The sequence below is a fragment of the Strongylocentrotus purpuratus genome, unplaced genomic scaffold (genome assembly GCF_000002235.5).
Source record: "Strongylocentrotus purpuratus isolate Spur 01 unplaced genomic scaffold, Spur_5.0 spur5_scaffold_1, whole genome shotgun sequence".
NCBI lineage: Eukaryota > Metazoa > Echinodermata > Echinoidea > Camarodonta > Strongylocentrotidae > Strongylocentrotus > Strongylocentrotus purpuratus.
The window spans coordinates 10,987,133-11,043,873 of record NW_022145594.1 but is presented as its reverse complement, the minus strand read 5'-3'; the positions used below and the strand labels follow the sequence as shown (position 1 = coordinate 11,043,873).

The 56,741-nt window shown below is 39.2% G+C and overlaps 4 protein-coding genes across 6 annotated transcripts in view; 2 read left to right on the top strand and 2 right to left on the bottom strand.

The window, feature by feature from the left end:
* Positions 1 to 7,971: 7,971 nt before the first annotated feature.
* Positions 7,972 to 13,037, bottom strand: LOC115918417 (prefoldin subunit 2-like). The gene is made up of 3 exons (XM_030977671.1): positions 12,861 to 13,037; positions 9,609 to 9,732; positions 7,972 to 8,590 (listed from the first exon to the last, which is right to left on the bottom strand). The coding sequence occupies exons 1-3, from the start codon at positions 13,004 to 13,006 to the stop codon at positions 8,414 to 8,416; spliced, it is 447 nt and encodes a 148-aa protein (XP_030833531.1). The 5' UTR covers positions 13,007 to 13,037; the 3' UTR covers positions 7,972 to 8,413.
* Positions 13,038 to 17,243: 4,206 nt separating this feature from the next.
* LOC115920910 lies at positions 17,244 to 21,705 on the top strand. Its single transcript, XM_030977670.1, has 2 exons — positions 17,244 to 18,617; positions 20,531 to 21,705. Exon 1 carries the CDS (start codon positions 17,275 to 17,277, stop codon positions 18,577 to 18,579), a length of 1,305 nt encoding a protein of 434 aa, XP_030833530.1. The 5' UTR covers positions 17,244 to 17,274; the 3' UTR covers positions 18,580 to 18,617; positions 20,531 to 21,705.
* A 315-nt stretch (positions 21,706 to 22,020) lies between these two features.
* LOC115918096 (signal recognition particle receptor subunit alpha-like) lies at positions 22,021 to 41,887 on the bottom strand. Its single transcript, XM_030977669.1, has 14 exons — positions 41,707 to 41,887; positions 37,500 to 37,583; positions 35,697 to 35,891; positions 34,915 to 35,023; positions 34,416 to 34,563; positions 33,712 to 33,877; positions 32,107 to 32,231; positions 30,938 to 31,062; positions 29,789 to 29,875; positions 28,809 to 28,981; positions 27,693 to 27,906; positions 26,324 to 26,409; positions 25,645 to 25,821; positions 22,021 to 22,237 (listed from the first exon to the last, which is right to left on the bottom strand). Exons 1-14 carry the CDS (start codon positions 41,821 to 41,823, stop codon positions 22,109 to 22,111), a joined length of 1,935 nt encoding a protein of 644 aa, XP_030833529.1. The 5' UTR covers positions 41,824 to 41,887; the 3' UTR covers positions 22,021 to 22,108.
* A 5,550-nt stretch (positions 41,888 to 47,437) lies between these two features.
* The window catches only part of LOC115920908 (ankyrin repeat and SAM domain-containing protein 3-like), a 16,235-nt gene continuing 6,931 nt past the window's right edge, over positions 47,438 to 56,741 (top strand). The window contains exons 1-8 of one of the 3 annotated variants that reach the window (XM_030977668.1): positions 47,438 to 47,511; positions 49,751 to 49,949; positions 50,508 to 50,703; positions 52,461 to 52,582; positions 53,931 to 54,012; positions 54,986 to 55,121; positions 56,109 to 56,327; positions 56,604 to 56,741. The exon at positions 56,604 to 56,741 is cut by the window's right edge and continues 526 nt beyond it. In XM_030977668.1, the coding sequence (XP_030833528.1) occupies positions 49,768 to 49,949; positions 50,508 to 50,703; positions 52,461 to 52,582; positions 53,931 to 54,012; positions 54,986 to 55,121; positions 56,109 to 56,327; positions 56,604 to 56,741 (1,075 nt within the window). In that variant the 5' untranslated portion in view covers positions 47,438 to 47,511; positions 49,751 to 49,767. Of the gene's footprint in view, positions 47,512 to 49,750; positions 49,950 to 50,504; positions 50,704 to 52,460; positions 52,583 to 53,930; positions 54,013 to 54,985; positions 55,122 to 56,108; positions 56,328 to 56,603 lie in introns of all 3 variants that reach the window. The other 2 variants (XM_030977667.1, XM_030977666.1) reach the window with 2 other exon arrangements.

The following is a 56,741-nucleotide window of genomic DNA, read 5'->3' as shown; positions in this document are numbered from 1 at the left end:
GGAAGAAATGCACACACAAAACGACAATACTATCTATGTCAACAATACGTTATTGTCTGCAGAATCGATTTTTAAAAACAGGCCAAGTTACAAACCAGTCCCACCAATTGTCAAGGCCCAGAAGACTTCAAAAGGAGTTAAGATGCACTGAAGAGTTGCCTTTGCGATATTTATCGACCGGTACCTCCTACGATTTGACTGACTGGTAAACCTGTTGTAAGCAGAATAAGATATTGGGAAAGATAGACCTTGGGTAGAATTCATTTTAAAAAAAAGGAATTTACTATAACTAAAGTAGCTACTGCTACGTGTAGGCCTACTACTATTACTACTACTACTACTACTACTACTACTACTACTACTACTACTACTACTTCCACTACCCAGGGGCAGCGATTACTTTTCATGACAGGGGGGCCGGGGGCGAAATGCGAGGGAAAATCGGTATTCCGTTGGTATCACGGTGATACCATCGGAATACAGATTTTCTACAATATTTACTCGAACATTTTGAAGGATATTTTGCGAGGTAGCGTAGCAACCGAGCAAGAAGTTTTTTTTTTTTTTTTTTTTGCATTTGTTTTAGTCTAAACGCTGCACTCTTGAGCGCTCCAGAGCCTAAAAGTGTGTTGCAGTATTAATTTTGCTATACATTTTTTTTGCACTTCTCAAATTTTCCGGGGGGGGATTCTGGGAGATCCCCTCTATACAAAATTGAGGGGGCGTGTCCCCCCGATCCTCAAGATCGCCGCCCCTGCCACTACCGATATACTACATGTACTACTATTTACAATAATAATAATAACGATAATAACACACATTGATAAATCTCCGAGTCGAAAATTAACAAATTCTTTCTCAGAAAAATTGATTAATAAGTAAAGGACTGACATAATTATACAGCATAATCATGACTAAATTAATGAAGGTTAGCGGATCCAGCCGGCGGCGAGGGCGGGCCGGGGCCCAATTCGTGGGGAAATATTTAGCGCTGAATCAGCCGGTGAATACGCGGGAAAGGGGGGGGGGGGGTAATAAGCACTTACCATCTCAATTAAAAACAACCTATTTGGGGGGGGGCAGGGGTGGGGGCCTGGGCCCCCGGATCCACCCCTGATCGTATAAAAACATACAACGCTCAGTTGTCAACAGGTGGTCAGTTGATGGGAAAGGACATATAAATGTCTTTCGTTCATCTAACTGACTGATGAATAACTGGCATGATATTGTCACAGAAGTCATTTGCTTTTGGATGTTTTTTGTAGGGGTATGGAGGCTTCAGCGGCACACCCCCGTCAAAACCAAATCTGAGTACCTTCCCAGTATAGCTTCCTGATCGAGTGAGCTACCACAGCCCAGGGATTACCCAACCAAGTACCAAGGTAGTACAAAAGTAATATAAAAAATAAAATAAAATATATGACATACATGTACATCAATAAGTCAAAAGATACGTGATGTATACATTATTACAAATCAACAAAAGTAATTTAGTTACCCTTTAAAGGATGATGAAGAGGATATGAAGAGGAGGATGAGGAAAAGGAGAAGCTCTGGATATGCTGAATATTTTCATAGAAGACCAGTTAGAGAGCTTCGATTGAACTGATAAGTTGTCTAGCTTTATTGAGGCACTGTCAGTCAGACATCTTTGTACTCATGTATGTATGTAATATACAAGTACTCATCGTTTCATATAACTGACCTGGCATATGTCATGGGTTGCAGGTCATTCTATATTTAGTTATAGTCTTTTAGCTAGTCTGTATTTGCAGACTCTTAAACAAGCTATCACTACACTGACAATGCGCCTGTCGGTTTAATGAAGTTTTTTTTTTTTTTTTTTAATCATTAACTGATCTAGATAGTCAAATCGAAGAGATGATTGAGAGAAACGAGGCATAGAAGTGAAAAACAACAACATGAAATGAGCGATAATATTGAAAGACAGATTGGGAAGAAAAAAAATCGAAGAGAGGATCGAGAGAAACGAGAGGCGGGGGCGATGTAATAGCATCAAGGGGGGGGCTAGAATATTCCAGATATACACTGTCGCTCATAAAGGTGGAATATTTTTGTTTTATCCCAATTTATGGAATTATTTTAAAAAATTGTTTAAAAATAATAGATCTAGATAATAGTATACATTCTCAGATTTTATTGAATAATAATTTGCCAATGTGTGTTTTGCGTGACTGCTAGAGCATGTGTATGCTATTATGCTTATCAACTAGGGGACCTATGCCCTTAAGTCATAAATGACAGTAATGAGGATTAATGCCCCACAAAAGGGCACTTTATAGCACATCGACACGGTTTTGATCCTGGGGCCTCACAGTTACGAGGCTATTGCTTTGTCACTAAACCATGACTGTGCGCAGCGGGGGCTAGGGTAGGGGGCAGTTTCCATAAATTAAAAAAAACACAGAAAATGCAATAAATTTTCAATAATTTATTGCATTTTACCCCGGTTCCCAACATAAACAAATCTTTTGTGTGCCCATGCCTTGAGCCATAATGCATGGCCGTCTAGAGGATTTCTTTATGTTTGGGACCAGGGTAAAATGCAATAAATTATTGAAGATTTATAACATTTTCTGTTTTTTATTTTATTTATGGAAACTGCCCCCTACCCTAGCCCCCGCTGCGTACAGTCATGGTTCAGTGACAAAACAATGGCCTCGTAACTGTGAGGCCCCAGGATTAAAACCGTGTCGATGTGATATATTAGTGCCCTTTTGTGGGGCATTAATCCTCATTGCTGTCATTTATGACTTGAGGGGGTAGGTCCCCTAGTTAATAAGCATAGTAGCATACACATGCCTTAGCAGTCCCGCAAAACAAACATTGACAAGTTATTATTCAATAACATCTGAGAATGTATACTATTATCTAGATCTATTATTTTTAAATAATTTTTAAAATAATTCCATGAATTGGGATAAAACTAAAATATTCCACCTTTATGAGCGACAGTGTAGTATAGAGGCATCAGCATCTATTTCTTTAAACTTGTTCCATTTTTGTTCTATTGTGTATTATTCTTTCCCTCCATTACCCTCTAGTGTGTTATACATAATTATTCATGCATTTTTATCACACGTCAAGTCCTCTGTATTTCCCACGTCTGTCTCTGTCTCTTTTCTCTCTCATTATTCCGTCGTCTCTCCGATCCCGCGATATCTCACTCACTCACACGCACACATTCTTCCCCCTCCTCTTTTATCTCTGCTCCTACCATTATATTCCCCGTTTCTCTCTATCCATTTGTTCCATTTGTTGTTCTCTCTCTCTCTCTCTCTCTCTCGCTATCCTTGTGTCACTCCCCTCCCTTGCTCATCTCTTTCTTTCCCTTGTTTTGTTCCCCCAGTCTGTTTGTCTGTCTGTGTCTCTGTTTGCCCCCCCCCCCCCCTCTGTCTGTCTCTCTCTCTCTCCCTCTCTCTCTCTCTCTCTCTCTCTCTCCCTCCCTCTCTCTCTCTCCCTCTCTCTCTCTCTCTCTCTCTCTCTCTCTGAGTCTCTGTTTTCTGCTCGCCATTAACTTAATAAGTAAACAATAATTGCACTGATTTTCTCCAACCATATGTTTTACACACATTTATTGAAAATCATATCAACAACAAAAACCGTGCTAGAAAAAAAGACAAGTAAATGGGCACAGTTCATAGAAATTGTTAATGAATGTATCCTGTGCAACATATAACACATATTTACATGAAAGTGCGTCAAACACTTTGAGCACATGCCAAAATCTCATACTCGGGCATAAAATAAAAAGTAAATCTTTTCAAATGAACAAATTCATTATTTGGTATGTGTCCTAGAGATTTTTTTAAATTTTAAAAACAATTATTTAGCAGAAATAATGTAAAGTGAGCTTTGGTAACGTGTAAAATAGGGCAGAGAATTTGATCATGACTGTTTTGCAAATGAAAATAATGACAAAAAGGCGTGTGTGAATTCGAGTTCCCACCTTTAAAAACTAAAATAATGAACAAAGATTTGTTCATTTTGAAAAGATATACTGTTACAAGTCGATAAGTTTTACATTTGGAGGCAATTGGAGAATGCTCTTAACAAGTTAACATAGCCATAGCGATGGAGCACATCCTAGTCTGGGTTATGTATATTTTTTTTTATCATTCTACATTTTGCTGTTTGGGTCTATAACTTTTTATTCAGAACCCTTCAAATATATATATCTGTTGATATTTAATTATATACCAGATGCATAAGTAGAAACTTAGAAAGGGAAAAAATATCTACACACATTGCATTCATTTTGCTTGCATGGTCATATCCCATTCGATGCGAGGAATTTTTTATAAGGTAAATAAGGTAAATAAGCTATAATAACCTTAAATTGGCAATATGTTGACAGGTTCAAAATCATTAAATTCTGTCAAAATTGGCAATTTTTATCAAATTGTTGACAAATCTCATACACATAGATGTTGTTTGTAGAGACATTGCATGTTACCAGAATAATGTAGCAATAAAAGATAAAATAGTATCGTTGCCAATTTGAAGATCAATGAGTAATGAATTTAACACTTAAAATAAATCCTATCCTGACAGAAAACAAGAGATGAAGTACAAACAAAAGTACTGCTCATAGTGGATATAAAAACCTTTATCCTTGTTAAACAAAACATTTCATACTACTTAGCAAGGGGAGGGGAGATGCTCAAAAATAATACACATGTTTAGTATGAATGTGTGAGAAGATAATTAGCCACAATTGGTGATTTTTTTTTCTCCATTGGATCACTGAAAAAAGGATTGTCTGATTGATGACGTAACTTGAACAATTTTGGTCTGAAGAAGCTAGCAGCTCGGCAAGCGATAGCTTACCTTAAAGAGAAGGTTGAGTTCTAGGAAGAGGTGAAAAATAATTTGCGGGCGTTATCATTCTTATTTGCAAGTGTGGAAGAACATCAGATAAGACATGTTCCCTGAAAAGCATGGCTCTTCAAATGCCTTCATATTCTAAATATGTTGTGTAACATCGTAAAAATCCGGGTTGGATTTTTACGCCACGTGTTTGTGTAGTCCCATATACATCTTTCTGTGTACAGTGTTTGTAACTTTACCAAGACTTGGCCAAATTATTTCTTATCATTTTGATGATTCCAGAACCTTGCAATACACACAAATTCTTATATGCTAGAACATCAACCTTTTCTGGTCGATTCCACAACGTTTCTTTCACAATGCAATCGCATGACCAGAACTCAACTTCATCTTTAACAGGTTAATTTTCTACTGATAGTGAAAAAATGACCGATATCCAAATCAAAATTTTCCTTGTCTCCAGCAAAGTGTTAGTTGAAACTAACTGTTGCTTGTACAGCATAACTTTAACCCATGCAAGTAAATTTGAACTAAGTAAATGGATAAGAAATCCCCAGTAACATTCAATGTTGACCAATCTCATTCTTACTGCTGTTGCATGTCTTCATGTTTGGTTATAAATATTCACAATCACTGCTGTCTCACATGGACTTTAGAAGCTATATTTTCATATAACCAATACCCTTATAATTAAGAAAATGTACAAAAGTGTTAAAGAAATATGTGATCCCAAATAATCTAACGTCCGAGAATATCTGCTTCAACATAACATTTAAAATCATCGCATGCACATACAGGGTTCCCACATCAATTAGAGAACGGCATTCCATGGCTTTCCATGACCAGATATGTACAATTTTGATATGGGTCGAAGTATCCAAACACCCATTGTTCACGCGGCCCACACTAACAATCAATTTCCATGAATTTCCATAACTTTGGGAGATTTTCCTTTTTCATTTTCTATGATTTTCAAGAAGAAGGCATTTTCCTTAGCTTTTCCAGGTTTTCCTTGACCATTGGAACCAAGTCACCTGCCGAGACCCAGAAGGGCCTACACTACTTGTAAATCAAATGGTTGAATACCCTTCTGGATTGTCAACAGACGGTATAAAAGTATAAAGTAAAATCCAGATATACAAGCAAATCCATTAAAGACATACATCACCAAGTTTCCATTGTGTATTTCCACACAGTTTGCTTCAAAACATTCCTTAGGAATCTTTGTTCGCACCTACCAGCCCAGGGCCAGCTGATCATACATGTATTTATTGTGCACAACACCTGGGGGGGGGGGGGGGGGGGGGGGTGTTTCACAAAGATCCCAAGTCAAACTTAACTCAAAGTTGGACTTAAAAATTATGGAGAGCCATTTGTAGCCTTAAAATAATTTATATTCAAAAGCAAAAATTCAAGTATTTTGGACTTTTCATAAATTCCACAGCACGAACATTAAATCTCCTTGATAATGGAAAATATGAATGATTTGAATCAGCATTTTATGCCTTTTAAAAGAACTTTTACAAATTGTTTTCAAAGATGCTAACGGCTTTCCATAAATGTTAAGTCCAACTTAGAGATAAGTTCAACTTAGGACCTTTGTGAAACACCCCCAGGAACTCCAGGCATCGTCCATGGTGAATACTTAACCAGCTTGCCCAGCGTAGCCGAAGTGAGCACAGACATTACCACGGAACGTCCTTAAACCAGACTTGGTGAAATCACCTATTTACGCTGCACGCAACGGAACCCACGGCTTACTTGGAAATGATTTAAAACTTGCTTGGAAAGCCTTCAATCATAAATCGGGAGGGAGGTTCACGATGATAAATTTCCCGGAAATTGGTTGGGGAGGGGTGCCCATTACGGTAAGATCTGTCTGTTGTAAAAGTGAAATCCACTCTCAATGCTTAGAGATCTATTATGTGGGTAAATGACCAAAAGGTATTCCTTTCCCAATGGAGCCACCCATTAAACTACCAGGGAAAAAAAATACTTCAAAAATTTTGGGGGCTACTTTTCAAGCTTGCTTGCATGAAAATAACACTCTTTAATTTGTTTTCGCATTGAACTCTACGCAAATTCTTTTTGGCTCTTTTATGACTCTTGTTAATTTGTTCTGCATTGAACTCTATGCAATTTTTTTTTGGCTCTTTTATGACTTTCGGGGGCTCTTTTGGGCATTTCGGGGGCTAATTTGCCAGAGCCCCCATGTATTTCACTGTATACTACATGTCATCTCTGTAATTGAATTATGTCCCTGTCAACTATCACCCGGGAAAAGCTTAAAATTAAAGCCAAGAGGCTTTCCATGGCATCTCTCACAGAGTCGAACCATTTAGAGTTAGGGGGAAGATGAATCTGAACAGTTCTGCACACAAATACAATCATATTCCCTACCCAGAATATATCACACAAGCATAAAACAACCAGAGTTGCCAGCCATCCACTTTCACTATAATAATAGTATAATAATAGTGATATCAATAAGGGAGTTTACAGATAGCACATGGTACAAATGACCCCAAATATCCACAGATCTTTTCCACATGGAGAAGTTCCACTTTGAGCATATCAGAATAATAACTGCCAAAGTCCTAGATGTGCTTCATGAATACTTTTTGTTTGCCCTCTTGAAAAGAATACTTCCACCTGCGTATCTTAGAATGTACCGTTGGAGCATAAATGAATAATGTGACATAACTTTCATGAGCGCATATCCAGTATTCATCTTTGTGGGTTTTACCTTTTTGGTACAAATGACCTTTTTGGTACAAATGACCTTTTTGGTACAAATGACCTTTATCTGCTCATGCTCAGACTGCAACCGTAAACTGGCTTATAGCAGCTATATATCCATCCCAGGGGATGCTCGAGGTGCCTATAAAGAACAGTCAAACCTGTCTATAGTGACCGCCTAAGGGAAACACAACAAGTGGTCTTTGTAGACAGGTGGTCTTTGTAGACAGGTTCCTTCAGTACATGTTTCAATGAGAAACCATTTTCAAGGGAAACAAAAAATGTGGTTTTTGTAGACAGGTTCCTTTAGTACATGTTTCAATGAGAAACCATTTTCAAGGGAAACACAAAAAGTGGTCTTTGTAGACAAGTGGTCTTTGTAGACAAGTGGTCTTTGTAGACAAGGGGTCTTTGTAGACAGGTGGTCACTAAAGCAGGTTTGACTGTAGTACTATTACCCTGGCTTTTGCCCAGCTGCCCTAAGGCACTAAAAAGCATTCAAGGAATAAATTCCGACCAGGTACCCACTACTACACCCGGGTGGAGAGTGGCAATTGTGGATAAATTTGAATCTTTCTGTAGTTGGTAACGGAAGGAATAGCATGGACTTCTCCTCTATTGCAGCGAAAGGGTACGGCTGATTTATCCCTTCAAGATTTTCGCAAGAGGTTTTATAGCAAATGACTAGGGTCATCGTCATAAACGATACCCAAATGTCCTCTCTGCGATGCAAATAAATAATTGGCCTTTTTTATGAACGGACAATGATATCTTGTTGTATTATTGTCAAAGTGGGTGGCTGGCTGGCATCAGTCTACAATAACTACGTTTCTTGAGATACTAAAACCCCTGCTGAGCCCGACGAATCTGCCTTTTCTGTTGGCGCCTGGTCCGCGGGCTGCTCTCCCCGTACTTTCAGATTATGCTTCTCCCGGTACTCGTTGATTTCGCGACCTTTGCTCTCCATCTGTTTGGTCAGGCCCTTGGTGAGCTGTTCAATCTGGGAGAGAGAGAGCAAGAGAGAGAGAGAGATGGATAGAGAGAGAGAAGAGAGAGACAGAGAGAGAAGAGAGAGACGGAGAGAGAGAGACGGGAAGAGAGACAGAGGGACCATCAGTAAACATGAATGCAAAGACTTTCAATAACTCAACAAGGGCAATCTCAATGCCCTTCTGTACTGCGGGTAGAATTAGTGGTGGTGGTGGTTATTTTACTTGACTGCTAAGAAAGCATAAATGCTTGTTAGTAAAAGCAACCAGAGGACCGACAGCTTTAGGTCCTCGCCGGGTTATGTAATGAATCAATATACCCTTCACATATTTCATAAGGTGATGTGCACGGCTACTGGTAGATTTGTTAAGGTTTTGTGATCGTGTCTGTGGCAGATTTGCTTCTAATACCTATTTAAAATGAGCAATCATTAGAGAAAACTTGTGGTGGCGATATGTGGTCATGGCTCCCTAAAAACAACAATACAATGAAACTTGAAAGTAGCAGGGGTGAACTGTTTCATTCAACATTTACAGTTCAACTTTCAGGCTATATGTATTTCATGTGAGTTTGACATTTGTATTAATATGTAAAATTGTAAATCATCTAATGCCAAGACCCTTACAGTATATAGGCAACTTAATTTTGCTTGGTTGATGGTTTTGAAAAAGTATGAAAATACAAACAATTCAAAACAAAGACAAACACAAAACAAACAACTCCTTGAAACCCTTGTGCAACATGGAAAAAACAAGTGAACAGAGTTGAATGCCATTTGCCCCTCAAAAACCCCAAAAGAAACAAAGAAAAAAAAGGAAAAAAAAGCCATATAAAGAAACCACGTAGCCAATTTGACTCAAAGATTTGCAGGATTTCATGAAAAGTTATGGATTTTAAAAATCCATTACTTTCTCATAAATTATTGTCCGATTTTTCTCTAACTTTCACTGATCTGTTCTTCACATAATATATCTCCTTGTAATAAAACAAACTTGTTATCAGGGTGGACTTCCCTTTTAAAAGCATACCTGTTCTTTATTGTGTGTTAATGCCGGAAGAACATCCTTCACCGTCCTTTCCACTAAAACTCCGCCCACCAGACGAAAACACTTCCTCTCTCCATCTACCTCCTGAAGGGTTTCTAACACCAACCTTGGATTAAAAGGATTCAAAGGAGAAAAGTTAAAGAGGTTCAGTTTAGTTAAATGGTGAAAAATAATTGTGAACTTTCTTATTTTTTATGTGCCATTTTGCAAAGAATTTCATGGTAGAAATGTTCCTAGGAAAAAGAAATTGCTCCTCAAAAGACCTAACATGACCTCACACTCAAATAAAGAAAAAAACATATAAACATTGGACCAAATTTTCCTATGACATGTTTGTGTAGTCCCATGCATCTATTTCTGTGTGCAGTACATGCGATTTTCTGGAAGACCCAAGTCCACTTCTTTTCATTTTGATCATTACAAACTAATGCTGTACATAGCGGAACCAAGCACAATGTTGCTGAACACGGCACTCTGAAACCTAATCGTACACAATAGTCTCGTTAAAATAAATATATTCAGGACTCATGCGACTGTGATAAAAAAGATTGGCCTTTCGATACCTTTAAGTAGTGCTGCATGATATCCCCCAAAATATGAAAACATATATCGAATCTTAGATATTCAATATTGAAATTTGCCATCATTCAACATACTGTACACCCTTCGAGTAGAGAGTCTGATCGCGCACTCGGTTTTGTGTGCTTAAAACCTTTGCCACTCATGCAAAATCAGTCAACGTTTTTATTACCAAATTGTGATTTTCAGTTCACCTTTGTTGCTCGTGATCCTGAAGGCGATGCACAACAAACGAAGTGTCATATGAAAGAGACGATTTTGCTCCATATGCCCATAAAGGGTCAACTTGGAGCTCTAAAAATATCTTGATCAAAACGGTGATTAAAACATTGATTCCATCGTTTTTAATAATTCAACCATACTTGTGAAAAACGAACCAAAAATTGTTCAGACACCCTACAGGTAAAAACTTTACGCACTGAGCATTGTACAGTGAATTAACACCTCCCATTGGCCGATCACCGAGCTCTTTTTACTTTTAAGTGAGAAAGGGCCCACTTGTAAGCAGAGAACACACTGACATGTCATGCTTTAAACAGGTGACGCACTTCACACATACAATGTAACTGACGCACACTAAGCATAGATACACACATACAATAGATAAAATCAACAAACATATTAGTCAACTTGCAAGTTTGTAGCTTAAATATGACAAAATGAGAATTTATCAAACTTATAAAGGCTGAAACTTAAGTAAAATAAGTTTGGTATGAGGTCAAATGCAAAAGCATAAGCTTTCTCCTCGCTCTATTAATATGTTATACATGTAACTATGAGCGATTGGCAGCCAGCATTAGCCAATCAGAAGGGCCCTTCTTGTTGCAGCATGGAAAAATATGGCTGAGACCAGTTGAACGTAAAACAGATCCGCATATTGTAAGCTATTTTAGTATTTTTCTACTTTCCCTACCTCAAATTCAAGCAATACTTATAAATTACGTAATACACTACTTTACCATAATAGCAATTATTGTAAAAAGGCACACACTTGGGTATTGCGCTTAACTCTGCGCCGGAACAAACATTGCAAACTCTTGTAAGAGGTCAGGGTTATCGTAATGTAAATGATAAATCACACATTAAGTTAACTTATCAGTAGGCGCTGGTTAGAGAATAAGGATCGTTCGCATAAACGTGGGTCTTCTTTGTAAGAAATAAGAATCATCCACATTTTCCGGAAGATTCTCATTTCTGATCCCCTAAGCCCCTATTGGCAATGCAAAAACAAGATTCTGCCATGCTGCTGCTTGGTTCGTTTCACACTCAAGACTTTCACAGAACGAATGATAATTCCTTGGGAAGACAGACAACCCATAATTAAAGTAGACGGTGAACTGGGGGTATTTTATTACCAGAATCTGTTTTTTGCATTAATGTGCAGACTAGATCTATCCTTCTTTATTTTTAATTTTAGGGCGCGATTTGTCAGCATTTACGAGGATATCCTTGTTAGTTTATTATGCAGACAAATTTCCTTCTCTGAGATTGGCACGCTCATGCGTCACAAGAGGGCGCTTTTTTTTTTATTCGTTTTGCTGTACAAAAGTTGCGACCGGCCTCAGACATCAAGAGGCTCTATCGAGCGTTGATATGACGTTCTTGTAATGCTAATTGTTCCACAAATCGAAACACTGCTGGCGATTTTAACATTGTATGGCATATTTATCTATATGTACTAACATGTACTAACATCCTTGACAAGTTGCTGTGCGATAAACTTTGTGAAAGTCCCCAAATTGGTCCAGAAAATCACTTGTAAGTACCATATTTCACTGAATTCTGTCAGATTTCGTATCAATATCTAAAATTTTCTACCTCGCACATTGATAATTCAAGTATCACCGTGAGGGGGGAATTATAACCTTCAATTTAACACCGATGTCGACGGGGTTCTTCCTTGCGAATGAAAGCGAATCCTGTTTGCCCGGAGGCTGTTCAATCATGAAATCAGCTCCGCCAGTGTTCCCGGCGCTCAGTTCGCGGGATTTTCCGGGCGCTTTGGTAATTTTCCGGGCAAAGCAGTTACAGCGCGCCGTTACCATGCCCAGTCTCAAGGCGTACGCGATCTGCTCGGTCCGCTCATCACCATGCGGCATGCAGTGAGTCATCATCGCGCAAGCGCAAGCGCAAGCGCAAGCGCAAGCGAAGTGATGATGCTCTCGAAGCCGACGGCTGGCCATGCACAATTAATTGCAAGGAAAAAAAATTAAATCCTTGAATTTTAGGCAGTGTTGCTCCCCCAAAAATGTTGCATGAGGCTAAACCTACCATTTGAGGTAGAGTTACTTTCATTACCTATCGCGAAAAATAAAAATTTACGTGAGCCTGCCTATCTGACTGAGACTGACAAGCGCTCCTATCCTCCAACAGTATTTCCAATATAGCAATAGGCTAGTATTATTTTATTGTTTCATGCACACACCCAGTCCAACTCGTTTTCCTCCATTACAAGTGTGTTGAGCATTATCATTTTCAGATTCAGATCCATACACTCAGTCACACTCACGGCCCACTATCGGGGAAGGATGGCAAGCAACCCCTGGCGCTTCGGGAGGGCGATGCATTAGCGAAACGGTCACGAATAACTCTTCACCGTGCTCACTCGGGCGTCATTGACTTTCGATATGTACGACCAAATTAATCATTAGTTACCTGTGTTCATTTTGATCGGAGTCTAGCTCTGCAATCTTGGAAACAAGTGCTCTCTGATCTTGCCTCAATTGGTTGAAGCCAGCCACAATTTGTTCATGAGACATCTTTTTGGCATTGCCCATTTTTACTACTTTCTTGTCTGCCATTTTAAGCACGATGATAACGTTGTAATTCGAACGTAGAGGGCAGCTCTGCATATATATTTATCTGTCGGGTACACTAGGCCCGACACGAGGTCGAGGTTTCATTTCCCAAATCAAACCCAATTTTGTTGTTGTTGTGCTTACCGGAAAACTAATAAGAATACTTTATGTAAGACTATTGTGCAAGCCTGAAACAATACCAATTGTAAGACAAATTGATGTTAGGTTCTCGGTCAGATTTGTTTTATTCATAATAAATATGGAACAATTGAATATAAACTTCAAATTCAACAAATTAAAACTTGTATTATCTTGATATGCTGCTCACATTCACAGATCAATAAGGGGCAGGGCTATTATGTAAATTATAAATTTAATGATAAGGTCTCTATCTATTTGTTTATTAATTCTTTGATACATTTATTGATTAACTGACACATATTTATATATTTAGATATATTCCCGATTCAATTTCCTTTTTTCGTTATGTACATTGTTTGTCTCAATACTCATTTGTTCATATTGAATCATCCGTTTATTTTATTTACTGATTTATTAATTTATTACTTATCCATTCATTCATTCGTTCATTCAATACGGCTCTGTTTTTTCATACAATCATGTGTTTGACTTGTACTTTTCATAATCACTATTATTGGGGGGTAAAAATGGTCAACTCTCGGTCACGCTCTTCAGACATAAACACCCAAGTGAATCAATCCACACCATGGGGGTGTTTCACAAAGACTAAGATTAACTTTAAGTTGGACTTAACTATGGCAGGCCCTTCATGCCACTGTTTGCTCTCACCATTTACTGGCACATTTGGTCTCTCAAGGGACGTACAAATCATGGTCACAAATCTATAGAATTTACATTTTTTTGATAATTCATTATCAAAGGAAAAAAAATTATGTAAAAATCATAATGGTGAGAGCAAACAGTGGTGAGAGCAAACAGTGGCATGAACGGTCTGCCATAGTCCAACTGAAAGTTAATTTTAGTCTTTGTGAAACAGCCCCCATGTTCAATAATAAGCTTTCCTTAGATGTCCATAAGTTGCATATCAATAATGTTTTATTCTCTTTTTCTGTCTACATCATCATTTCAATTGATACATTAACAAACAAAAAAGAACAAAAAAGGAATATCATCAGTTGAATGTTCACCTTTGACCTTGTATACCTTGAGTGGTATTTTCTTCTCTATTAGGGGGAAATAAACTCTAACAGTGCAACATGCAAAGGACTATCAGCTGTATAGATAGGAAAACAAAGATCAAGCTTTGTATGGATAATAATCCTATTAGTTAAAAATGTAACAATAAAAGTGCATCAGTTAAATGACAATTACATGTATCTGTAAAACAGAGAGGAAAATACAGAGCTCAACTAAATTGGAAAACAATTATAAACTGCAAAGAGATGAAAATGAAGGGAAAAAAAGAAGCAAATGTGGCGTTAAATATAGATGAGACAAAAACCAGTGTGAGAAGTTGGATAAAGTACAAGCTTTTCATAAATTATTATATGTACCTTGTTCATAATCAATTTGTGGACTTACAAACAAGTCCTTTCCAATAATACAATAAGCAAGATCTCTATACTCTCATCAGAGGGTGCAGAGAGAGAGGGAGAGAGAGAAAGAGAGAGAGAGAGAGAGGGTGAGAGACTTATTTTATTCCAAACTTTTCACAAGTTTTGCAAAAATCAACAATATCAATATTCCTCTTTTTGTCATGTTAAGTCGATTAGAAATAGCCAATTTTATAATTTAACAATTTAACAACGTTTGGTCCTATTTCTTCAAAAGAAATGTAAATTAACATAACAGCTCTTTCCATAATCACTGGATCAGTAATTCTATAAAATTCATATATCCACAGAAAAAATTGACAATAATAAAACACATAAATAAATACACAACAAAAAATGAATAAATAAACTAATTGGTATTACAATGAATTGATTAATCAATCAATAAATAAGATACACAACTGTATTAAAAAAGAATCAGCTTTTGGCATTAGATTTATTATCATTGATTATTAATTATCTAAAAAGGTATCAAATGAAAAATGACAAAATAAAGACAAATGCATTTACTTTTAGCCATCCCCCCCCCCCTAACAACAAGAACAGGAACAAACAATTTTGTATCCAGGAGATAGTACATTCACTTAAGTTAATGGAAATCATAAAAAAAAGAAATGAACAAAAAAATCTGAATACCAACCCTGAACAGTCCAACAAAATGCCCTGATTTGTAATTAGGGCACTTTCAAAATGAAGAGAAAAAATGGAGGTAGGGGGAGGGGGATTCATGGTTTAGACAAAACTTCAACTACCTTACATCTATCATTATTGTCATTATGATAATGATGCCAACCATCTCCCTCTGCCCCCCCCCCCACCCCCCACCCCCCCCCCAACTCTTTCCTCATAAAATAAATATTGAACAACAAAGTGAAAAATAGAAATGGGGATTGGGAAATGGTTCATGAAGAGAGGATGATAAAAAGAAGAGAAAGAAAGATAACAAAACAGATTTTCGTTTTTTCTTCTTCCAAATTCAATACCCAAGAAAAAGAAAAACATTAACACAGACATGTAACTTTAATGCTCTATTCGGAGAACGAGCATTTCTCACTTCTTCACACCTCCAATAAAAATATATAATTTGCTCCAACGCTATACTTTAATTTGATGAATGTAATAGATTGTAATATTGCATCTACATAATGGCAATAGCTTGCACTTCAATTGCTTGCAGTCCATGGCCAACATATCTTAATAATGGAAATTTTGATTGGGGTCAGTTTCGTAAAAAGGGAACTCACTGAACTGGAATGACATAATTTAATAAAACTGATTGAAATATGCTTCATAGACAGGTTTACTAATATATTCAACCGGTGCTATAGTTTTCTTTAGAACTATAAGTTCAAGAAAGATTACCGACAGTCCTTTTCAGGACTCCCCAATCCTCCCTCCTCTCTAACAGGGTGCAACCGTAAGCCTACTGTATAATATATGGATGTTTATTTCCTGGGTTCCTCATGACGAGGTATTCCCTTAACCTGTTAATAATTAATTAACTACAATACTTGGAATCCAGTTGGCATACATTATTTGTTGCTATGTTGGGCAAGCCTTGAGCACAATCTATCAGGTTGTCAAGAACAACCTTTGTTTGAAAAATATGTGTAAAATTTGAATATTTGTGTAAACCAGTCTACTGCCCCGCAACGATTCTTCCATGGTCATGAAGGGCTTTTCGATTGTCAGGTCAACATAGTGAACCCTAACCCTTACCATAACGTAAGCTCTTTGACGAAATAAAGCCTGCAATGGTTGTCACGGAAGCATAGGATCAATCCATTAATCTATCCAGAAAGGTATTTGATGTGTTGTGTTTTCCTTGCATCTACACATGTTTGGGTCACTTAATAATAATATTAATAATAATAGTGGAGTCTTGTAAAGCGCTTGTATCTGGCAAATTTTCACTGTTGGCGCTCCATTATTATTACCCGGCTTTAGCATGGCTGCCATTGCAACACTCAAGTAGTATTTTAAGTAACTAATTCCTCATGGAAAGAAACTTTCCTTTATTGCATGATAATAATCAATGTTGAAATGATTTGATTTTGATTTGATACAATGGCCATGGAAAACAAGGAATTAATTGCCTTTCTTAAGAACAATCAAACAAAGAGGTTTATATTTTGAATCTCACAAAACAAGTTCAAATCCATTGACATGAAGAAGAAGACATTGTTGTTACCCATAATATGCCCTTTAGGACCCGAACTCAACGTTATCTTTAATCACTTAATTTTGGGAAATGCCCAGGGGGGTGTTTCACAAAGATCCTAAGTTGGACTCAACAATTATGGAAAGCTGTTAGCATCTTTGAAAATATTTTGTAAAATTTATTTTAAAAGGCATAAAATGTTGATTCAAAACCTTCATGTTTTCTGTTATCAAGGAGATTTCTCATTCTTGATCTGGAATTCATGAAAAATCTAAAATACTTGAATTTTTGCTTTTGAATATATATTTTATTTCGTAAGTCTCGACGGAGACTACGTGAGAAGCCCGCTCTAGCATGTAAGTCAATTCGTTCCTCGCGTGGTCAATGATTGCAGGAAACTACAATCGACTCGTCAATCTATCGATTTTTCGTCAGTTTTTCTGGGTTTTAGTTAGCCCCTTCCAATTTGGATTATTTTCTGGATTATACTGATTCTGCTAGACAACTTTCAATTCATGTCTACTTCTAAGAAGAAAATGTCAGAAGGAGATAAATCGGGCTCGGCCGAGCGGGAGCGTGCTCCCGGCAAAGCAAACGAGAACGTGCCGTCGCATCCAGCCAAGCCTGGTGCGGGGGTTTCACTAGCCTGTCATCCTGAGCCCAAGCGCTCGACAGTGCCGACTCAGCAAAAAGCGTCTACCTCACTAACTACGCCGAAAAAATGTAGTTCCAAGAAAAAGCATGTGGAACCAAATCCCGAGATCGAATCGCTCAAAGAGCGGCTGAATCACTTTGAGGGACTCCTCACTAAAGTGGTAGATGCATTGCCCAAACAGACATTTACGTCTACGTCTTCAGAAAATCCGCATTTTCAGCGGGAAGGCGACAACGTTTTCACAACGGCGGATGAATTTTGGGATAACCATGATCATGACATGGCAGCGGGTAGCAGCGGGCCGCTGCAAGCCGATTACGGGGGAAACCCCGGTGAGGAACACGGAGGAATCCCCGGTGAGGAACCCGCTGGATTTGGGCTTGACAGCGACGACGCTCCGGTCCCCTCCTTCGCCGCAAAATTTGCAGTGCCAACAGGCGTGGGGAAGCCGCTCGATTCAGAGCTAGCAAACTCCGCATCTTATTTGATGGGACATAATTTGGAGGAAAAAACAATTGAAGAAACAGCTACCAAGTACCCATGCCCTGCAAATTGCATTTTGATGGACGCTCCAAAAGTGAATACCGCAATTTGGGAGAATCTCCCCGCCGAGACTCGTAGCAGAGATTTGAAACTTCAGCGGATTCAAAAAGCACTGACAAAGGGAATCGGAGCTTTCGTCCAAACCTTGGACTCTCACAACATGTCTGATACGCAACAGGATGCTCTCGCACTCCTCTGTAATGCAAACTTTGAAATGAACTGCATGAGAAAAGACATGATTAGACCAGACATGAATAAGAACTATACTCATCTTTGCAAGCCGGCTAACCCGGTCACAAAGCTCCTGTTCGGGGATGAACTGGGCAAAAAGGTCAAAGACCTTCAGGACCAACATAAGGCGGCTGCAGGTGTTATGAGAGGTGCCGCAAATTTTCCAAAACCCAGCTACCATCCTTACAGGAGATATACAGAGGCTGCAAAACGTCAGGCCCGAGATGCTGGTTGGTTTTCCAACACAGCAAGACACAACCCTGGAGCGGGTAACATGAACACTAACAGGCCTTTTTTAGGGCGCCGCCCGTCGTGGAGGGGCAGACCAGCCCCACACACTCAAACACCCCAGACGGGCCAACGCAGGCCTTTCCGAGGAGGGAAAAAGTAGTCCCAGACGCTAAACAGGCACCTGACTCCAGTGATCAGGTGAGTCAAAATTGTTCTTCTATTTCTAGTGAATACACACTGCCTGTCGGAGGTCGAATAAAGTCTTTTCATGATAAGTGGCGTGCAATTTCCAATGATCCATACATTTTGAGTGCTGTTCAAGGCTACAAAATTGAGTTTGATCCGGCTCGATTTCCCCCCTCGAGGGAGAAACCTTTTCATACATTCAAGCGTAATGCTTTAGAGTCGAGACAAATTAGCTCAGAGCTTCTGAGTCTCGAGACAAAAAATGTGATAGAACGCTGTAGTCATTCACAAGGAGAATTTATCTCTAACATCTTTACCAGACCCAAAAAGAGTGGGGGTCTTCGACTAATTCTTGACTTGTCTGAATTGAATAAAAGCGTAGCCTATCAGCACTTCAAGATGGATAACATTAATTCAGCAGTTTTACTGCTATCGCCAGATTGTTTCATGGCTTCTCTCGACCTCCGAGATGCATACTATTCAGTACCAATTCACCCAGAGTCGCGCAAATACTTGCGTTTCATCTGGGAAGGACAGTTATGGCAATATAAAGCACTCCCAAATGGGCTTAGCTCTGCTCCTCGCCTATTCACCAAACTGCTGAAACCGGCCTTTGCCTCACTACACAATGCAGGCCATGTTGTACTAGGCTATTTAGATGATACCCTTATTATCGGTAGGTCTCACAGACAGGCCACAAAGGCGGTTACAGCTACCTCAGAACTGCTCTCTGAATTGGGGTTCATTATTCATCCCACTAAATCGGTGATAGAACCGGTTCAAGAAATCAAATTCCTTGGGTTTGTGCTTAACTCTATTGACATGACCGTGACCTTGCCTTCAGATAAGAAGGAAGAACTAAAGGAAACATGTACAGCATTACTTGAAAATGCCACTCCCTCCATTAGGCAAGTTGCAAGGGTTATAGGAAAACTAGTTGCAGCTTTTCCGGCAGCTCAATATGGGCTTTTGCATTATCGCGAACTAGAAAAAGGAAAGATAGTTTCATTGAGACTAAATAGGGGCCACTTTGATAGGCCCATGAAACTCTTGGACAAAGCTAGAAGGGAACTACTTTGGTGGATTGGTCATATTGACTCTTCTTTTCGGCCGATAAACCGTAGAAACCCTGATTTGGAATTGCGCTCAGACGCCAGTGGGGCAGGATGGGGTGCAACTAACATGACCACCCATACGGGGGGTAGGTGGAACAGTCAAGAGGCAGTGATAGCGAAGGGTAATGAAATTAATTATTTAGAGACTCTTGCTGCTGGCCTGGCAGTTAAATCGTTCTGTTCCAATATGTCTCATAAGCATGTCCTTTTACGGCTTGACAATACCACCGCGGTAGCGTATGTCAATGCAATGGGGGGCGTGAAATCCCCACATTGTAATGAGGCTGCCACACACATATGGAATTGGTGTATAGAAAGGGACATTTGGATAACAGCAGCACATTTAGCGGGCCGGGATAACGTTGAAGCAGACACTATGTCCCGTAAATTCAATGATAGGACAGAATGGATGCTCAATGAAAGGGAGTTTGAACGCATTGCTAAACATTTCGGTATCCCTGACATAGACCTGTTTGCCTCTAGGCTTAATGCACAGGTGTCTACTTATGTTTCATGGAGACCAGATCCCCATGCCTTGGCAGTGGATGCGTTCACACTAGATTGGAGAAATCTGAATTTCTATGCCTTCCCTCCTTTCTGTCTTGTCCCAAAATGCATTCAAAAAATTATGGCCGATAAGGCAGTAGGCTTACTAGTAGTCCCGAATTGGCCTACACAGGCTTGGTTCCCTCTCTTGAAGGATATGATTATTGGAGAACCTTTGTTCCTACCCAAAAGTGAGAAACTTCTCAGACAGCCTGTGTCAAACCTCTCTCATCCTTTGTCTAATCTTGATCTTCTTTGTTGCAGGCTTGGAGCTGCTGCTACCGACAACAAGGCCTGAGCGCAAAAACTGTTGATATCATCTCTGCATCTTGGAAGGACTCAACGAAAAGACAATATAAAGTGTACATAAAGAAATGGGAGTCATTTTGTAAGCAGAGGAATTTAAACAAACTCAAGACAAAAGCTGAGAATGTGTTAGAATTCTTAAGTGATTTGTTCTATAATGGCAATGCTGGCTATAGTGTCATTAACACGGCAAGGAGTGCATTGGCCTCCTTCTTAACTCTGGAGAATGATTCTCATACAGTTGGATCGCACACAACTATTAGCCGTTTCATGAGGGGAGTTTTTCATCTTAGGCCCCCAGTTTCTAGATATACCAAGACTTGGGATGTTGGAATTGTACTGAACTACTTACGGGAGCTATATCCAGCAACCAAGCTCCCGCTTAAGGATTTGACACACAAGCTGGTTATGCTTCTAGCACTTACTTCAGCACAACGAGTTCAAACATTATACCATATGAACTTGGACAAGATGAATTTGACAGACAAGAATATGGAATGTGTTCTCGACAAGAAACTTAAGCAAAATCAACCTGGGCGTAGTGGTTGCTCCATTCAGGTATCGGCTTATAAAGCGGATAGCCGCATTTGTGTCATTCGGTATTTGAGAGAATATCTTCGACGAACCAAGGATATTAGGGGTCAGGAGAGATTCCTTCTAATTTGCTATCGCAAGCCATATCATCGTGCGTCTTCTCAAACAATTTCGCGTTGGATAAAATTAACGATGAGAAGCGCAGGTGTCAACACCGAGTTTAAAGCACACTCAACTCGCGCAGCATCCACGTCGACTGCCAAGAGGATGGATGTACCTCTTAAAGACATACTGGCTCAAGCAGGCTGGGCAAAGGAAAATACTTTCCAAAAGTTCTATGACAGGCCTTTGGAGAGCAAGGGCAAGAAGTTTACGGATGCAGTGCTTAACAGCAATTAATAGAGTGTCTAAAGATACGAACTCGTGTTCCTACAGCAAGGTTATAATATATATTCAGTAGTAAGTTAGCATTACTTTCTGTTTATAGAGTTTCTCTATGCCAGTTTATGCAATTAGGTAATTGCTCATAGAATCGAATGGGACTACTGGCTTTAAATTCTCACGTAGTCTCCGTCGAGACTTACGAAATAAAATAGAAAGATTAAATGAAAACTTACCGTTTGAAATTTGATCTTTATTTTATGAGGAAGTTGAAGAGGGAGATTACGTGCCCTCCGCTTCCCTCCCAAACGGTTGAAGTTCGAGTTTTTTCTTTTATAGAGATCTTTCTATTGATTACAACGTTGTTGGATTAGTAGTCCCATTCGGCTTCAAAGATTGACTTACATGCTAGAGCGGGCTTCTCACGTAATCTCCCTCTTCAACTTCCTCATAAAATAAAGATCAAATTTCAAACGGTAAGTTTTCATTTAATCTTTCTATTTTATTTCAAGGCTACAAATGGCTCTCCGTAATAATCAAGTAAAACTTAAGAGGTAAGTTTGACTTCGGATCGTTGTGAAACACCCTCCAGGGGTTGACCGTGTCCACTAGACGTCCAGCCTAGGCCTTGAGGAGAGCGTTAACCACGGCCTGGACGTTGAGGTTGCGGAGGTCGCGGTAGGTCTGACCGGTCCCGACGAAGACAATGGGCTGACCGGTGGTGTAGGTCATAGAGATGGCCGCTCCAACCTGGGGAGTGGAAGAAAAATAATCCCAGAGTAGTGGTCAATCTGGGTGGTGATCAATGGATATTAACGTTTTGTTTCAGGTTAATCCGTACGCATACTAAAAACTACAGAGAAGTACACATCTCTATGGAACGCACATATACGTATGGAATTAGGCAAAAGAGAGATCGCATGCAAAAGAGACAAGAAAAGAAAATGATGACAACCGTAAATCAGAGTTGGCTGATTACATTTTTGGAAAATCAGTTTATAGAAAAACTAGATGGAATTTTGACTGCGCGCAGTCGAAAATGATGCCTCCGCCATAGAGCAATTTAAACTAGAGAGTTACTTGACCTATTGTGACCTAAGGTCAAGCCGAAAATTGAGAAATTTGTCATTTTGTGTACAAAATGAATGGCAAAGTGAAGTTTCTAGTTTGGTCTATAAATCAGCATAATTTTACTCTTTAGAGTTTAGTTATCATTTATTCAAGCAAAATATTGATACGTAACAACCTCAAGTATCAGAAGTCCTAAAACAATACAATACATAAAGCCCCAGTCCCATATAAAGCCGGACCAGCACGGACGAGCACGGACCACTCCGGACCATCCCGGACCATGGTCTGGGGTGATCCGGGATGGTCCGGGATGTTTTGTTAAAAAAAGTGTGATGCTTAAAAGCTACAGTCCCATATACGTCCCGGACCGTCCCGGACCATCCCGGACCCCATCCGGGGTGATCCGGGATTCGGTCCGTGTTGACACCGTGTTGGCACCGGGGTGGTCCTGGATGGTCCTGGATGGTCCTGGATAGTCCTGGATGGTCCTGGGCGGTCAATAACTCACTCCCGGACTGCCACGGATCAACACGGACCGCCCCGGCGCCACTACGGATGACCCCGGACCCAGCACGGTGGCTACACGGATCACCCCGGATCAAACTTTTGTCCCGGACCGTCCCGGACCACCCCGGCAGTTTTTGACCGTCAAAAACATCCGGGGTCGACCCCCGGACCGCCCAGGACCATCCAGGACCATCCAGGACCATCCAGGACCATCCAGGACCACCCCGGTGCCAACACGGTGTCAACACGGACCGAATCCCGGATCACCCCGGATGGGGTCCGGGATGGTCCGGGACGGTCCGGGACGTATATGGGACTGTAGCTTAAGATTAAGAATTAATAACAATAGAATACAAAAGAAGTTCATAAAACAATGAAATACATAAGAATCGAAATAGACATGGACAATTTTTTTATGTGATAATGCTCGATAGGCTTTTTAGAAACTTTTTGCCACAAAATCAACTCTGTAAAAGCTTTATTTATGTAATTGTTAATAAAAATCATTATTCATGAATTTGATTTGCATAAATTAGCATAATTGATAAAATAAGTAATTTTCAGCAAAATTATAGTGAGGTCTCTTCCTTTATGCAATTGCATAAATTAGCATAATTGATAAAATAAGCAATTTTCAGCAAAATAATAGTGAGGTCTCTTCCTTTGCGCAATTTCTCAAGACGCGTGCCAAATTTCGAGGCAATCGGCCCCTCCCCCCCCCCCCCCCCAGTCAGGGAGGTGCTCAAAATAGCCCAGTTAAGTACGGGTTAAGTAACGGAACATATTTCAAGTGGTTCTTGACATATCATGACAAGTCCTATACATGTAGTCTGAATTTTTCAAGTTGACCTCTATGACCTTTGACATACATGTACTCCAAAATCTAATCTGATCGTTTTCCTATGGTGATATATATATTATCCTTAAGTTTGAAGTTTAAAATCTCAAATGGTTCTTGAGATATCGCGATAACGAGCTGAAGACATGGAATTTCACAAGTTGACCTCTGTGACCCTTGACCTACGTGCTCCAAAATCTAAACAGATCGTCTTCCTATGGTGATACATACTATCATTAAGTTTGAAGTGAAAATTCTCCAGTGGTTCTTGAGATATCGCGATAACGATCTCAATGTATGGAATTTCATAAGTTGACCTCTGTGACCCTTGACCTGTGACCTACGTGCTCCAAAATCTAATCAGATTGTCTTCCTATGGTGATACATACATGTACTATCATCAATTTGGAGTTTAAATCTCCAGTGGTTCTTGAGATATCATGATAACAATCTCAATGTATGGAATTTCATAAGTTGACCTCTGTGACCCTTGACCTTTGACCTACGTGCTCCAAAATCTAATCAGATTGTCTTCCTATGGTGATACACACTATCATTAAGTTTGAAGTTTAAATCTCCAGTGGTTCTTGAGATATTATGATATGGTGATACATACTATCATTAAGTTTGAAGTGAAAATTCTCCAGTGGTTCTTGAGATATCGCGATAACGATCTCAATGTATGGAATTGCATAAGTTGACCTCTGTGACCCTTGACCTTTGACCTACGTGCTCCAAAATCTAATCAGATTGTCTTACTATGGTGATACACACTATCATTAAGTTTGAAGTTTAAATTTCCAGTGGTTCTTGAGATATCGCGATAACGATCTCAATGTATGGAATTGCATAAGTTGACCTCTGTGACCCTTGACCTTTGACCTACGTGCTCCAAAATCTAATCAGATCGTCTTCCTATGGTGATACATACTATCCTTAAGTTTGAAGTTTTTACATCTCCAGTGGTTCTTGAGATATCATGATAACAATCTCAATGTATGGAATTTCATAAGTTGACCTCTATGACCCTTGACCTTTGACCTACGTGCTCCAAAATGTAATCAGATTGTTTTCCTATAGTGATACACACTATCACTAAGTTTGAAGTTTAAATCTCAAGTGGTTCTTGAGATATCATGATAACAATCTCAATGTATGGAATTTCATAAGTTGACCTCTGTGACCCTTGACCTTTGACATACGTGCTCCAAAATCTAATCAGATCGTCTTCCTATAGTGATACATACTATCCTTAAGTTTGAAGTTTAAATCTCAAATGGTTCTTGAGATATCGCGCTAACAAACTCAATACAAGGAATTTCATAAGTTGACCTCTGTGACCTGTGACCTTTGACCTACGTACTCAAAAATCTAATCAGATCGTCTTCCTATGGTGATAAATACTATTCCCGAGTCTTAAGTTTAAATCTTAAATGGTTCTTGAGATATTGTGATAACGGTCAAACTGGACGGACGTACGGACGTACGGACGTACGGACGGACAACCCGAAAACATGATGCCTCCGGCACCACCTTCGGTGGCGGAGGCATAAAAATTATACCGTCATATTTTCATTAAAAAATCATACAAAATATGGCAAAATTGTAGTAGTTGGCAGGTCTGCAATGGCTTTTTTCTCTCCTAACCACATGACCATTCCATCTCCTTCTCCATATTAAAAATTATCATGGTCTTGAATATCATCCATACCCCCTAATAATGGAATGACCCGTTACAAACCTTGTCATCAATGGTGTCAAACTTGGTGAGGACTATTCCATCGATGAGACGGGGGTCGTCAGAGTCGGAGAAATCGGCCAGGGCGTGGTTGAACTTGGTGAGCTGATCCACAGCCTCGTTCCCTACCAGAGCCTCTCCAACAAACAGCACCAGGTCTGGACGATTCACCTTGATCAACTAGATAACAAGAAAGGCAATAGGAAAATTAGTTATGCAAGGTTTTGCGCTTTCTAAAATATAAAATTCAATCAATTTTCCATGTTTCTTTCAACGGTAAAACTTTTAAAATCCATGACCTTTTTCTCAGCACCATCAAACAAATGTGGTCTTTAATAAATCTAACTTATACAATGTTATGCAAATACATTTATTAAATAAAGATTTTTAAAAAACATGGTTGGGTACAGATAAGATAAAGCATACAAATTGCAGCAAAATTGGAGATAAAATAGATATTAACTATTGAGTGTACATGTAGGTCAATTTTCATATTACAGGGCCCAGGGACCAGTTTCACAAAGCTTTTTTTCAATGACAAATGACAAAAATCAGTGACAAATCTGCTGATAACCAATCAGAAGCAAGGATTTCAGTAGCTTATAACACAAAATGTCATTTGTCACTGATGACAGGTTTTGTGAAACGCCTCCCAGGAGTAGAGATTATAATAAAATCTAACCTTGGAGAGTGCCCTCATGAGTGGCTCGTTGTCCTGCATTCGACCAGCTGTGTCTATGAGCACCACATCAAAGCGATAGTCTCGGGCTACAGCGAATTAATTGATTGAAAGAAGAAGAGGGACAAATTAAAAGATTAAAAAAAAGAAGAAGGAGGAGGAGGAGGAGGAGGAGGAGAAGAAGACAAAGAAGAAGGAGAAGAAGAAGAAGAAGACAAAGAAGAAGAAGACAAAGAAGAAGAAGACAAAGAAGAAGAAGAAGAAGAAGAAGAAGAAGAAGAAGAAGAAGAAGAAGAAGAAGAAGAAGAAGAAGAAGAAGACGAAGAAGAAGAAGAAGAAGAAGAAGAAGAAGAAGAAGAAGAAGAAGAAGAAGAAGAAGACGAAGAAGAAGAAGAAGAAGAAGAAGAAGAAGAAGAAGAAGAAGACGAAGAAGAAGAAGAAGAAGAAGAAGAAGAAGAAGAAGAAGAAGAAGAAGACGAAGAAGAAGAAGACGGAGAAGAAGAAAAAGAAGACGAAGAAGAAGAAGAAGAAGAAGAAGAAGAAGAAGAAGACGAAGAAGAAGAAGAAGAAGAAGAAGAAGAAGAAGAAGAAGAAGAAGAAGAAGAAGAAGGAGGAGAAGGAGAAGGAGAAGGAGAAGGAGAAGAAGAAGAAGAAGAAGAAGAAGAAGAAGAAGAAGAAGGACAAGGACAAGAAAATTACAAGAACAATAATAACAATGATAACAATACAAATAATAAATAAAATAATAACAATTAACATTAATAATCACAATAATGATAATCAACAATAATAGTAGTAAGTTCGTGTATAGCACTTATGTCCGGTACACTTGAAACTCTTGGCCCTCCCTGTTATTACCACACCTTTTAATACTAGATGACATTTTGGTAACACAATACACATGCTTACTAATTCTATGAATACTTTTGCGATACAAATATATCTTGATAGCTGAGTAAAAATGATAGAGGCTTGCCTGACATAGTAATAACTAATGAATGCAAAGTGGATTCCATCAATAGAGATGTCATTGTGTAGGGCAGGATATAGAATAATCATTAAAGGGGACTTCATGAGTGAAACATGCATGAATCAAAATACACTGTATATTAGTCACAGGTCTATTAAAAGCATGTCTGCACTAGTTTGGTCAGGGGGAATTAGACCTCCCTGCAAGGTCACTGACAGGTGGTTATTTCATCAAAACAGCTCTCAATTAACATAAGAAAAAGGGGATCATAGGGGACCAACAGGCACCGATTAGGTATTGTTGCTACATAGAGGGCGCAAATAGCTGTAAGTAGTGCAGTGGGGCTTTCAACAAAGTTTCTGGATATGCAGAAGTCGTGAACATATCAACGTTGCTACTCACCAAACTTGATGGCTTCCATAGCGATTCCTGCTGCGTCCTTCCCGTACCCCTTCTCGTAGAGCTGAACAGGGGCGTGACCCCCGTGCTTCTCAGCGGGGTGAAGGGCGTTGAGATGGCGCTCGTGGGTGCGTAGCTGCTCCACGGCGCCGGCCCGGAAGGTGTCGCAGGCGGCGATCAGCACGCGGAAACCGTTCTCAATCAGCCAGAAACAGATCTAGTCCAGACGGGCGAAAAAAATCAGATCATTAATATGTTGGAATCGATCGAAAGGGAGGGATGGAGAGAGAGAGAGAGAGAGAGAGAGAGAGAGAGAGGAAAAGGGAGGAATGAAGAGAGAGTGAGAGAGAAAGAAAGAAAGACAGAGATTGAGAGAGAGACAGAGTCGGACAAACATTGAGTGAGAGAGAGAGAGGGGGGAAAAAGGAGGAATGGAGAGATAGTGAGAGAGACAGACAGACATACAGAGAAAGAGAGAGAGAGAGAGTGCGAGACAGACAGAGACAGGGTCAGACAAACATTGAGTGAGAGAAAGAGAGAGAGAGCTTTTATTCTCGTATCACATACAATGTACATGTTTCCATAGGCTCAAGCAGAGATATAATCAGGTTTAGTCACATCTCTGTATCTTATAACAAAGACCTCAGGGATCACACGCAGGATCTTTGATGTGCACAGTTGCCATTCATTTACAGGTAAATAAAACGTGGCAGCTTTTTTGCCGCTGTTTACTGCGCCATATCTGAACCAGCTTTAATTTATCAAGCTATAGGTTACAGGTTTCCTTAAACCGTTTCAAACCTGACTCAATTGCAAATTTCATTAGGATAAATGGAAAAAAGGGCATATGTTGTATGGGTCACACTACGCATAATCACCCTTGAATAAATAATAATCTCATGGAGATAGGACTTTCACTATAACTGTATCTAAATAATGGAATAGGCTACCTTTAATACTCAGGCAATCATCATCTGTCTCTTCATTCAAAAAGGGACTTAAAACATTTCTTTTTTGTAATCCAGATTTGTTAGGATTCTCTAAGTTTTCATTTTCCTTTTTTGTCGGATTCCTCTTGTTGTAAGCGCTTTGGGCCGCTCTGGGAAAAGCGCAGATTACCTTGGCTAGATTAGTGGACTTGCCGACACCATTCACCCCACAGAACGTGATGGAGAATGGCTTGTTACGGGCCTTGGCCTCCAGGGCATCTCGGAGGATGTCTACGCGTCGTCGTGGCGACAGGATCTGAACCAAGGACTCCTGTAGGGTTTCCTTGACTACGGATGTGACTCCTGATAAACATGTAACACCATTATTTACTCACATATTATTTAATCACTCGACTGGAAATTACTCGACTGAAAATTTTCAAAAGAAAGCTTAAGAAATATCTTGTAAATTAATATGTATTGTATTGTATGGTATTTACTAAACTTCATTGATGTACATCAATATTCTGTTTATAAACATATAATCACTTTACAATGTAATGTAACAATCAATATTCTGTTTGGGAACATATACATCATATATGTCAATTTACAATGTAATGTAACATATCAATATTCTGTAAACATATATACCGTATAAATCAATTTACAATGCAGTATAACTAGGATTATTTTTACATAAGTGCCTTTTCTGTTTTTGTTTTTTGTAATGGATTTGTCTGGTTTATTTCTATATATTGATGTTTTGTGTTATTTTAATCTTTGTATTTCTATCTTGTTTTTAGTGTATTTAAGAAATTTTGTATGTAAATTTTATTATCTTTGGGAATAACCTTGATAGGCCATTGGCCTCTGTGTTTTCCCACCACATTATGATTTAAATTGAAGATGTTTCATTTTAACGTTTGTTATTGTATATATGCATATAAATTGTACTTGTGCTTTATTTAAATCAGATTTGGAAATAAAATTTGGGCTTGAACTTGAAATGCAAAGGTTGTTGGGTTCACGATTACAATTAAGATAACATATTTTATGAAAAAAAACGACTACCGTAATTTGAGAAAAAAAGGGAATATTTCCAGTGAAAACGTAATGGTTGGCAGCTTTGTAAGAGCTTTACTTTGTGATTCTTGTAGGCCAACTTACTTCCGAACGTTCCTAGGACTTTGCCTTCCAGCTTGGTGGCCACAGACTCGCACAGCTTCTCAGCTATGTCCCGGGCAACATTCTTAGCTGAAATAAAAACACAATACACAGTATATGGTTTGGTTTTGTTTGTTTTACCAGACTGGTACTTTTCATTGCTTGTTATATAGAGGGAGCAAGTAGCTACAAGAAGGGCAGTGTGGCTTTAAAGCTTATCTGCCGTAGTTTACAGGAGGGATTAGACTGCCCTGCAAGGTCACTGGACAGGTGGTTATCTCATCAACTCAGCTCTCAGTTAACATAAGAAAAAGAGGATCATGGGGGACCAATGGTCACCGATTAGGCATTGTTTGTTATATAGAGGGCGCAAGTAGCTACAAGTAGTGCAGTGGGCCTTTAAGAGATGATATAGAGTCCAAACCTGACAAAAAAATAGCAAAAAATCATTTTGAAATGCCTCCTCCTGTTTGGTGCTGTTTTTTGTATTTGTATTTTGTGTTCTTCTTTGAGATGGTATGGAGCGGCATATGTTTAAGGGGGTGTAGCATATATGGCAAATAATGGTTAACACCATCTGCCATTTCTTTTGGACAACAGCATGTAACCGAAAGGACTTGATTAACAGTCAGAAACAGACCGAAGTTCTCTTCACGCTTCGGTTTCGCGTATGAGGCACACATGTGAATACTGCGGTCGCGTCGTCCGTAGTCGCATTATACCTGATTGGCCCCCGAGTCAGGCCACGGGAAAGACACATTGTCTTGTCATGATACCAACCCCTTTAAGTGACTCAGTAACATTGCCAAGGATTCTGAAACAACATCCTAGATTTAGCTCATGCTGCAATCATATTTAAAAACCTTTAGGTCAGTCAGGAATCCCATGACTTATAAGCCGATCGCCTGTCTGATTATCGAGATATTCATGATTGGAAATCGTTTTTTTATAACACTACATTTTATTGGGGAAAATGAGTATGGTTAAACCGGTCACTAAAAGATTTTTTACTTTTTGAAGCACTTCATGATTATTTTGAAGTGCAATTTTTTTTGCGCTTCGATATTACACCATATCACAGACACTGATAACACGTAGGGCCATGCATCTCAGATTTTACATTGTTAAAAGATGCCTTTAATGGGACCTTACCTGTCAGGTGATCACGCATCTTATCCAGCACGGGAGCCATAGTCTCCTTGTCCAGGGTTTTGGAGCCAACCAGACCACGGAACATGTTGAACATGCCAAAGCGACTGCCAGTTTTAGCCTGGGCTCTGGAGACAAAACAAAGAAACTCTTTGAATGAATTGCACCAATTTCATATTTTTTCAATGTTATGACATAATATGCATATTGTTTTTAGCCTCATCAAACAATATTTTTCTTTACATGTATATATAGATTTTGAATACCAATAATATGCATGCACTTGCAACTGTCATACCAAAATATATTTAACGCAATATGCATTACAGTGTAATTCACATTTCGTATGATCTCATGGCAAGTATTAATACAATGTCAATATGCTAAATTCATACTTTGAAGTACCAATATTGACTTGAATTGAATTTATTGTCAGATGCTTGCTACATGTATATACAAAGTATAGAAACACATGCTCAACAATAAAATTTGTATTGGAAGCAAAAATCTGATTGTGGGAGAACTACATTGTATGCAGGGAGCTTTTTAGACTGTGCCCTAGAGAGAATAAAACCCAATTACATGTAGATTTGAAATCTGTTAGAATGTATTGTACATGTACAAATATATAGTGTGCTATCATCATGTTATTACAAGCAAAAATTCCTAGGTCTTGTTGTATAAACAGTTGTGATTGATTGAAATCAATTGCAACCCCCATCTCTAAAGTACGCAGTTGCTATTAATTCAAAAATTGACAATGGGGGATGTGGTACATGAAAGAAATATTGACTACATATTTTCGGGTCACAGTAGAGTTTCAAGATTACCCTGGGCAATAGTTTTAACTGTGCCCCTCAAAGCGGTCATTATCTGTACTTAACATATCCCTTTGATGTCTTAACAATCTGTACCAGCTTGGGAAAGTGAATGTTCGATGTACAATAATGTCCCTTGATGCTTAAGTTTGAGAGTGTGGGGAATCAAGAGTAATAACATAGATCCGGGCCCAAGTTTCATAAAACCTGTAATCAATAACAGCTGCCACAGATCTATGACAAAATCTGCTCACAGCCAATCAAATGCAAGGATTTCAGTAGCTTCTAACAATTATCCCAACTTGTTATTGATACCACGTTTTGTGAAACAGGGGACTGGTATGATAGACTTACTTTGGTTTGCTGGCTGCCTTCTTAACCTCCACCTCCTCCTCCTCCTCTTCTTCTTCCTCCTCTTCCTCTTCGTTCAGTCCATCAATGTTGGGCAGCTCTCCTTTCATCGTACCAACCCAGGCAGACTGAAGGCGATAGAAGTGAAAGAAAGAGAGAGAGGGAGAGAGTGAGAGATGGGGAGAGAGTGAGAGAAAGGGAGAGATGGGGAGAGAGTGAGAGAAAGAGAGAGAGAGAAAAAGAGAGAGAGAGAGAGCGCGAGAAAGAAAGAGAGATAGAGAGAGAGAGAGAGAGAAAGAGAGAGGGGAAAAAATGAAAACAGTTCATTCTGGAAATAACCTTATCTCTCAAGAAAAGTTACAAGGTAAACCATGTACATGTACTTAGCAAATGTTATGCTAATAATCATTCCTCACACAATCCAATATGTACTAATTTGTCATGAAAGTTGCACTAGGTTTAAAGATAAATGAAGTTAAAAGCAAGGAACACAATCATGACGAAAAATTGAACAAAAGATATTGGATGATTAATTCCCTAGTTCCCTTCCCTCTCTCTCTCTCTCTCTCTCTCTCTCTCTTTCTCGCCCACTTTGAATTGAGTATCTCTTTCATATCATTATGACCGGTCTCTTCCTCCCTCGTCTCTCTTACTGAATCTCTCATCTCTGTCTCTATCTCCCTCTATCTCTCTTTCTCGCTCTCTCTCGCTCACTTTATTTAAGTCAGTCACTCTCCCTACCTCATCCTCTAGATCAAACTCCTTATGTCCGTTTTGTCCATCGGTGGTCCCGTTGGTACCAGGGGGTTTCTCACTCCAGTCTCTTCTCCCCTCTCCTCTCTTACTGAATCTCTCATCTCTGTCTCTATCTCCCTCTATCTCTCTTTCTCGCTCTCTCTCGCTCACTTTATTTAAGTCAGTCACTCTCTCTCTCTCCCTCTCTTGCTTTCTTTTCCCTACCTCATCCTCTAGATCAAACTCCTTATGTCCGTTTTGTCCATCGGTGGTCCCGTTGGTACCAGGGGGTTTCTCACTCCAGTCTCTTCTCCCCTTTCCTCTCTTACTGAATCTCTCATCTCTGTCTCTATCTCCCTCTATCTCTCTTTCTCGCTCTCTCCCGCTCACTTTGATCCAAGTCCAACCGTCTCAGTCATACTCTCCCTCCCTTTTCCCTACCTCATCCTCCAGATCAAACTCCTTATGTCCGCTCTGTCCCTCGCTGGTCCCGTTGGTACCAGGGGGTTTCTCACTCCAGTCCATCCCTCTCAGTAATTCTCTCTCTGCCCCTCCCTCTCTTACTTTATCTCTTATCTCTGTCTCTGTCTCTCTCTCTCTGTCACTATCATAAGTCCAACCGTCTCAGTCATACTCTCCCTCCCTTTTCCCTACCTCATCCTCCAGATCAAACTCCTTATGTCCGCTCTGTCCCTCGCTGGTCCCGTTGGGACCAGGGGGTTTCTCACTCCAGTCCATCCCTCTCAGTAATTCTCTCTCTGCCCCTCCCTCTCTTACTTTATCTCTTATCTCTGTCTCTGTCTCTCTCTCTCTGTCACTATCATAAGTCCAACCATCTCAGTCATTCTCTCCCTCTCTTCCTCTCTTCCCTACCTCATCCTCCAGATCAAACTCCTTATGTCCGTTCTGTCCCTCGCTGGTCCCGTTGGTACCAGGGGGCTTCTCACTCCAGTCTAGATCGGGCATGTCTTTAGCGTTCCCTCCCATGCCCCAGGTGGTTGCTTGCTTGGTCTTCTTGGTCGGCTTGGAAGTCACTTTCCTGGGAATTAAAAAAAACATGACATTCGGTTCATTTGTTTTTTAAAGTTATTTATGCAATCAACAACAATTTACTATGTATAATAATCATATTTGGTTGAATATGCATGATTGCATCACGAATGGTGTGTTCCATGAACCAATAAACATCCCCAAATTGCTGATGTGAGATGCTTGTCGGATACTTTACAGGACAGAATGGGCATTGAGCCATTGAAATGGCACACACACACAAAATATAATTATTTTTTTTTTAAATAAATATTTTTTAGATATATTAAATATCGTACGAACTACGACTAAATCGTACAGGTAGGTAGGTCTGTTTCTATGTGTCTTTAAAAGGATTTAATGATAGCACAGTGGGTTGGCTTTGAACCAGTTTTCCGTATAACTGATCTTGACAAAAGTTGGCAACCACATGAAGAAACAACTTTGTAATTAACAAGTAGACGTGCCTAGCATGGGAACACAAAACAAGAGCTACATGAACCTACTACAAGACCATCTTGCACTTTTTTCCCAGAAATTTAACTTACGGTGATTTCTCTACTTTCTTGGGCTTGTTCCTGTTAAACATCTTCTCTCTGTTACGGTTAATAGTCTCCTCATCCAGAGTTCCACTGTCGATGGTTTCTGGTTGTTTTGCTGGTTTCTTGGAGGGTTGGGGACTAGATTCGGTCTTATCTGAGTTGATGAGACACAAAGATTACAAATTCAATTCAATTTCATTTCTACTTTTGTATTCGTATAGGTTAAACAATGGAAATGTTCATTTTTGTTTACAAGCAATAAAATTATAAACAACTGTTAAAGCCCACTGCAAATAAAATAAAGTACCGCTTAGACATTGTTGGCTGTATTTTTTTGTTAATTTGATTTGATTTAGTATTTACCAACATTTTAGGAGCAATGATGAAAAAAAGCACCTTCTACCATCACTTTTCCATATATGCTTGTACAAAATCTGGTAAACAAATTCTTTTTTTCTCCAAAGTTACAAAAAATGGATTTAGCTTCTTTTGAAATTAAACTTACTTCCTTTCTTGGCTGCTTTGTTGGTGATATTCTTCTCCTCTTTGCTGGGGTCTATGATCATAGATGCTACAGTCTTCTTGGATTTGTGAGATTCTTCAAAACTCTTCATCTGTATCAAAAATCAAGATAAAAGATACAATCAGGAATGCAAATATTTAGAATACTTTATAATTATCGCACAACCAACTGAGCTTAATAAATCAAGTCGTTATATGACTGTGTTAAAAAAATTAAATTATATATTTTTCTTTTGAAACCAAGATGGTTCATTGAAACATATCTTCGCAGACGGAAGGCTGAATTTTTTTTCAGATTAAACAAACAAAAATATTGTAGGCTAATTTACAATAATAGGCTTTAGAAACAAGTTGCACTGCCCTTTGCGACTGTTTCCAAAAATCTTGAAATCTACAGTCAGCATTTTATTAAATTTTATTCTTTTTAGTGTTTAAAAAAAAATGAATCAAAAAATGTGTACAAGCTTTAACTCCTCTCTCCGAGAGACCTAGAAATGAGGATTAATGCCTTACCAAAGGGCACTAGCGCATCGCCCTGGTTTCGAACCCAGGTCACCGGATTACGAGACCACTGCTCTACCAACTGAGCTATCGCGCCTCCTCAAAAAGTGTATTCATATACAATTTGATTTGCATCAAGAATTTGATTTGTCTCAAGAGTGAACGATACTACTAATTGGTCCCAATTTAAGGAGGCATACATGTACATGTGATGTAGCTGATTCATATTTACACCTTTAACATTTTTTGAAATGCTTTCTTTACCTGCTTGCCTTTCTTGGCAACTACGCTACTCTTCTCCGCCTCCCTCAAGACCCGCTGGAAATCATCGCTGAAATCGAATTGGCCAAATATCCTTCCGCTCCTCAGCACATCCTTGTACTTGTCTCTGAACTCCCGGTGAATATCATCAATGAACTTGTCAATGTACGCCAGTGCCAATATATTTTGGTAGGCAACCTGTTCAAGCGGATCAATAAAAGGTTGTTAATCTTTGCTGACTTCATTGTTAAAAGCGATACTAAACTGATGAACTTTCTAACCCTAGTGCACTGTTTATTGCATAGCGCCATCTCATGGTTAACCTGCCAACAGGGCGTAACCGCTCGAGAGGGCCCAGCAAGGGAAGCAGCGAGTTACGGGATCATACTGCTACAGCTGACCTGAGATGGCATTAGAGGGAATGTTGTAGTAGTGACTGAAGTACAGAATGGCTTTAAGTCAAATTGGGCAAATATTCTTCTGATTTTCAGCTCATTCTTGTAGTGAACTTGTCTCAAAATTGCCGTAGAGCATCATTAACTCTTAAGCTGCCACCCATACAATGCACCCAGTGCCACAGTGCTAATTCCTATTGTGCCACAGTGCTAATCTCCTGAGTGCCAAGTTAATTTTAAGGTTGGTTCAAGTGCGTGTTATTTAAATCTTTACAAAAAACAAATCGCTGAATTACTCGAGAAAATCCAATCTGACTGTTGTATACAAAGACGCGTAATCCAAAGCCGATAATCTGATGCACGCGATGGTACTTTCAATAGCGCTGTAAAAGCACTCAGCACGGTGCAATGGGCATGAACAATAACTGTTATTACATATGCGCGCTAGCGCGCACAAAGCACCGTAGCGGTGGCTCGCTAGCATGAACGTGGCTTTCAATCGATAGCACGCTCGCATGCACATGGCACTATAACAATAGCGCGCTAGCAGTCTCATGGCAGGATAAGAGTTAAAGGTAATACAAAGTTTTGGGAAATTTTGAAAACTGGTGGATAGTGATTCTTTACAATTTTGATATATTTGGATACCCCTGTGGAAGTATTATAAGCACTGGAAAATTTAGCCCCTAAAACATTTCTGCTTTCAAGAAAAATTGAATATAAAAATTTACCGGTGCTCCTGGTAAATTTTGATAAATTTCAAATAGCGCCTATGGCCGTACAATGGTAGCTGCGACCATGAAAATAGCAGTATATGTCGTCATGATATATAACTTCCAAACGGGAATAGCTAATCGGTCGATTTTAGTCAAGAAACATTATTTTATAGCTTAATTAATATATTGACCTCGAGAGGGAGCTATATAACATAAATAGTTATTATTTACAATTTCATAACTTTAAACTCGATTTCCACTGCGACGATCACTGAATATTGTAGGATCGCATATCATTATAATATGTTCATTTGAACCGAATTCATGTCCCCATTCCAAAACTTTGTATTACCTTTAATGTATGCCAGAGGCAAACAAGGTCACATCAGTTCTTAACGCACTCCATTGGTCACCCATGAGTGAACGCATTGTTTCAATTTTTGTGATGCTTCTATTTCATTGTGTCAATTGCTCCCCTCCACTATACTATTACTTTGATAAATCATTACGTTCCGTTCTGATATTTACGCACTAAAAACTTCAGGTTTCTTGTTTGTCATAAACTCAATAGTATGGGGGGGGGGATCTTTGCTCATGCAGGGCTTTCGTTGTGGAATGCTCTCCCTCTCGACCCAGGGTCAGGTTTTACCAAATTAGTATACAGACCAAACAGTTTACCCAATAAGTGAACTTACCACAAATATGAGTTCAAACTCATTGTCTAATTTATGTTTGAGCGTCAGGGTTCCATGGTTAAAAGAGTTGCTTCCTCCACGCTCCTACAGAGGAAAGAGAGAGAGAGAGAGAGACAAAAAGAGACATTGTCGAACATTAAAAGGTATGTGCATGGGATGTTAAATTACCTGGCATTGTGAAGGAAACTTTCCAGTGATTAAGAAAGAGAAGCAGCTTGACTGTATATTGTCACATAACCAAAGTATACATTCACTGACATCCTTTTAATAATGTACATGTTGACCAAAAGAAAAAGAAGGAAACAAATTATATTTAGCATCCCCATTATTAAGGCTGCCTGATTCTTTCCTTTTTTTTTGGTGTGGAAAAAACGAAAAAACTTGCTGCTAAAAAAATAAAATAAAATATAAAAGCTGGCAGTCATCTTTAAAAATAGCCTCGCCGAACATCTAAGAAAATGTACTGAGCAGCCGTTTTGAAGAAAAAGAGGGCCTCTCCTCCTTTTTTTATTAAAAAAAAGGCAGGACGCAAAACATTTATACATGTAGACATGTACCGTAATTAACGGTGTATTAACCACACTTTTTTGCCGCCGAAAAAAATTCAAAGTGGGGGGTGGGTCTTATACATGTATACGGTACACACACACAGAAAAAAGCTCAGTAATCGGTGTTGACTCACCACTCGGAAACAGAACACTAGAACAACACTCAAATTTGTCTGTCATCTTGGTTTGAAAGTAATCTTTCTGATAGGTCTCAATATGTAGTTTATAATAATAATTCCTCCAATTTTTCTTCTATTACATGGCGTACCACAAGGTTCTATCCTAGGTCCTCTACTGCTTTTTAATTTACATTAATGATCTTACACATTCAGCTGCACCTCGCAGTTAAATGAAAGGCCTTCCGCGTGGGTTTTTTAACACGGACCTGGCTTGCTGCCGACAGAGTCTGCAATTTTTATTTTTATTTTTTATTTTTTTAAGGGCGAAAAAGAGGGGTGCGGTTAATACACGAGGGCGGTTTATACACCATTAATTACGGTATATATTTTGGGAGGCCTTATAACTTTGAACCACTGCATAGCCTCCAATGTAGAATTGGCTCCTATAGGTTTTGGATATATCAGCCCCGGTTTCATTGGTGAAAGTACTCACCGTATCTAGATCATACACAAGGAGAGGAAATATTCTTGTTCATCAAATCTTATTTTCCAAATTTCATTATCAACTATGAACTATGAACTAGGAAACCCCAGATTTGAAGCAGTGTAATAGATGAAGACTGAAGAGTCCTTAAATCGGGTAAACCAGTAATTTTATTTAAATTAAAACCTCTTTCAATTAATGTTGGTTAAAATTTTGCGCTGTTTCCAAAAATATAAGTCGCATTGACCCTTCTCAAGATTTGTTGATCTTTTTAGCCAAACTTTTGCCCAAAGTAACCATCTTGGTCAAAAAGTGATCAAATCGACCCCCATCATGTCATGAAAACAATAATTACAACATTATCATTTTTGTAACTTTTTGGCTAAGAGATGACAATTTCCATTGACTTTTGTCAATAATAGAGCCAAATTTCAGTCAGAATAAATGAATGAATGGTTTTTGACATCCTATTCAAAATAAAGAATGTGCGCTGATAAAGCGTTATGAGAACAGTCAATCTCATTTTTGATTTGACATAGAAATGTTCGAACCGCTTTGAATTGATCGTTGACTAGCATTTTGCTGCGCTGGACTGGTTCAAAGATGTCAATCTGAGTCTGAGTCTGAGAGCTGAAAATTGGCCTGTCATGATTTGCTGTTGGGGCGCTGTTAATTGTGAATTAGGAGGGGGTTAGAGCCCTGATTATATCACTGATTTACCACCCTCAAAAAGGCCCCAGTCCCCCCCCCCAAAAAAAAAAAAAAAGAAAATACAAAAATACAAAAATACAAAATTACAAAAAATACAAAAATACAAAAATACAAAAACATAGATCTACAAAAAAAATAAAACAAAAATAAAAGTTAAAACACACACAAGTCAAACATATGCACTCAGTTAAGTTATTGCAACACCAATTTCAACTCGATCCACAATATTACGACAGAATTAGTTCAGTTATCATGCCTTGGCTAGACCGAAAGCTTCAGTCTCTCTAATCGTCGGTTGTTCCACTGAGACTACGTCTGGCTCCACTAGACCTCCGATTATAGAGACTAAAGTATTTCCCATCGGGACTGTACGGGACTGTACAGAACAAATGGTTCGGTTCGACCGGACCGCCATGAATGAGATATGCAACGAGATTTTCACTCTTTACATCCTCATAACTGCTGCAATTATAATAGAAATAAAAAATAACATATATATAGCTTATTTGACTTACGATAGCTTGCTCATTTAGATCCTAAATTAATGATTAATCCGAGAAAATCTCGTCGTCAACATTATCCTTCTTGGTTTTAGTTGATGAATATTCATTTTTTCTTTTCGAACGTCCAATAGCTACCGTAGCTACGTACGAGTCAGCCCGGCTTGACCAACGAACTCCCACGAAACGAGTGCTCTGATTGGCCATTGGCTATGTTTTGGCAGGAATTGACCCGGAAATATATATCGGCCGCCGGGTCATATAGCTCTATGTTCGAGTGCATGAACGTGCATGAACGTACTGTTTCACAGTTCAAAGATACAAATTGGATAATTCATATAAGTAAGTCCGAAAATTTCGGCATACTCGTGATATAGGCCCCGCAACTGTTTTGAATCGATTATAATTTTATACTAGGCTTCTAACTTCAGCCAACTCACTATATATACTCGTGATCTAAGCCCCGCGCAACGGCATCGCGTGCACTTCAACACAGCAGCGGGGCCTGTATCACGACTATACTTATATACTCGTTATATAGGCCCCGCGCTACGGCATCGCGCGCACTTCAACACAGCAGCGGGGCCTGTATCACGAGTATATATTAGCGAGTCTGCTATTGAACTCGCTATATATACTCGTGATATAGGCCCCGCGCAACGGCGTTGCATGTTCTCCAACACGGACATGGGGCCTGTATCACGACTATACTGTATACTCGTGAACAAGGCCCCATCCTATGCATTTTCAAGACGGACAGCACGGTAGTGGGGCTTCTTTCACCGAAGTATAATTTAGGGGGTGTTTTGAGGTTTAACAAATAGAGCTAGCAAATGATCAAAAAGGGTTACATTTAAATGATTAAATTCATCTTTTAGACCCTAGACTCTATTTTAATATTTTTCCTTTTTTGATATTTTACCTTCTTAAATATTTTTCCTTTTTTAATATTTTTCCTTTTTTAATATTTTCGTTTTTTTTAAAAATAATATTATGGCCCCCTCTCTTTGAATTTATCTTTTATTTGATTTTTTTTTTTTTTTTTTTTTTTTTTTTGGGGGGGGGCCCCCCCCCGCCCCCCCCCCCCTCTCTTTAAATTTATCTTTTAGTTAAATATTTTTCCTTTTGAAATTTTTTTTTGGGGGGCCCGTCCCCCCCCCCCCCCCCCCCCCCCCCCCCCCCCCCCCCCCCCCCGTGGCTACGTGCCTCCCCCCCCCCCCCCCTCCTCCTAATTATTATTTAAAAAATAAGTCCCTTTCAACCCCCTTTTTAACTCACTTTTATCTCCCTTTTATTGCTGTCCTTCATGAAAATGTTGGCTGAAGACTGAAGTTAGAAGTCTAAGATGATTTGTAATCGATTACAAGACGGGTAAGTTGCGGGGCCCATTTCACGATATTGCCAAAATTTCACATTCTATGATAGGTTAGCAAATTTTGAAAACAGTAATTAGGAGATATATAGACCGACTTAATTTACATCTGATTTAGAAATCAGAAAATTAGAGACGAAATAAAGAAAATCGGGAAGAAAATGTCGTGAACGAAAAGATGTTCATAGCCACCCCTACGGTACTAGATCTCTGGGTTACCATCTGTATTGGGGAATGACAACAAATGTCAGTTTTATTAAAGAAATGACCCAAATCAGATGGTTATTTAAACATCTAATTTGGGTCATTTCTGTCTAGCCTTGGCCAGCATAGGCCCAGCAATACACACATCACTCATCAACGTGCACGATCATGATGATCACACTCATTCATGCATCACCATCATCATCACAATCCGCAATCCATTTCCATTTGATCTGTACATGAAATATGATAACTTTAAATTCACTCACCTGGAGAATCCCACTTTTTATCAGCGAATTCACGGGCGCTCCAAAGGCTTGGCATGTTCCTTGGAAACACCAAAGAACGATCCCTCCTTTGCTAAAAATCGTGAAAAGGTCCAACATATTGTGACTTCCCGTCGTCTCCCTTGCACAATCAACACGCAATCTGACTCAACCTAGCTAACTAATTTTTGCATATCAATTCAATCTTTCTATGGTACCTTCGAAGCGTCAAAAACCAATGCAATAACAGAGTGAGATAGAAATAGATCTATGCAGGCGCGTACACAGGGGGGGGGGGGGGGGGGTTAACCCCCCCCCCTTTGGTATTTTAATGTGTGTAACCCCCCCCCCCCCCCAATAACCCCTTAAAACCTCCCCCCCCCACCCCCCCTTTTTTTTTTTTTTAATTAGACTATTAAAAAAATAAATTATTCCCATGGCTGACCTAAAAAGGTGACCTTACCCCCCCCCCCCCCCCCACCCAACGGAGCCAAATGTCAAATTTTCAAATTTCGAGACCAAAAAAAAAAAAAAGTGTCCTTTTATATACCTCCCCCCCCCCCCCCCCCCCCCCCCCCCCCCCCCCCCCCCCCCCCCGTAGTTATTCAGCGGATATTCAGCGGAGCGGTCGGCTGAGTCGTTGCGATTTTTTTTTGGGACCAAAAAAAAAAAGTTCCTATAGGAAATATATTTATTTAGATGGTCATATCTCCAGTGGCGGACCCAGGCCCCCCCCCCCCTTGAGAAAAAAATCATGTAAAATCACGTGATTTTTACCTTTTTGGGGGTTGGGCCCCCCCCCCCCCCCTGGCGCTCAAGGGGGGGGGGGTGCAAATTGAAAAAAATTTGAGGATCAAAAAAAAAAAAAAAAGTGCTCACTACCCCCCCAAAAAAAAAAATTGGGCCCCCTCCCCTAAGAAATCCTGGATCCGCGCCTGCATATCTCAGCCAATACTTTACCCTATTTAGCCCGGGGGGGCGGGGCTTTTTTTTTTAAAAAGTGTCCTCTTACCATAGCAAAAATACCGACACAGCGGACCCGACACAACAACACGATTATCTACGCGTATCTTTCTTGCCCCCTCGACATGATGACTCCACCGAACTCTTTCTTTTACTCCCACCCATCTTCTCCCTTTCATCCCCCGATTCTTTTGTTTCCTTTTTCTCTTCTTTTTGTCCTTTTCTCCTTTTCTTTCCTTTCTTTCCTTGTTCCTACACTTTTTTTTCTTTTCTTTCCCTCTCCCTCGCATTTCCCCCTCCCCCTTTTCTTATTTTCCCGACAGCAACGCAATTTTACTAAGTTAGTAAAACAATATCCTGACAAGTGGGTGGGGGGAGGGGTGTCGCACCCCACATCCCCCTTTAGCGATACCGCTGGTTGTTGTTGTTGTTGTTGTTGTTGTTGTTGTGATTAATGGCGTTTCCATCGTCATTCGATGATTTCCGCCAGGCAACTTGTGAGAGGGCGTAGTTACTGGTCCTCTCTTAATACTTTTACTGTTGGATCGACGATAGCCTAGTGGCGTTATGTTGTGCAATTAACAATGCCAGTAAATTGTTAGTAGTTATTTTCTGTATTGTTATTCGGTTGTTATCCCATTATTCTTTTTAAAGAAATGCAATTCCTCATGCTCTCGCACCTCTCTTCTATCGTCGTTTACTTTCTCTTTCATTTTTCCTTTCTCATTTAACTCCCAAAAATTCTCTCTTTACCCTCTTTTTTATTTTCCATCTCTTTTTGTTGTTCTTCTTGTGCTTTTTTTTTTGGGGGGGGGGGGGCTACACGCCTGGCAAGAGGGGCCCCGTATTATGCACACTGCATTTGCGCACCCCCGTCCTTTTCCCGGTAAAAAAACAACACCTTCTTATTATCACACCCCTTTCCTTCTTTTCCCTTCTCATTATTTTCCTTTTCATCATTTTCTCTCCTCCGTCTTTCCCCTTTCTTCAGTTTCCCCTTCCTTTTTCTCCCCTCCCCTTTTTTCTCCTCCCTCTTTTCTTCTTATTTCTCTCTTCCTTTTTCTTTCTTTTCCCCCTCCTTTTTCGCTTTTTCTCCCTTTTTCTTTCTCCCCTTCTCCCATTCCCCCCCCCTTTTTTTTACCTGGGGGGGGGGGGGGCAGGTACCCCTGGGCCCCTTACTCCGCTACTGATAACCTTAACTGATCAATAAGGACACTCTTAGGGGACTTATTGCTTTTCACGGGGGCGGGGAGGGGAGGGGGAGGGCCAAGGGCGTCAATCCGAGCATGAGCATGAGAGGGACACAATAACTTTTTTGTTGTTGCCCAATTCGTCAGGAAATATTTAGCGGCGATTCAGCCTGGCACTGACCAGATAGGAAAAGGGGTAATAAAGGAAAATGTGCTTTAGTTGAAAGAAAAGGGGCATCGATCAGATTAAGGGCATTCTTCAGAGGTGTAAATTAAGGCGCTTTTATAAGAAGGGGGGAAGTGGCAAGAAAAAGAGGCAAACGGGGCACTTATATCAGAGATGAAAAGGAAAGGGCATCGTTGTCAAAGTAAAAAGGGGCGTGAAGGGGATAGGCGCACTTTGGGGATAGCGCCCCCCCCCCCTCTTTGCGTACGCACCTGTCGGTAAAGCGTCCGTCTGTCGAACCAAATATCCCGGGTTCGACTCCCACCCAGGCGGATGACTGAAGCCTGCGTTGTGTGTTTTGTTATACAGTAATAAGCTATTGAAGGTTGAAGACATTTACTTTATACAGGTAGGCGCAATTATGTATGGTTTTGAAAATGGTACTCTCCCAAACTTAATGCGTTAGTACAAATATTTCGAAAGAACAATCAAATTCATAGCTATAATACAAGGCAGGCAACTGCACTTCATATTCCACGTGTAAGAACTGCTTTGCTCTGAAGACGCTGGCTTGTAGGCCTACTGGTCCCAAGTTTTGGAACTCACTTCCTATCAATGTAACTAGATCTGTCAGTGTCTTTGTTTTTAAACGCAAATTAAAATTACATTTATTGAGTAACTATGTCGACAATTAACGTAACAATTATATCACCAGAAATGATATTAAGTAATAATTTATTAATATATATTGATAACGTGCGTTGTCTTTTTGTTTTTGTTATGTTTGATTATTCAATATAAATGTCAGCATTTCACATTCTCTCTCCCCCCCCCCCCCTCCTCTCTTCTATTTTTCTTTTTCTTTACACCAAATACCATTGTCCCCTATGTACATATAACTTTCTTCTTTCTCTGTTTTTCTCTGTTTTGTTGTTTTTCTCGTTCCAGTTTGCTTTTTTCCTCTCGATCCTTTTGTATATATTTTCAAGCTATCCCTTTTGTAAATATTTCCCCCATATTTAATCATGTGTAGTTTTGGTAACTTTGAAACGTTTTAAAAAGTGAAGCATTGATAAATTATGTTATATGGGGATCTTGCTCTTACAAGCCCAGCCGTTTCTAAGGTCTCCACTTCCTTTCATTTGGATTATATATCGACTTAAAATTGCACTTAAATTGTTTTTTTCTTATGCTATTTTTGTTCTATTATTCATATCAATTCCTTCGCGCTCCTTTCGGGAGATCAACCGACCCGCGCGCATTTTATATTACATGACATATGGTAAAATTCTCGACATCTTTTTACACTTTTCTTTACCATTAAAAATCGAAATTGAGAATAATATCCTCAATCGAGATATGAGAAGAAGGAAACATTTCCTTTACATTCCATGTAAAACCATGCCCTTACTTGAAAAAAAACCTCCGTCACTTTGACGTTGAACTTTACAATCCATTAAAAAAAAAAAACTCTCTCATACACAATGTCAATGGATCGGTCGCACTGTGCTCGATTGCCTTTCAATAAACCAATCTTTAACTTTGCAGCAACGCGTTTTGCGTCAAATTTGTAAATCCTCAATCACAGACAATGACATATGATACGTAAGCTTTTCATACATATAAATTTCATTTTGATTGATTCATTTTTAGCTCCGTCAATTTTCATGTCAAATCAGGCTTCATGTCCCATTTTAGAAGCCCGACCCAGGGTTTTGTGCCAGCTAGCCCTGTATGCATGTACGTAATGCTATGCATACACATATAACTGAACATGCATAAGTACAGTACATGTACACACGCAGCGCAGCGCGTACGAGCGCACTGCACTACATTTCATTGGGTCAGTACCATTATGAAAATAGGGGAACAATGAGTGGGATGGGTTTAGTGCCGTCACAATAAACTTGCGCATTACACGCGTACGTATAATTAGAGCAATTTATGCACCCCCAAGAAATAATGAATACAGCCCGACCTCTCTACACACAGAACTGCACAGATACCGCACAGTCCGGTCAAGGCGGTACGCGTAGCGTTAAACTGCCAAATTTACAGAAATTGTGAGGAGCGCTTTTGCTATGAAAGGAATTGATATGATATGTAAAAATGTTGTGAAAGAAAGAAATAAAATGAACCTTGAACCTAGAACCTTAAACCTTCCCTTGTTCATAGACGCAGGTAAGTGGAAAATACTCCGTACCTCGGATAGGACGTTAAATGGAGGTCCCGTGTAGAGAAGAGTCACTATATCTTTGCACATTAAGAACCTAATGCACTATTCGTATGAGAGTAGGGGAAACCGAGGGGAAACCCGGTGTATGGTCCACCTGCACACCCCAGTATAGTACTCTGTAAAGAGGTCTGTACTCAAAAGGAAGAAGAAGAAGAAGAAAAGGAAATGGTCGGTAGGAATATTATGGCCACTAGCGCATGTTTGCTCTTCGAAACAAACGACATTCATATAACAATATTCAGTATTCCTTGGGGGGGGGGGGGGCGTATCCATGCACCATATCGACTTAAATTAGCTCCCGAGGCGCATATAATATCAATATCGGGGATTATTTGTTTTTTTGAATTGAATTGTTTCGTGCAGATATACTACTTATTTAACTAGTTAATAACTAGTTAAATGTTTTATCAATCTTTTAACTTATGATCTGTTCTGTTGTTGTTAATTACCATCATCATAGACAGGGCCGTAACCAGAGTTTGATGTTTGTTTGTTTGTTTGTTTGTTTGTTTGTTGTTTTTTTTTTTTGTTGGGGGGGGGGGCACATTCATGTTGAGGGGTCTAAATTTATTAATTTGAATCACTGAATTGTTTCGTGCAGATATACTACTTAACTAGCTAAAGGTTTTATCAATCTTTTGACTTATGATCTGTTCTGTTGTTGTTAATTACCATCAATGAGGGCCGTAACCAGAGTTTGATGTTTGTTTGTTTGTTTGTTTGTTTGTTTGTTGTTGGTTGTTTTTTTTTTTGGGGGGGGGGCACATTCATGTTGAGGGGTCTAAAAAATTTCAACCGATCCCCGTGCCCCCGTGCCCCCGTGTCCCCCGTGGCTATACGTGCCTGATCATAGATAATTTTGTCATCAATATTATATTTATTTTGTTTCGCTTACACTTAGTTTGACAACCTTTTATTGTAACAAAATTGCTGACTTATATTTCGAAATATAATTAGATCTTAATCTGATGAAATTCGGCTCAATATAAAAATGGAGGTCTAACTTTTGGATGGAATACAAGATGGAAAAGGAAAACAAATTTGGGTTTTCCGAAAACTTATTCTGACCGATACCATAGATTCAATAACAATCATAATTTTATTTTTTTATACACGTAGCTAGATTCAGCTTTTACTTTGTGGACGTGACCTATGCTTTTTGTTGTTGTTGTTGATCTAGTTTTTGGTAGGCTATAGTAGTAGTACGTCAAATACGTTGACGAGTCGACCGTATCCCACTAATGCTGTGTGATGTAATATTCCGCTGATTTATTTTATTTCTTTATCGATAAAACCATATGATTTGTAATGTGGCAGAAATGAAATTGAACAAACGTGAGTAGACCTAGGTCTAATTACGATGGCTTGGCAGCGTGACTGTGAGTGTGAGAGAGAGTGAGACGAAGACTGTCGAGTCGGCTACCTCAGCTCAGCTCGGTCTCGGCCATGTCAACCAGCCGGCCAGTCGGGCGGCGGCGGCTGCGCCGCGCCGACTCCGCTGCGCCTTTTACGTACATGTAGACTATTCTGTTCTGGTATTAGTTATTTCACAATGTCATTACTAGCTTGGGGAAATCGTTAGTATGCATGTGTCATTGTGTGTCATACATGATGTGCTATGGTATGATAGGGAGGCCATACTCGAGCCAAGGCTAAGCCAAGGCTTCTCTAATATTCTAGGCCTACGAAGTAGGATTTGTGCGCTCGTTGTCCAGGGGGCCGTTTCTCGAAACCGTCATAACTACAAGATCAACGACATCTCGCCACTGTCGCGCAACTTGTCAGCTAAGTGTTTCACGAAGCCGTCTTTGTCAAGATGAGCGACAACTTTCGCGACAAGCGAGTTGTCACTGCTCCGAACCTGTCGTATCTTTTTAATTGCTGTAAAGCGCCATCACAAGTCAGTTTGTTGCTGTTCCATGGGCCGCGAAATGTACGATTAGTTTCCCTATCATTTTGAGAAAAATATAGACAAGTTCGGTACGTAATTCTCTGGGATGCGAAATGCAAATGTACAGAAGTGATAATACAAATTATACAGAAATTTGTAAAAGCTGAATATAAACATTAAATCACAAATCATTAAACTATAAACATAAATAAAAGAGATAAGATTGTTAAACACCGTTGTCCATAGTCAATCCATAGTCTTTCTTAGGATACCATTGTACCTTTGGGGCCTATGTGCATTATTATTCCCTCTCTAAATACTTCTTTCAAATTATATTTTCAATATCAAATCAATTATATAACGAGTATTATGAGACTCTAGAATAAAAACTGGCTGAGAAAAGGTATTTTGCCTAAAATTCCTCGTCACAATAAACAAAAAAGTACGTATTGATAAACTATCACATTACGGTATCCTTCAACTACCTTTTGAGTGGATTGTCGAGAAAAAAAAAAACTCACCGGTTTTTCTTCAATTTAAGAATCTTTACAGAAATATGCAAATCGTTTCATGATCTACATTTGATAATGACACTATTTATTATTTATTTTAGGAGAATTAATATGTATATGTTTCTTTTTGAACAATTTTAGCCCCAAAACTTGTTTTGGGTTATTTGTGATAAATCAAATGGATCGTGACAAAGACTATGTTCTTGAGCTGCTAGTATCGCGATATATCAATATCATGTCTGTCATGGCTTTGTGAAACGGTTTATCCACTTCATGACATCTCCGTAGGTCGCCGACAAAGATATGACTGTCATGAAGTTGGTTTCGAGAAACGGCCCCCAGATCAAATGACACTGAGTTCCCATAGGAAATATATTTATTCAGATGGTCATATCTCAGCCAATACTCAACATACTGGTATTCAATTGGTTTTTGACATTTGGACATTATTTTTGATGCTCTTTTGAAAAATAAGGAAAAATTTGAGAAATTTGAGAAATTCTAAAAGTTGATTTTTGATGACGTCACACTTCACCACTCTATGCACAGGGTACAGATACATGTACTTGGCCTTTGGTTTAGGTCTTCTTGTCCACAGGGATAAAGAAGTCCTGTCCAGGGGGGTGTTTCACAAAGATCCTTAGTTGAACTTATCTCTAAGTTGAACTTGAACTTAAAAATTATGGAAAGCCGTTAGCATCTATGAAAATGGTTTGTAAATTTTTTTTTAAAAGGCATAAAATGTTGATTCAAATCATCCATATTTTCTACGATCAAGGAGATTTCATGTTCTTGATTTGGAGTTTATAAAAATTCTAAAATACTAGATTTTTCGCTTTTGAATATATTTTATTTTAAGGCTACAAATGGCTCTCCATAATATTTAAGTCCAACTTAGAGTTAAAATCGACTTGGGATCTTTGTGAAACACCCCTCTGATCTTTTGCCTCTAGTCGCTTCCGCTACTCTTTCGTGTATACCGCATATTCGTCCCCTTCCCCTATAATCAAGAATATATGTATCGTAAACATCAAATATACATGTATGCTACTGATGTGAAGGCTAAAGTGTTATCCTTTCATTTTTTAGGTCTTCATTTTTCCAGTATGGAGTACCCTTACGAAGCCAGTGATGAAGCTAGTGAATCAGAGCTCCTGGATAAGAGTCTATCTATGTGGAAAGGTTGGAGTGCTCTTGACAGCAAGTGTGCTTTTGAACCCATCCCATTAGACTTGCACACAGCCGCTTCGATAGGGCAATATGACTGTGTGCACGCTTATATTGCAAGGTAATAGACCAGTTCGTAGTTGACACATGTACGTACATGTATACATGTAAATGACCGCCCAAATACTCACAGAATTTTGAAACATTCAGATGTCGCACTTTATGGGCTTTAGAATTATCAATGTCAAAGGGATGTACTAGTAGGTACTTCGTGAAAACCTTTTGAAAAGAATACTACATATATACATGTACATGTTATGCATCATAAAGAATGTAGAGTTGGTGCATAATTATATTACATAACTCATGAACACATATCCAGCATATGTTCTGATGGATTTACAATTTTGTACAGTGTCCTTTATCTGCCAGTGTTCCAATAGTAACTCTGAAGAGGCTTATCGCGTTGTGTCTCAGTGAAAAAAATACACGGAGGCTCGGGGCGAAAATAAAAAAAAGAGCCCCTGTAAATTTGCATAGAGTTCAATGCAAAACAAATTTTAGAGTGTTATTTTCATGCAGGCAAGCTTGAAAAGTAGCCCCTGAAAAATATATATTTATTTTGTCCCTGTCGTGTCTAAACGAGCCTTTACATGACCTTCTTTCATTGTTGCAGCAGTGATTTCGATATCAACAAGAAGAACAGGGGTAGCTGGACGGCCCTGATGTATGCCTGTTACATCGGACACGACACCATTGTCAATCTCCTCTTGGACGCCAAGGCAAAGGTCGATGTGAGGTCAGATAAGGGGTCAACGGCCTTGATGATGGCAGCCAGCTGTGGAAATGAAAGCGTGGCTTACTTTCTCATTCAGGTATTATTTATTAGAATTTAATCCACTCACTCCTGTTACCAGGTATTAAGCCTATAGGAATCAAACAAATCAGTAGTTAGCGGGTTAAGAATTATTGTTAGTTATGTTCATTTTGATTTCTTGATATTGTCATGCATAAAGTGGGTTATTTGGTGAGTGTATCCAAAGGCTTGTGCAGTTAGCTTTCATTTCTCCCCACAACAAAATTATATTAAGTTCAGTAAATATCAGAATTGTAATGGCAAATGTACGCCTACATGTTATTGTTTCCACCAAGTAAAATTACTCATCTTCATTGCTCCATCAAATTGCACATGCATGGTTTTCTATTGGTTTTCATGAGTTTTGTTGCGTTGTACTAGTTGGGGTTTGTGTTTTCGATTTTCCCTGTATGTGATCTTGCTTTTCATTAAATTTACTGGAGCAATCATTTCATGCAAATCAATGTTTATTATTCATGTATTTAGTCACTTCTTATTGCTTTAATTAATTAATTTATTTACATATTTATTTATTCATTTGTTGATTTATTCATTTTGTTCATTTCTGCTTGCTTTTTAGTATTCATCATTTTATGAGTTATTTAAAAATGTTTTGCAACTTTTCTACTCTTAATGGGGTATTTTAATATTAAAATTTTCTTTCAATTTGCCACTTGTTCTGTTCTGCATGGGCTTCACTTTGATTACCCCTCCCTTCTCTCCCCCTCTCCCTGACTCTACCCCTTCTTTCACCCCTAGATGTTGTTCATTTCTTCCCTCTCTATTTTCTATTTGACTCCACCTTATTTGTCTATAATCTTTTCTTGTTTCAAGTCTCTGACTTTCACTCATTTTTTTCAAACTTTTTCACAGTTTGTTTGCCTTCACTGTGTATTGTGTACCCATATCTCTTCCATTTTTATCACACAAAGACCCAAGTCCACATTCCTCCTTTGCCAGATCCCCCCCCCCCCCACTCTCTCTCTCTCTCTCTCTCTCCCTCCTCTCTCTCTCTCTCTCTCTCTCTCCCCCTCTCTCTCTCTCTCTCTCTCTCTCTTGCTCTCTCTTGCTCTCTCTCTCTCTCTTAAAGGGCAATCCAACACTCCAATGAGTTGATTTGTATGAAAGCAGAGAAGTAAGATTAAACAGAATGGTAGAAGTTTTACTTAAAATTGGACCAATAATAAGACATGTATGAATCTTTGAAATATGAGATCATTGAATCCATGCAACTCTCACGTTGGTATGTTCGTCAATGGATCGTGACGTAGGGCGCGGATAAATCTTCTGTTTGCCGTGTACAAAAATATCATTAATTTCTGTTCGTCTCATCAGTGCGTTCTTCCCCGGGCACTACTCAAAATTAATTATGGATAGCATGTTATATGTCCTCTGAAGAGAACAGACCCTTCTGAGCCATACATTTTTGAAAAAAACTCAATTTTAGTCATTATGTGTGTTTGACAGAATAGGTGGTAGCCCGGCACTTCCGCCAATTTGAATCACCAATGCATATAGTGAATACAAATTTCAAAAATTCAAAATTTTCTTATTTTTTATCACATTTAATTCAAACTTTCATCAGTGTATCCGTACTTCTCTGAATGTTCTGTTTTCCTCGAGAGTAGTCTAAAATTAAAAGTTGGATTTCCCTTTTTTATATTCCCTGTACCTTCAAGCTATCTTCCTTTCTACTCTCTCTTCACCTTGTACTGGCTATTTTTGGTATGTTTTATTTTGGTGGCACCTCGCTCTCATTCGTTTCGCACGGCACAGGAAGGAGCAGAGCTAGAGATCGTTGATCATCGAGGCTGGACTGCCCTCTTTTATGCCACCTACAATGGCCACCAAAGCATGGTCCAGTTTCTCCTTGAAAATGGCGCACAGTCTAATGCTAGGTGTGTTTCTCGTTATTAAAGCCCCACCGCACTAATATAGCTACTTGCGCCCTCTAGATAGCGAACAATGCTTAATCAGTGACCATTGGTCCCCCATAACCCCCTTTTTCTTATGTTGATTGAGAGCTTATTTGATGAGATAACCACCTGTCATTGACCTTGCAGGGAGGTCTAATTCCTCCTAGCCAAACTAGTGCAGTGGGGCTTTAAAATCGAACCTGGTTCAATGTTAAACACTTGTTACTTGAACTTGTAATTTAATGTTGTATACCTACATTGTACATGCAAAAATGTCAAAATATGCCTGTAATTTTTTCAAGTGAATTTGTGTAATATTTGTAAGCAGTGGTACTAGTTACCACCCCCCGCCCCCCCCCCCCCCCCCCCCCCCCCCCCCCCTCCCACCCCCCCCAAAAAAGTTTACAGTTGGAAAAAGTCTTGCCAAAAAAGTATTTTCATAAATTTTCCAGAAACTTTTCATACCTGTGGATAGCTACCGGTATTAAAGAGTCTAACATTTAGGGAGACTTCATTTTGTTTAGCTTAACCTTTTTTTTAGGCACATTGTAGAATACAGAGGAGAATTCTCCTCACTGAGCACCGTCGTATATTTTGCAAATGCATACCATTGCACTTTAATCAGTATTGATGGCAAAGTTTTATCCGACAGAGCCCTGAATTGATTACGCATTATATTGATGTTTGGAACAAAATTACAGACTCACATTTTCTTAGCCTCATGTTCATGCACATGAATTGAATGAGACCATATCCTGAAGAACATGGTTGGAGCATCTTGGTTGCTTTTTCTACCATAAATTGTTTGTCGGGTATCATTTATTCCTAGCAGTGAACATTGCGTGCGAGTTGCTTTTAATATACATACATTTGTTGTTGTCGTTTTGTACGATTCAATCACACATAAATCGTCTTCGATCATCTTCAATCATCATTTTCACATAAATTTGAAATGAACAAAGCTTATTGCATATTTTAATAGTTCACATTATTTACGGCACTAAATTTATTCAACAAACAATACTAGTATTAACTTTTGTTTAAAGAAAACAAAAGATTGTTGTAGATTCCGGGTAGCTCAGATTATTTAATGAAAAATATTTCAGCAAACACTATTCATGTAACTTTGTTTGTTGTACAAAGTGTAATGATATTCACAATATTTCTGGGCCCTGCTTCATAATACTTGTTATCAATAACAAATGCTAAATTCTACAACAAATTGCTTTAAGCCAATCAAATGCCACAATTTCAGTAGCTTACAACAGTTATTTGATGACAAGTTTGATGAAACACGTCCCTGTGTCTGTTGTTTTCCTCTTCTTTTCAGGGAGCCGTCTTTAGGTATCACCCCTCTAATGATGGCTGCTGCCGAAGGCCATGAAATCATTGTTAATATCTTACTCGGAACAGTAAGTACAGCAAGTTAGAGATTAATCCTCTTTTTGAAAGGTTGTAGAGGAGGACACTGTAATGATTAAAAGCAGTTTAAGCATTTAATAACAGTTTCGAAAATGACCCCCTATTTGCAGACTAGCAAACATATTTTCCACAATTTATGACAAATTTTTTTCCTGAATATGGCCTCGAAAATGGGCTCTAAACATAACCCTTTTTTATTGCTTATGAAGTAAAAAGTCATGAAAAGTATCCTATTTTCACATTTTCTTTTGGAATATATGACCTTTTCCCTGAAATAATTTTTAGGGAAAGGAAATTTCTTATCGTTTTAAAAGTGACATACCGGTACTTTTTTTAAAATCCCTTTTTTTAATGGCGAAATTTTCAAACTCTCATGCAAACACATAGTCAACATGAGATGACGACACCATGCTTAGTAATACAATTGGCCAACAGTGGGGCAGTATGCACATTTGCACATTGGTTAGAGATGATGTGGTATAGTGGATACGTCACCAGACTGTGGATCGCATGGCTCACGGTTCGGGTCCCGCTGCAGCATTAATGTCTTTTGGCAAGATATCAATCTACATTTGCCACACTCCACCCAGGTGAGGTAAATGGGTACCTAGTAGGAAGAAATTTCTTGAATGCTTGAGCATCTTTTTATGGTAGCTAGGTTCATTAAAGCCGGGTAATGATATGATTGCAGGGCCCTCAGGGAGAACAGTATAAATACTGATGAGGCTACCCCGGGTAAACAAGACATTTTATTATATTAGATAGCTTAGACAGATACCGAGATGTGATTGGCTCAGAGCTCATCACGTGATATCGATTGCGAGGATCAATAATAATAATAATAATAATAACAATATTTATATCTATATCTAGAGATGCTCAAGGTGCGTACAAATAATTTAAATTAATATTCAACATATCTGTAATATTATTATTATTATATTTTGTATTTATATAATGCAGGCTGGGGTAGAGATCGATTTGAAGAATCAGAGAGGTGACACGGCGAGATCGCTTGCCCTCATGAACGGCCATATGAAGATAGTGAGCTTGATAGACAACAGGTGTATGTCGCCCTCCAGTGTGAGATCAGCGCCAGGTATGTCGCGTTGATAGGAGTAGGCTTGAAGTGGGTTGGTCGACAGTTTCCATGTGCAGATAGTCATAATTCGCTGACACCAGACCTGGTGGAAATACCATGAATTGGTGTACAAGTCTGCACACAGTTAACTTGTAGTCCACTTTTAGAACAGATATCCTCTCGTCTCTCGGAGAGTCTTTGGATGGTGCAGATGTCAGATAAGGACTTTATCATATGGGGAAAAGACAGCATTACATAAATGAAGCTTGATGATCATAAAACGGAAGGCTAATCCTGGTGATTGACAACACCTGTTATTGGGTAAACTCCCAAATGGTGTCAATTTCCTAATGGGACTCCGCTTTTATAACACAGTTTTCTGATGGCTGGCAATAGACCATTTCGTAGTTAGCACATGGGTCAAATGACCCCAAATATCCACAGATCTTTTAATCATGAAGAAGTTCCACTTTGTGTATTTTAGAATAATCAATGCCAAAGGCATGTATGTGCTTCATGAATAGCTTTTGTTTGCCCTCTTGTATCATAGAATGTACCGTAGGTGCACATATGAATAATAATTACATAACATGAGCACGTATTCATCTCGGTGGGTTTTACAATTTTATCACGAATGACCTTTATCGGCTCATACGCAGATTGGATCTACGAACTGGTCTATTGGTCAGTCCTGTACCCCGATTAAAATCTACATGTGAGACAGTAGAACAGATGTGCATTGAATATATACTGACATGAAATAAATAATACTGACCTAAAAGTAGTCTTTGAAGGGCCAAAAAGATGAGTAGAATTTCACTTTTTCCACCTGGAGCAATTTCATGCCACAGATCATTCTAAAATAGAGAGTAATTAGTATTCTTCATTTGAGACAATCTGTTTTCAGATCCAGTCCATTTTGCTTTAAAAATGGTAAATTTCTCAGCTTGTTTATCTTCTCAAATTTGAATCTTTAATAGTTTTTTGATTTTTTTTATGTGCCAGGGCTCGGTGACGACATAGATCTGAGTTCATCCGATGAGAACTTCCAGATCCAACCTCCCAGACCCTCCCATCTTCACCATCATCATCATCATCATCACCATTTGAAAGGTCGGAGTTCAAAGGTCAAAGGTCCCAGCATTCTTGATGGACCAGAAGCATTTGCTAAGATGCTGGGAGAGAAGAAAGCCAAACCACCCGACCTTCGTGGCACAGACAACGGTAAGTAGACTCCTAAAGCCTCATTCTACATTCTGGGTTAAACTACCTAAAAAAAATTGTAAAAGGCTGCTGCAAAATAAAATGACATTACTGATTAGCAGTGTGTGTCCAAAAAATATATGACTCGGGAGGGCTATTCTATTCAGAGGACCTATAATAATATGCTATCCATAATATAATATATTTTGAGGAGACCCATTTTCGGTTATTCAAGAGTTTCTTGACAACATGCTAATCATTGTCCTTCAATCAATGTTCTTCATCTTGCACATGAAGCAGACCAGAAGCAGGGAGACACAGGAGAGTCCGAAGACTCCGCCTTCTGCGTGTCTGGTGCCCTCACGATACGAAGCAGCAACTCCAGCTGTAGTAGCAGTTCGGCCGGTGGACTCGCGGGTGCGCTGGGCGTCAGCT

Coding starts and splice junctions, on each gene's coding strand:
- LOC115918417 (XM_030977671.1), bottom strand. CDS start 13,006: ATGGCAGACAAGAAAGTAGTAAAAATGGGCAATGCCAAAAAGATGTCT. Junction 9,733..12,860: donor TCCGATCAAAATGAACACAG/GTAACTAATGAT, acceptor TTTTAATCCAAG/GTTGGTGTTAGAAACCCTTC. Junction 8,591..9,608: donor TAACACACAATAAAGAACAG/GTATGCTTTTAA, acceptor TCTCTCTCCCAG/ATTGAACAGCTCACCAAGGG.
- LOC115920910 (XM_030977670.1), top strand. CDS start 17,275: ATGTCTACTTCTAAGAAGAAAATGTCAGAAGGAGATAAATCGGGCTCG.
- LOC115918096 (XM_030977669.1), bottom strand. CDS start 41,823: ATGTTGGACCTTTTCACGATTTTTAGCAAAGGAGGGATCGTTCTTTGG. Junction 35,892..37,499: donor AGTTTGAACTCATATTTGTG/GTAAGTTCACTT, acceptor CCGCTTGAACAG/GTTGCCTACCAAAATATATT. Junction 29,876..30,937: donor GATGCGTGATCACCTGACAG/GTAAGGTCCCAT, acceptor TTTTTATTTCAG/CTAAGAATGTTGCCCGGGAC.